The sequence below is a fragment of the Garra rufa genome, chromosome 8, assembly GCF_049309525.1.
Source record: "Garra rufa chromosome 8, GarRuf1.0, whole genome shotgun sequence".
Taxonomy (NCBI): domain Eukaryota; kingdom Metazoa; phylum Chordata; class Actinopteri; order Cypriniformes; family Cyprinidae; genus Garra; species Garra rufa.
Genome location: NC_133368.1, coordinates 35191395 through 35263483, shown reverse-complemented (window position 1 = coordinate 35263483; position 72089 = coordinate 35191395). Strand labels below are relative to the sequence as shown.

Sequence of the window (72089 nt, the reverse complement as noted above, 5' to 3'; positions counted from 1 at the left end):
TTGATGACGTGGCGAAAAAGATCAATAGTTTCCTTGACAACCCAGGAACATACGTTCATTAGAAGCTTCCTCTGTGGGTTAGATGGCATAGATCTATGTTAGCTGTGCTCTGTTCTGACTGCATCATATTGATGATCATGGTAATAGGCTGTGGTTGGCTGAAGTAAGTATACATGTATTTCCTTCTTGTGTGTCTCAACCTGAATTTTTCACCGGAATTATGATGTCAGTTTTTTTACAGTAGGTTGTAAATTTGTTGAATGATTGACTTTAAAAAATTGAATAATTAAATAAAAAATGTTCTCACCAGAAATTTACCATTTTTATTTTATATGATGTTTCTTTTTAATTTATTTTAAAATGATTAATGCTTTTTTAGACAAGGATTTTCTGGTCAAAAAAGATTTGAGTACTTCACATGCTACATACACCAGGAACCGTTAATTCTATTCTATTCCAGCAGAGGGCACTGTGATTACAGCAACACGTGTTACAAGACCTCCAAATATAAATATTAAACATGACAAGGTAATAGCACAAGTCACTGAACTCGGTAATAAAGAACTATTATTTTCATTTCCAGCTAATTATATGTTTTGTTTCAAAAAAGGAACAAGCTAGATTCACTGAGTAAGTTGTCACAGTAAGGGAATCAGAGGAGACAGGGTGAAGGTCTAGATCACCCAAAGATGAATCTGGTCATTATAAACTTGTAAACATAATTTTTGACTAGTAATATGCATAGCTAAGAACTTCATTTGGACAACTTTATAGGTGATTTTCTCAGAATTTAGATTATTGTTTGCACCTTCTGATTCCAGATTTTCCAAATAGTTGTATCTCAGCCAAAGTCCTACCATACATCAATGGGAAGCTTATTTATTCAGCTTTTGATGTATAAATCTCAAAATATTTCAAAATATTGACCTTTACGACTGGGTTTGTGGTCCAGGGTCATGAGAAACACACATTTATCTAAAACAATAACCACCCGAATTATAACCACAATGGACCAAGTTCCGTAGTATGGCAAGCCGTTTTGATTTTTATTCCATCTCAGGATATGACTTCTTGATACCAACAATTCAGTTTTCACTAGTCAAAATGTTCATTCTTGATATCAGCAATTAGATTTCCACTAGTGACAATTGCTATTTTTGATATGAACAATTCAATATTTTCACTAGTTAAAATGGTAATTGTTGATATCAAAAATTCAGTTGTTGATATCTGTAAATGTATTTTCACTAGTGAAATGTCTCCATAGACTGCCATTCAAAATCAATTGTTGATGTTACAGTCGTGGCCAAAAGTTTTGAGAATGACACAAATATTAGTTTTCTCAAAGTTTGCTGATAAACTGTTTTTAGATCTTTGTTTCAGTTGTTTCTGTGATGTACTGAAATATAATTACAAGCACTTCATACGTTTCAAAGGCTTTTATCGACAATTACATGACATTTATGCAAAGAGTCAGTATTTGCAGTGTTGGCCCTTCTTTTTCAAGACCTCTGCAATTCGACTGGGCATGCTCTCAATCAACTTCTGGGCCAAATCCTGACTGATAGCAACCCATTCTTTCATAATCACTTCTTGGAGTTTGTCAGAATTAGTGGGTTTTTGTTTGTCCACCCGCCTCTTGAGGATTGACCACAAGTTCTCAATGGGATTAAGATCTGGGGAATTTCCAGGCCATGGATCCAAAATTTCAACATTTTGGTCCCCGAGCCACTTAGTTATCACTTTTGCCTTATGGCACGGTGCTCCATCGTGCTGGAAAATGCATTGTTCAAAAAATTGCAAAATTGTCCCTTGGATGAGAAGCAACCCCACACATGAATGGTCTCAGGATGCTTTACTGTTGGCATGACACAGGACTGATGGTAGCGCTCACCTTTTCTTCTCCGGACAAGCCTTTTTCCAGATGCCCCAAACAATCGGAAAGAGGCTTCATCGGAGAATATGACTTTGCCCCAGTCCTCAGCAGTCCATTCGCCATACTTTTTGCAGAAGATCAATCTGTCCCTGATGTTTTTTTTTTTTTTTTGGAGAGAAGTGGCTTCTTTGCTGCCCTTCTTGACACCAGGCCATCTTCCAAAAGTCTTGGCCTCACTGTGCGTGCAGATGCGCTCACACCTGCCTGCTGCCATTCCTGAGCAAGTTCTGCACTGGTGGCACTCTGATCCCGCAGCTGAATCCTCTTTAGGAGACGATCCTGGCGCTTGCTGGACTTTCTTGGATGCCCTGAAGCCTTCTTAACAAGAATTGAACCTCTTTCCTTGAAGTTCTTGATGATCCTATAAATTGTTGATTTAGGTGCAATCTTAGTAGCCACAATATCCTTGTCTGTGAAGCCATTTTTATGCAACGCAATGATGGCTGCACGCATTTCTTTGCAGGTCACCATGGTTAACAATGGAAGAACAATGATTTCAAGCATCACCCTCCTTTTAACATGTCAAGTCTACCATTCTATATCAACAATTACATTCTTGATATCAACAATCTAATTGTTGATATCAAAAAATACCCTCCTGGTTGTTGATATCAACAGTTGCATTCTTGATATCAAGAACATTCATTTTTACTAGTAACCACATGGTTGCTGATATCAAAAAAGGGTTTTACTAGAACTGAATTCTTGATATCAACAATTGATTTTGAATGGCAGTCTATGGAGACATTTCACTAGTGAAAATACAATTACAGATATCAACAACAGAATTTTTGATATCAACAATTAGATTCTTGATATCAAGAATAAACATTTTAACTAGTGAAAATATAATTGCTGATATCAAGAAGTCATATCCCTAAAAGGAATACAAGTCACAATGGCTTGCTATACTGTAGTCTATTAAAGTTTTTAAGTAGCCTAATCATAAATGTTGCGTGTTCTTGACAAACCTTCTTGAGTTTATACATCTGACATGTCTACACAAGTTTATATTTACAGTTTGAAGAGCCAAACCTGCTTTAGGAGCTCCTGCTGCAACCTGACGATAACTGGCTAACATATCCATCAATATATCCAACAGCCACCCAGAATATTTCATGAAGTATTGAGCAATATCCAACATCTAGCTTGAACAATCTAGCATTGTTTTCTGTGTCTCTTCAGTGCAGATCCATCATTGGAGTGGAAATGCAGGGTAAGTATGTGAAAAACTGATGCCGGGAGCATTTCTGAAAAAAAAGAAAGAAAAAGAAAAACTATAGTCTAGCTTTTCCCAGCACAAATAGAATATGTTTTATCTCCCTGAGGTGACTGTATGGTGAATTGTAGGGTGTCAGATTTGTGAGTTTTGCATCTTCAAAACATCAAGTTTTTCTTCATATCATATTCCTACATCAAACAGCTCCATCATCTGTCTGTTACTTCATATTTTTCATATGTCTCCTTCATCTTTAGCTGTGCTGTAAAATTTCATTGAGAAGGACATTTCTTCTATAGAGATGTGCAAACCGACGTCATCTTGTTATAGCTGTAAACTAAAAACAAAATAGCTAGCAGCAGGGGTTTACTTCAAATGCTAACCAGACAAACTTCAACCCCCTGGCTAAAATACATCATATAGTTCACTTAGATACTGTGTATATGCATAAAAATGAATCAGTACGAGCATTTTTAACATTGATAATAATAAGAAATGTTTATTTGAGCACCAAACCAGTATACAATGATACAAAATATTTATTAAAATTATACCTTATTAATATTCATATAAATATTTAAATATTAAGGGGAGACACTGCAAGCAAAAATGTTGTTTTTTCATGCACCTATAAAGTTTGAGATTTTGGGCTTTTTTTGTTTTTCATAAAATGCTTTTTCAGACTAGTTAAGTGTTATTTTATAGCACTTTATCTATTTGTGTTCAATTGCATTCAATGCATATTTTAAAAGGGCGTTTTCTCAAAATGAGTTTTTTCTCCTACACTCAGCCATAAATCTCCACTTCAGTAGCACTTACACACACCAAACTTTACATTTTTATTCCTGTCTATATCCTGAAGGTTTTTACAGAGGGATTTGTTCATATATAATTTGCCTGATTTTATACAACATTTTATTCCCCCAAAATTGTAAAAAATATAGTGTTTCCTGTCTGTTTTTTTTTTCTGAATTATGTAGTGACAAAATGAGATACCCAAAATTCCCTCTGTAAAAACTTTTGACTAAAATTAAACAAGAATTCATTTCATCCAGTGTTTATTTTTTGTACTATAAATATGCAAATTAGAATTAAATAATGATGCATTTGCATATTTAAAGGAACCACATGTAGGATTGTGGCCAAAACTGGTACTGCAATCACTTTCAAAATACTGTAGAACGGCGTATCCCCTCCCTCTCCCCCCTGACTCGAGGTTGCCAGCTAAGCTGCAGGATCCAGCAGGAACGTAGGCTGCTACAAGGAGCTTCCAATGGCAAGTGACGAGTCCTACACAGTATTTTTTTTTCTTCTGTTAATTATGTTTATGCTTCACAAGAGTTGTTTTGAGAAGTAATTATGTATCGCAAAAATTTACTAATGGCGATTAGCCAAATATTTCGGAAAGATGTACTGTAACACCGTGTCTACACCGGACGCGACAAAATGCAATAGAACCTATTACACTGTTAAATGTTTCTGTTAATTTACACCCAAATTTCAACATGATTAACCTGTTATTTTTAATAACTGCGCCTTACTGTCAATTTTAGTAAATATATGTTAAATAACACCTCATTTTTGTTATTTAACACCACATTGTTAAATAACACCACATTTTTGTTATTTAACCGCAAAATCGAAAACTCAAGATGTCGGATAGAGTTAGATGGTCTGGTATGTAACGTTATGGAGATAAATGCTGATATGCAATTTTATGCTTATTATAAAAAAGTTATAATTTATCAGTGGAGAAGTTATAGCAATTTCATTTCGTTTTTTTAGGTTGCTAAACAACGACTGATTCAATCAATAGTCGACGGTGCAAATCCACTACTGCACATAATAATCTTAATCATAATAAGAATGGTTGATTAATCATAATAATCATAATAAGAATAATCTTGCATAGCCTATTCCACAGACAGAAATAAGAAAGTTTGCGGTGTTTTCTGCGCTTACGCAAATGTGTTTTGTTATCGTGGGTGTAATACTGCGCTCCCAATGTGTGTGTGTCTCCCCTATTATTTCTGAACACGGTGTAAATATCCGTATGACACGCAGCACGCTGGTAGGCGCCACTTCATTTGGCGCCACTATCTGAAATAACATGTTCATACAGTATTTTTTTGCATCCTGGGAAGGAGCGTAGAAGTCGGCATTTGAACCTGCAAGCAACGAACACGGAGATCCATGTCGGAAGATCGCGGTGGTTACATCGACCAAAATCACAATAATCTGGTGAGATTAAAGAGTTTTTTTGAAAGTCATGCATAGTTTTATCTATCAGTGATGTTGATGTAACGTTTTACTAAACGCCACGGACTTACACCACATGAATAACTGCTAATGAGCCAAGGTGATTCAAGCTAGCAACATTTCGATAGTTTGTCCATTAATTTTAGAAACAATGCGCTTATTTTAATTTCCATTTATGTAACGTATACGATCTAAATATATAAACAATAGGCTAACGTTAGGCATATAACGTTTAAGTAGCCTTTGTCAAGTTTGTGTGGCTTTCTTTCTTGCCATGTGCACGTCTGGTTAAAGCAGATTCATCCTGAAAATCAAACGGTTAACATTACTGATAGCTGTTTATGATGCTAGATAGTTGGTCTACGACTGTATAAAAACTGTATCAAATTTGATGATTTCATGTCAGCTGCTCGTCTTTGATGGATTATAGCTGTTTGGGCTACTAGACATGCTGGTGTGACTATTTTATGTGCAGGTTTTAGCCTATCAATGAGGTAAATCCAGCAAAAACATCTACTACTGATCGAGCTAGTTAAGTATCTCGCTATGTGAACAGCTATTCTCTTTTAATTGCGTTGGCATAGTATACCCAAATTATTACTATTATTTTTTTTTTTTCTGTTTTGATTATCATTGAGTTGTAGATCAATTTTTACATTTGTTTTTTGTTTTTATTACAGATGCAGATGCAGGGTACCACCCCTGAACACACTGCTGTTCAAGATGATATCCAAGGATCTATATCTCAGAACCAGGTGGAAATTTGAATGGTTTCTTACTTGCTTTAATCTAGCAATTTACTGCTAATCTATCAATAAGCCTAATTGGTTTGCATAATGTTTTCTTGTCAAATTTGTGGACAACAGTCAGCCACCTCTGTGGCCTATGTGAGGCACATAAAAATTCACAGCAACATACCCAATTTAGTACTGCAGTGCTGTATGCCTAATTGCCAAAGGACATTTAAAAAATGTGCTGGTCTGAAGGGACATATTTACAGACATCATAAGGACAGTGTTGTTCACCCAAGATCGATTAGGCTAGTGGATCTTACGTGTCATGTTTCCTCCTGCCGTGCCAAATGTGATTCCTTGACTGAGTTTTATTCTCATCTTAAGGTGCACATCAAAGAAGGACGAACTATTGTTTGTCCCTTCAAGCAATGTGATAAAACATTTACTGTGGTTTCTACATTTACATCTCATTTGTCAAGAAAACATAAAAGAAGTGAAGAGGGCAATTTAATGGATTCTGTTATCAGTCTGGCTGGTGTAAGCGGATCTAGTGGTCCTCATGGAGACAGTGATTTGCAGTGTGATGTGGAGATTGATGCTGTTGACAATGCAGACCATTTGGAGTTTAGCCCAGAAAATATTGAAGATTCACTTTTTTTAAGGAATCTTGCTCTGTTTTATCTTAAGCTACAGGCAAAGTTACTGCTTCCGGCCTCCACCATTCAGACAATCATTGAAGATATGCAGGCAATACATGATCTCAGCCAGTCTCAGTTATTTTCTAAATTAGATGAGAAGTTACGTCAGATGGGGATTTCAGATGATTCAATTAGGGCTCTAATTGATGATCTGAGAGCAGAAGATCTTTTCCGAACTCACAATACACACACATTAAAAACAGATCTACGGAGAAAGACTGTTTTCAAGAGTCAATTTAATTATGTCGAACCTGTTCCAATATGCCTGGGACAAAATGAAGCTGGCAAGGACAGCTTTGCCCATTATGTCCCAATAGACCAAACACTCAATGCTCTTTTTCAGAGTCAGTCTGTATTTGAGCAGTACAAAAAAGTTCATGCTCATACAGAAACTGACAATGTTTTTCAGGATGTGTGGGATGGGGAGAATGTAACAAACAACACACTTAAAAAAGATGGGTCGTTAGGCTTGATCTTATATCAAGATGCTTTCGAGGTGGTAAACCCACTTGGGTCAGGGAAAAAAAAGCACAAAGTACTTGCTGTGTATCTTTCTCTGGCAGACCTTTTACCATACAATAGATCAAACACTGATCAAATGCAATTAGTTCTTCTTTGCAAAGAGAAAGACTTCAAACATTTTGGCCAGGATTTAGTCCTGGGTCGCTTGGTTAAAGATCTGAAAGAACTTGAGAAAAGTGGTATAGTGTTACCAGATGGACACGTCTGTAAAGGAATACTGCATGCTATTTGTGGAGACAACTTGGGGTCACATAACATTGGTGGATTCTTTGAGAATTTCAGCACAAGTGTCCATTTCTGCAGATATTGTGAAATGGAGAGAGAGAAATTCCATGCAGATCCACTCAGTAGGGCCGCTACTCGCACAGTACAGTCATACAGAGAACATGTGCAGAGAATTGAAGGGGGGTTAGCTCATAGTGGAGGTATCAAATTTGACTCCTTGTTCAATGAGTTATCCTATTTTCATGTATGTCAACCTGGATTGCCACCATGTATTGGACATGATTTGTTTGAAGGCATTGTGTCCGCTGACCTCTCATTGTATATTCAGCATCTGGTCAAGGTAGACAAACAGTTTACATACCTTGAATTAAATCGAAGAATTAATCAGTTTAAATATCTCAGCAATGATGCTAATGACAAACCATGTGAGGTTAACCCAGGAAGTGACAAACTCAGTGGCCATGCTGTACAAAACTGGTGCCTGCTCAGGTTATTACCACTACTGATTGGAGAGAAAATTCAGTCCCCGAGTGAAAACAAAGTTTGGCAACTTGTCTTACAACTGCAAGAAATGGTCTCTCTCATTTGTGCTCCAGCCATTTCAGCTGGACAGATAGCGTATCTGAGGGTCCTCATTGATGAGTATTTGTGTTTCAGGAGTCAGGCTTTCCCAAATCACAAACTGAAGCCTAAGCACCATTATGTTTCTCACTACCCTGAGCTCATAATGTGCTTTGGTCCACTAATTAGGTTATGGACACTGAGATTTGAAAGCAAGCACACTTACTTTAAGCAGTGCTCCAGAAAGCTCCACAACTTTAAAAACCTCTGCTTAACGCTTTCAGAGAGGCATCAGCTTTTCCAGGCTTATCTGCAGGCTGGTAGTCTCTTTGCACCCGTTGTTGTAGCAGAAAAGGCAACTGAGTTTTTTCTTGAGGACTTCAATGACTACATCAGGGAATCTGTTTCAAACTATGATTTTGGCCCTCACAATACACTGATTGCCAATGAGGCAACTGTCAAAGGCACAAAATACAAGAAAAACATGCTTGTGTCAATAGATGAGAACTCTGAGGGTCTTGTCATTGGAAAGATCGTCATTATACTGATACAGAATCATTCAACAGTATATTTTCTCACTGAAAAATGTAGGACTGTGTTTCTTCATGATGTCGGTATTTATGGCTTTACTCCAGTGCAGGGTTGTTACTGCTGTGTTAAGCAAGATGACCTTATTGATTATTATCCTTTACCAGCATACACATTCTCTGACATGGCAGTAATTGTACCACATCACTCCTTTCTTTCAGTGTACAGCCACGATGCTGGAGCAAAAAGTCCCACAGGCCTTGCCAGAAGAATCTGAAGCTGTTCAATAGATGTTATTGATGGAATGGCTATCTCTCTTATTGGTAGACAGGCTATTTTACTGTCATTTTGGGTTGCTGTTTTGAATATTTTGCCTCTCTCCCATTGCCAATGCATTACTCATAATCAACACCCCAAAATTATGTACTGTAGCATGTTTACCAACCTTTCCTTAAATGACGAACAACTTCTATTTTCTTTCAATAGCTCGTTCATTGCATGAATCCTAATGGACTGTAAGACATTTTTTCTCTGATGTTACAAGAGTACACATTGTCTGATATGACAGTAATTGTCATTTTTTTTTCTTCTCAGTATACATCAATGCCGACCTTTCTGGATAAAATGATGGAGATTGTGCCAAGGGCACTGCCGAATATTCCAGAATCTATCCACAACACTATAGTTGATAGAATTGTAAATGCTGGCGGATTTACATCAACACAAGAACTCAGATATGTAAAAGAGGATGACTTTGCAGACTTACTGCCTCTTGTTAGACGACGACAACTTTTGGAAGTATTACAAATAGGTAAGCTTGCTTTTTAAATTACAGTACTATTCCATAGGGCTGTGCAATATATCGAACGATATTGTGAGGCGCGTTTAGTCAATGAAGCCGGTGCTTTAATTAGTAGTAAATCTCCATCACGTGCGTTCCGCTCAGGTTCCGCTGGAGCGGCAATTGATACACAGAGACGTAAATCTCTGACAAGCTACGCCATATTGAGCTTAATATCGCATTTAGCATCGATATTTAGCGCGATATGGCGTTGCTTGTCAGAGATTTACATCTCTGTGTATCAATTGCCGCTCCAGCGGAACCTGAGCGGAACGCACGTGATGGAGATTTACTACTAATCAAAGCACCGGCTTCATTGACTAAACGCGCCTCACAATATCGTTCGATATATTGCACAGCCCTACTATTCCATTACATCATGGCTTGCAGAAGTTCATAACCAATGTATATTTCACAATTTGGATCTGGATTGATTTTCTGGGGGGAGGAGAGGATTCTGCAGTTGTTATATTTTGTTGATGCCTTCAATTAAGTTCACATGACCCATCTCATATTTTTGTCATTTTTAGAGAGTAAAGTGATCACAGTAAATCTTGAAATCATCCCATCTTCTACCACTGAAGTCAGCAGCAACTGTCTATCAATCATCAGTCTATCTGGAAGTGAGGACAGCCCGTCTGCCTCGCAGCCTGTAAGGAAATCATGGCCAGAGTCTTTTAAGGTGCCATGGGACGTTATGCCTGCGGAGATTCGCACTGCCATTTCATCTTGTAAGAGACCTTCACCAGGTGCACGACGGCAGATGGTCAGGATAATATCCGATGAGATGAGGAAGTATGAGCTGAATCCAACACGAGCGCAGTGCCTTGTAGTTTGCCGGAAAATTGTTCACCAGTACCCAGGAAGTTTTGCAGATCAGCGAGACAATGGACAGCTTCTAGATAGTGGATACACATCTTTGCTGATTCAAGTGAAAAATCGAATCGAAAATCTGAACCGTGCAAGCAGTTTTCATCAGCACCGTTCAGCTAGCCATGGACAAAAGAGAGGGCCTACTGACATATACGGATGTACACGATTCCAGCCCAGCCTTCCTGCAGAAGAGACTGAGGACACAATGGAGACCAAGCGTCAACAACTGGAAGGGATCTACAGTCGGGATGGCACAGCTGGTGCTGAGAGACCAGAGGTAAAGAAATTAATGGATTCTACTTTCTACCTGCAGCGGTCCCACATCAATGTTGTACCTACCCCAACCATTGCATCTTTAAAAACCAAGTGGCCGTACTTGTTCAGTCAGAAAGGACTGTACTCCCACTTTGAGCTTCTTACTGATATTCCTGTGCTGCGCAGCCTTGAACTTGCCATGGAAGAGTGTGGCAAAGCGATTGTGGAAATGTTCAAGACTAAACCGACAAACACAAGGATGAAGGAAGTTCTTCGTCAGCGTGATGATGATGTCGAGCTGTCCTATCAGGTCATCCATCTTCTTCTGTCTCACTTTTCCGAAGATGTCTCAGGACTCATTGTTCTTGCAGATGTAAGTTCCCCTACACACACACACATACACTTCTCTCTGTCTCTCTTTCGCGCACACACACACACACACACACACACACACACTCCTCTCTGACCATCTATCTCTCCCTCACTTTGCCTCTATCTCTATCTATTCCTCTATCTTTACCTATCTCTTTCACTATCTCTCTCTTTCTCTTTAACTACCTTGTATCTATCTCTCTGTTTTATCACTCTCTCCCTATCATTCTATCCCTATATCTTCCCCTCTCTCTCTCTCTCTCTCTCTCTCTCTCTCTCTCTCTCTCTCCCTCTGTCTCTCTGTCTTTCCCTCTATATCTGTATCTAACTCTCTCCCTCTATCTCTTATCTATCTCACTTTATATATATATCCATCACTATCTCTCTGTATCTTTATCTATCTATCTCCCCCTCTCTCTCTTTATCCATCTCTTCCTGTCTCTCCATCTCTCGTTCTATCTATATATCTTATCTATCTCACTCAGTGGTAGTCTTATGTCATTAATATTGTGTTTAATTTGTTCTATGTCCTAGGCATATGCCACTGCAGCTGACCTTGAGAGTTCACTCTCTATACCTGCAACTCCTCGTCTGATACTTCTTGGTAAGTTGGTTTTAGATAAGACAGTTGGCTTTAGTGTTGTATGTAGTGAATTCAATGGTATCAAACTAAACTGTATTCAAAATGAAAACTAAAATAGAAATTTGACAGTTAAATGTTTCTGTTTCAGGAGAAACGGGAAGCCGCTTCCAGCGCTGGATGCTCAGCCTTGAGGGCCAAATCGTTTGCGAAGGGATCCAGTCCACCTTTGTGACAGGGCTGGCGTCTTTTTTTTCCTGTTTTTACATCTTTAACCTACAGTACCAGGAGGAGGCAGCCTGCACGCTTGAATTCATCCAGAGGTAAGATATTGTCTGTTAACATCTGCATTTTTTCTGGCCTAGCTGTGGCTCAAGCATGGTTTCAACAGGTCTGGTGATGGGATTTAGCAATTAACTTTGATTTAGAAAGATGAAATCGTCCCGAAAAAGAAAGTTAGAAAGTTTTAGTGCAACTTACAATATTCACAGAAGCAAGAAGATAGTGCATGTTGAGGATAGTTCATGTACATTTGTTGTCTTTGTTGTGCTGTTAGTCTGTGTGAATTACTAGATTTTTAACCAGTGTATAATTCTTCAGACGCTTTGTGGGTATAAACCCAGAAAAAGGGACAAAGGCTGCAAAGGGGAAGAAAAGAAGAACCGTCAATTCCCACGTCGCCAGCCTCTTGCGCAAGCTCATGGACTTTCAGTGGGATTTCATTTGAAAATGGTGAGTAAGATGTATACATTACACACATGTTCAAACAGCAATGACTCAGGAGACTGGGGAAATTCATTCTAATGTTCATTCTCAACTGCCTTTCAAAGTTAGAATGCTGAACTCCTCTTTCATGCTCTTTTTATCCATTCTTTTTTTTTCTTTCAATGAATTTGAGAAATCACTTTCTGTTATTTTATGTTATTCTGTTTCTAAAATTAGCTTTTGTTAGGTCAAGTCATGTGATATAATTTTGGATAAAAATTTGAAATTATGGAACTCATCTCTCTCTCTCTCTCTCTCTCTCTCTCTCTCTCTCTCATATACAGACCCAAGACTTTGCAAAGGATCCTCATTGTGTGCTTTGAGAAAATGGTTAGTGTTCTAAGCAGTGACAGTGTTTTTATTGTTTATTGCTCTTTATTGATGAACAGTTCCATGAAGTGTTAAGTATTGGTTTGAATGTATTCATACATGTTGAATTTTAGTGGTTAAGGTAACACTAATTGTTGAGGTTCAGTATTTTGTTATAATGAACAATGTATTTGTGTTTAAAAATGTATTTGCTACTTTTTAAGCCATGAACATGAGAAAATGAGATTTGTATGTGAATAATCTGAGCCTATGTGTAACATTTTTATGTGACCAGGAGTCAAAGTGTATATCCTTGGTTTGAGTCTTTTTAGCTGAATTTTAGCAGCAGTTCAGGGATCATTAAATGTTGAGGTTTAGGGCCCTATCTTGCACCGACGCAGCGCAGAGCCAAACGCAAGTGTCTTTGCTAGTTTAGGACAGACACAGTTGTTATTTTCCGTCCAGCGACCACTGATGTCAGCAATGAACATGATATCTGTGATTGGTCTGATCCATGTGTGCCTACATTTGTATGTAATTACCTTTCACTGTTTGTATTACAATAAAAAAAGGTTAATTTCAACACGGAACTATTTGTTTTCTTTCACTTAAGTGTTATCTGATGGATTATGCCTATTCTTGTATTAACTCAAGCTAGAATATGTCTATAACAATCAGTGGTACATGTTACTATGCTAAACATAATTAATATTTAATGTGAACAAAATAAATGGTGATTTAACAGGAAAATAATGGTAACACTGCTGCCAGTTATTTCCTGTTTTATTCTGTGATTCACAGTAAATTCCTGTTGAAAAACATTACGGGGAGTGCACTGTAAAAAAACATTAACAGTAATTAACTGTTAAAATAACAGGAAAATAATGGTAACCCTGCTGCCAGTAATTTCCTGTTATTTAACAGGGAAATAATTAACAGTGTATGCTATCTATACTGGATGCGGCGCGACACGGCAAATCCCCGACAGTAATCTGCTGCCGCGTTCTATCTATGACGTGCTCAGACAAAGTTTAAATGATTTGCAACGGTCGCTTTGTCGTGTCCAGTGTTGACAGACTTTAGCTGTTGCGGCGCGACAACTGTCGCGTCCGGTGGAGACACGGTGTAATACCACATTTCAGTCGGAACATATATTGTTTTCATACCCTGCTAGTGGTGCGATATAAAGCTTTTTATGAACGCATTTTGCACGGCCGACCGTGGAAAATCCACTGTTATCCAAAGTTAGCCAAACATAGATGAATCTTACCTGTCCAGGAGAAAATTAGCAACGTTGGCGTCTGTCTTCAAATCTTCTCCGTTTTCAGCCGTCTCCATCTTTCAAAGGCATCTCCTATACAAATCCTTGTGTTATTTCGGACTTTGTCATGACGTATTTTGGATTCATAACGAGGTCTTTTAGGTTTCATAACGTTATACATGTTTTATCCGACACGTTCGTAGCTGCAGCTGTAACTAGAGCAGAGCTGGCAACCCGGATGACGAAACTCTACTGATTTCGTGATTAGTAGATAGCTGGAGGGTGGAGCCTCAGACCAAAACACAAAATGACAACAATAACATCAGTTGTGGGCTGCAACTTTCACTTTTAAATGACAATATCCTGGCCGGACCACTGTTGTCAGTGATATAAGTATTTGAAATGAACATGATTTCTTAATGTCTAGTGACATGTCAGGGCCATTTTATGATTAACTGAAATACATTTCTTACATACAGTTCCTTTAAACATAACATTTTAGAAAACTTGTAATACAATAAATGTTTGCAATTATCAAAGTAATCAATCAACTGGGTAAGTAAGGTGATAATTATTAGTTTATTTATTTTTTTACCCTATTCACCTGCAGTGTCTCACTTTAATATCTTATTACAATCACTAAATAATTAAAATAAGTAATTTCTATTTTAATATATTTTAACTTTTTTTGTCCATCACAGAAATAAATTACATTTTAAAATATATTAAAGGGATAGTTCACCCAAAAATGAAAATTCTGTCATTAACTACTCACCCTAATGTCTTATCAGATCCATTTGTTCATCCTCTGAACACGAATTAAGATTTTTTTTTTTTATTAAAATCTGACACACTCAAGGCCCAGAAATGTAGTAAAAAGATAATTAAATTTCAATTTCAGTCATTAATAACCTTAAAGGGATCATCGGATGCCCATTTTCCACAAGTTCATATGATTCTTTAGGGTCTTAATTAAAAGTCTATAATAAACTTTGGTTAAAAATTCTCAATAGTAGTGTAAAAAAACACCCTTTTACCTTGTCAAAATCAGCTCTGCAAAATATCAGCTCATTTTATTGCATGGGCCCTTTAAATGCAAATGAGCTCTGCTCGCCCCGCCCCTCTCTGATGTGGGATTATGAAGTGTAATGTTTACTTTAGCCGCATTTTGCCATGTTTATCGGTGAAACTTGCCAACAAGCACATTATTAAGAAAGGCTATTTGCAAAGATGCATAAAAAACCCTTATACTCACTTCTGCTGTGGGTGAAGCTGCATCACGAATGATTCACACGAACATAGATGCATATGTAGAATGGGATCGGCACTTTCCTTTTAAAAACCAAAGTAATGTTGTTCTCTGCCTCTTAAGCGGCTCAGATGTCGGGAGTAAACGATGACTGCTATTCTATCCAACAACAGAACATCTCAATCGCTCAGTTAAGAGTCTTCCCCTGCACCTGAGTCGACACAATGGCGATCGTATTATGACTGTTTCAGCTCAGTGAAGGCGTGTCTAAGGTAAGACGCCATGTCAATCAACTGTGTTTCGTCACAACGACAAGAAGCTGAGAATGACCTGATTTTAAAAAGGGGATATTTCTTTTAAAGATTAAAAAAATACCACTGGGTGCATTTTTATAATTGTAGGGTGGTTGTGTACACAAACTGCCAACACACATTAATGTTCAAACAACATGTAAAAGCTAGTTTTGCATCCGATGACCCCTTTAATGTTCTTTATAACCTTATGCAGCATATATTTAACATTCGTCTTCCTAACACTTCTGGAAAGACTACACTTCCTCAGTCTTCTCTTTCAACCATGTAGGAAAGTTGTGCCATGTGTTTTAATGCAGTCTTTTTCACTTGCAGTGAATTTCAAGAAACAAGTGGCTCTTTGTTTTGGGTGCCAGGCATTCGCTCATGCATCGCAATAGACTGTGAGACCGTCATCTTCCTTCTGTCCCTTTTTCACCATTTCTTTTGCTCTCTCATACTGTCTTGTTTACTCTCCTAGTCCAATAGTCTGATTACCATGATTAGACTGGTATCCAATAAAAATCAGTCACGTTTTGCATTGTGAACTATTAAACATGACTTACCCTTGACGTAGGTTGAGTTCAGCGAGGGCACTCAAAAAGAGGAGAGCCCTGTGATTGCCTCAGTGAATGACTGAGGGAACATTCTCTTGGATGGCGGTAAACATAGTGACCCTCTCTTTCACTCTTTGTTACACGCTTTCTTTCACGCTGGCTTTGAAAAGGGACAATTGTGCGTAACATCCTGCTGGGACAATGGCATAATGGTTTCAGTGTGAGACAGCTTTCCCTGGGTGCTCTGTCATCTGGGTGGCAGGAGTTATTATGTTAAGGCTTGAGGAATTGCCCCACTTCCCATAAACATGTCAAATGCAAACATACTTTCGGCTCCTTTTACTCTACCAGATGTAGTAAACATTACAGCTTAGTGCAAGATATCTACTATAGCTACCAAACAAAAGAATAGTTCATCCAAAAATGAAAATTTTGTCGTTATTTAATCATTCTCATGCCATTTCAAACCTGTATGCTGTCGATTTCGTATTCATTTGGCAATTTATAGTGACCGCTCTGAAAAGCACAAAAAGCACCACAGAAATAAAATTAGTCTATACATTTTTCTTAATGTATCTCAAAGTCTTATAATGTTTTTGTGTCAGAATTTAGGTATTATTCACAGAAATGTTAAAATTTGAAATGCATTGTAAACAGCATTGCTTACATAATGTTTTTAACATTTAAATGTTTTATTTAAAATTTCGAATGCCAAAATATATTACAAAATGTACTGCACAATGAAAAAAGGACATTTCTGACTTCAAAATAAAATAAATATGTTATTTATGTTGAAAGAATATATAAACCGGGCAAAAATATTTGCATAGAAGTAAACCGATTTTTTAGAAGCTCTACAATTAAACTGAAAAATATGTATGAATTTATAATAATATTTGGTAAATGTATTAAAACTGATAAATCCCTCTGACCTTAAAATTAATTTTGGTCAAATTTAATTTTGGTAAATTAAATATATCGCAAAACATTTTTGCCATTACGGTAAGCTTTTAGATATAATGCACTTTTCGCATGGACTGGTATTAATAAAAGTGAGACATAATACTATAAAAGCACCATAAATGTATCATATAAGTAGTCCATTAGTGATGCCTATGACACAGATATGTTTTTTTTTAAGCCTGACAGCTTGATCTTACAATAATCTGTCATTGTATGGGAAATATCTATGTGAATATTCTTAAACCTTAAAACTTATTTCATAGGAAAAAAAAAAAAAACAGCAAAGGGGCTTGGAAAAATGTAACACTTAGTACACTAACAGCCAAAAGATTTTTCATGTTTTTAAAGAAGTCTGAAGTATTTGAATTACAGCAAAACAGTACATTTTTTTTTTTTACTATTTAAAATAATTGTTTTCTATTTCAATATATTTAAAAAAAATGTATTCCTGTGATTTCAAAGCTGATTTTTTAGCATCATTACTAAATTAGTCTTCTTTTTTTCATTTCTATAATTTTCTTGAACAGCAAATCAGTATATTAGAATGATTTCTAAATGATCATGTGACACTGAAGACTGGAGTAATGACGCTGAAAATTTAGCTTTGATCACAGGAATAAGTTGCATTTTAAAATATATTCAAATTGAAAGCAGTTATTTAGTAAAAAAATAATTGTAAGAATATTTCACAACATTTCATTGCTTTGAAATTCTGCAATTCTGTATTTTGGATTAAATAAATACACTTTTGACTATAGTGTAAATCCGACAGAATTCTCAGTTTTAGTGGAACTTTAATGTGAAAATTGTCTGTTACATTCAATGTTTGAGATACTTCCGCATCTGTTGCATCTTTCAGAGCTGGAGACAGAGCTAACATCAGGCGCCTTCAATCGAAGATGTTCAGCATCAAGACAAGATTGAGTGGCACAGTCTGAGAGACAGACAGACAGCGGTGACAGGTGCGCTGATAGAGAGAAACGCATGGAGTTTGGTTGTGGGCAGAGGAAAGGGGAGAACAGGGCTGGCGTGACAACGGAACTGACGTGAAGATGAAGTGTCTGCCGCTGACACAGATATAGACTGACAGTTACAAATACACGAAGACAGACAGAAACTAACAGAGTAAGGGAGGAGTATGATAACTGGAGTATGACAGTAAAGTTAGTGCTTTGGGAAACCCAGCTCACATTAAAAGAGAGAAATATGGGAAGAGATTTTTGTTTAGGCCTTGTTTTATAGCAGAAGATTTATTTTCATGAATTTTAGATGCTAAGATGTCAATGTCTGTAATAAAAAGTCAGAGATTTCCATATAAACTCATATAAACCCATATAAACTTGAACATTTCTCATCAAATTCTTCTAAGATCAAATTATCAGAAAGATGTAATAATTGTGTAGCTATTACTGTACATTTTAGCTGAAATATCTGACATAAAGTTAATACTGAGGGGTCATCGGGTGCAAAACTAACTTTTCCATGTTGTTTGAACATTAATGTGTGTTGGTAGTTTGTGTACACAACCACCCTACAATGATAAAAATGCACCCAGGGGTATTTTTTAGATCTTTAAAAGTAATAACCCCTTTTTAAAATCAGCTCATTCTTAGCTTCTTGTTGTTGTGACGAAACACATTTGATTGACATTAGCGTTTTACCTTAGACCCGCCCTCACCGAGCTGAAACAGTCGGGTGCAGAGGAAGACTCTAATTGAGCGATTGAGGTGTTCTGTTGTTGGATGTAATAATGAACATAGCAGTAGTCATTTACTCCTGACATCTGAGCCGCTAAAGACGCAGAGGTTTAACGTTACTTTCGTTTTTAAATGGAAAGCGCCAATCCCAATCTACATAAGCATCTATCTTCCTGTGAATCATTTGTGATGCAGCTTCACCCACAGCAGAAGTGAGTATAAGGTTTTTTTTATGCATCTTTGCAAATGGCCTTTCTTAATAATGTGCTTGATGGCAAGTTTTGCCGATAAACTCGGCTAAATGCAGCTAAACGTGGCTAAATGCAGCTAAAGTAAACATAATCTCAGAGAGGGGCGGGGCGAGCAGAGCTCGGTGGCATTTAAAGGGTCCATGTCTTAAAATGAGCTGAAATTTCGCAGAGCTGATTTTGACAAGGTAAAAGTGTATTTTTTTTACACTATTATTGAGAATTTTTAACCAAAGTATATTAAAGACTTTTTATTAAGACCCTAAAGAATCATATGAACTTGTGGAAAATGGGCATCCGATGACCCCTTTAATAGTTAATAATAAGGCGTAGTTTAATATTCTGTCATCAGTACTTCGCCCTAATGTTTTTACCAACCTGACTGACTTGACTCTGAGTATGCACACCAAAAGCAAAGCGAATATTCACATCAATTCACTTGTGCGATTAAAAACATAATTTTATACATACATCAGGACCTGTCAAGCTATTCGCAGATTCGCTTACACTACAACGCGTCATGCGATTTTTCCGCTTTAGATGAAATTTTTGAACTTGCACAGAAGATGCGATTGCAAATAAAAACAACTTTCTGATACAACCGGATGTGCCAAATTGGATTTCCCAAGAAGCTATTCGCTGATTAGCTTGTGCGACTACGCGTCATGTGAATTTTCCGTTTGAGTCGATTAAGGCGAATGTTGCACATAATTGATTGGCTTAAGCGAGAATGCATCATGCAAATCCCCCCCCCCCCCCCAAAGTTAAAATTTTTTGCGTCACCCATTTCACCCGGCTGAATTTGTGTCTGTTCACATCTTTGCATTGTCTGTTCACATCTTTGCATTGACTTTGTATGTAATCTACTCGCTTTTGGTGTGCACACACCATTGTTTCCCCTTATACATACAGTGCCTTGTGAAATTATTCATACCCCTTCATTTTTTTTCCACATTTTGTTATGTTGCTGCCTTATGTTAAACTACTTTAAATTACTTTTTTTTCCACATCAATCTACACTCCCTACCCCATAATGGCAAAGCAAAAAATAGGTTTTTAACATTTGTGCAAATTTATAAAAAATAAAAAAAATGAAAAGATCCCGTTGCATAAGCATTCATACCCTTTTCTGGGACACTCGAAATTTAGCTCAGGAGCATTCATATTGCTTCTAGATGTTACTACACTTCGAGTGGAGTTAAACTGTAAAAATTCATTTGAATGAGTATGATTTAGAAAGGCACACACCTCTCAGAAAAGGTCTAACAGCTGAAAATGCATATCAGAGCAAAAACCAAGTCCTGAGGTCAAGATAACTGCCTGTAGAGCTCAGTGACAGACTTGCGTTAAGGCAATGATCTTGGGAAGAGTTCAGAAAAAAATCTGCTGCATTGAAGGTTCACAGAAGCATGTAGCCTCCATTATCCATAATGGAAGACGATTGGAAAAAATAGGACTCTAGAAAATGTCTGCCAGTCCCCATCCAAGCTGACAGAGCTTGAGAGGTGAAAACATGAGGCAAAGAATGGCAGATAATTGCCAAATGCAGATGTTCAAAGCTTGTCACATCATACCCAACTGAGTTAAGTGTATGAATACTTATGCAATGTACTTATTTCAGTGTTTTATTTTTAATACATTTGTAAAATTTGCAAATCTGGTTCCCTTCCGGGAACTCCAGCTGCGTCAAGCGCTATGGGGAACGCCATTGGCGAACCAGGCTCTGAATATCATGTGTATAACCAATCCGAAGGAGGGCGTGACGTCACAGGCGGGGTGACATCAGCTTTCTGTCATTTCAGCGAAGCACTCTGCGTGGTGTTTGTCTGATTATCACTCCTTTTTTGTGCAAGTTAGCATGCCTTTTATTTGAGTGATAATGTCTGTTAGGGGCAAAAAAGATAAAGTGAGTGAGGGCGAATCACACTTCAAGCGGTGTGTTCCTCCTTGCCAGCGCTACATTACTGGCGGGGATACACACAGCTTGTGTGTGGTTTGCCTGGGAGCGGAGCACGCTGAGTCAGCTCTCGAGGGAGCCTGTGCTTCGCTCTCGGAAGGCTCTTTTTGAGATAGGAGCCTTCTCCAGTGTTCCCCGTGGGGCGACAGATTCGCCAAACTCAAGATCGACTGGTCCGCTGAGAAACAACATGAGCCGCAGAAAAGCAGGTTAGATGAATGCTTTCTGCAGACAAAACAACCACCTCCAAGACGGAGCCTGCCCTTCTTCCCCGATCTCCACACTGAGGTGTCAAGATCGTGGGGAAAGCCGTTCTCGTCCCGTTTGTTCGTCCCCGCCTCCGATTACTATGGCAATGTGGCGGGGCTTGACGAGAACGGCTATAAGATGGTGCCACGAGCTGAGCAAACGCTAGCCAGCTATTTGTCACCTGGATTGGCTTCATCTTTAAAGGTTCCGTCCTTGCCCTCCAAGCCGCTGCGCACATCTTCAGCGCAGGTGGGCAAGGCGTAGACTGCCGCAGATCAGGCTGTTGCTTGTCTGCACACCATGGCGGTGCTGCAGGCATACCAGGCAGACCTGCTAAAAGAGCTTAACGACGGTGAGGAAGTTGACGTTTTAGAACTACGTTGTACCACTGATCTGGCTCTTTGCGCTACTAAGGAGACCGCCCGTGCAGTTGGGCGGTCGATGGCAGCCCTTGTAGCCGTGGAGAGACACCTATGGTTGACCCTGTCGGACATGAAAGAGAAAGACAGGGTCTTCCTCCTGGACGCCCCGCTGCAGCCTTCTGGTCTGTTTGGTGACGCATTCGACTCTGTCATCAGCAGATACCAGGAGGCTCGCAAACAAGCGGCGGCGTTTCAGCGGTACCTCCCTCGCCGTGTTATTGCTTCTGAGGCTGCTGGACGGGAGCAGCCTCTGCCGTGTACGAGCTCCTCGTATCGCGAAATGCAGAAGCAGACGCTCTGGGTCGGGGGCCTCCAAGACTAGGCCCGACCTGAGGGTCGTCCTTCAGTCAAAGAGGTCCTCGGCCAAAAGACCCTGACGGTTATGCGTCAGGGTCATTGAGGGCAGCCCCTCCTGGGGAGGAGCGGGTTTCACCGCAATACACGGTGCCCGTCTCTCCTTGGGGCCCTCAGGAGATCTGTCAGCCACCCCTGCCAGTGCTACAGGGCGCGGCCGTCTCCAGCGAACCCATACCTCACGTTTCTCCGCCCGGCAACGTAGCGGGACTGAGGTCGCTCACCGCCCCTACGAGGCCTCAATTACAACCGGAGGCCTAGCCCTTTCACCCCGCACATTTACAAAGTGTGTGGATGCTGCTCTGGCTCCTCTGAGACTCCAGGGCATCCGCATTCTGAACTATATCGACGACTGGCTGATTTTGGTCCAAACAGAACAGTTAGCGGTCCAACATCGAGATGTTGTTCTCTCTCACATGAAAGATTTGGGGTTGAGACTGAATGCCAAGAAAAGTGTGCTATCTCCATTACAGAGAACCACTTATCTAGGTGTAGTGTGGGATTCGACCACGATGCAGGCACGTATGTCACCCGCTCGGATCGAATCGATTCTCACAGCAGTCAGAGGAATCAAGCTACTCACTGTAAAACAGTTTCAAGTACTTTTGGGTCTGATGGCAGCAGCTTCCAACGTGATACCTTTTGGACTACTGCACATGAGGCCCCTACAGTGGTGGCTCAAAACCAGGGTTTTTTCCCAGAGGGGAAAATCCATTTCGCACAATCAAGGTCATGCGGCGCTGCCTACGTGCCTTAGAGATGTGGAAGAAACCTTGGTTCCTTTCCCAGGGTCCAGTGTTGGGAGCTCCTTGCCGCCGCATAATACTAGCGACAGATGCATCCCTTACTGGCTGGGGGGCGGTCATGAGTGGCCGCTCAGCCCGCGGTCTGTGGACAGGTCGCCATCTACTTTGGCACATCAACTGCCTAGAGATGCTGGCCATATTTCAAGCTTTAAAACACTTCCTTCCAGACCTACGGAACCGTCATGTGCTAGTGCACACCGACAGCACAGCGGTTGTTTATTACATCAACCACCAAGGGAGTCTGCGCTCACGTCCTCTGTACAAATTGGCGTACCAGATCCTCTTGTGGTGCCAGGGGAAAATATGCTCACTAAGAGCAGTTCACATTCCTGGCCATCTCAGTGTGGGAGCAGACATCCTGTCGAGACAGGGGCTGAAGTCCGGAGAATGGATGCTTCGCCCCGAGGTGGTGAAGCAGATTTGGAGTATTTTATGGTCGAGCCCTGGTGGACCTCTTTGCGACTCAGACGACATCGCAATGTCCCCTCTGGTACTCTCTAACTCATCCAGCTCCCCTGGGGCTGGATGCTATGGTACAGACGTGGCCGAGGCTTCGTCTGTACGCTTTTCCCCCAATCGCCCTGCTCCCGGGAGTTCTGGAAAGAGTGCGCCAGGACACGGTCAGCCTACTCCTAGTAGCTCCGTTCTGTCCAGGTCGAACATGGTTTTCAGACCTGATCGCCCTCCTAGACGGGACTCCCTGGGAGATCCCGATCAGGAGGGACCTTTTCTCTCAAGCGGGGGGCTCCATCCTGCACCCCCGTCCAGAAATGTGCAAACTGTGGGTGTGTCCCCTGAGGGGGCACAACTCATAGCTTCAGGTCTCTCAACTGAGGTTGTTGAGACCATTCTTCAGTCTAGAGCTCCCTCCACGAGGAAACTTTACGCCCTGAAGTGGAAACTTTTTACTTCATGGTGCAGAGGCCGCCAGCTAGACCCAGTGAACTGCCCGGTTGGTACAGTTCTGGAGTTCCTGCAGGCCCTCTTCTCTGCATGACTAACCCACTCCACCTTGAAGGTTGATGTGGCGGCAATTTCGGCCTACCACACCTCTCTTGGTGGACTTTCTGTGGGAAAAGACCCATTAGTAATACGTTTCCTCCACGGTGTGCAGAGGTTGAGACCTCGAGTACGTCCTCGGGTACCTACCTGGGACCTCGCTGTTGTGCTTGAAACCCTCTGTAGACCTCCATTCGAACCTATAGAGGAAATCTCCGATCGCATGCTCACAATCAAGACTGTGTTGCTGCTTGCTCTCTCTTCTCTAAAGAGAGTTGGTGACCTTCAGGCCCTCTCAGTGGCCCCCTCTTATTTAGACTTTGCGCCCGAAATGGCCAAAGCGTTTCTGTACCCCCCGTGCGGGGTATGTTCCTAAGGTCCCTTCCACTACACCACAGCCTGTCGTACTCCAGGCCTTCTATCCTCCTCCATTTCTGGAGCCTGACCAGCAGAAGTATAACTGTATGTGTCCAGTGCGAGCACTGGACACATACGTCCACAGAGCTGTATTGCTGTATTCCTAGAAAGCTGACGCCGGCTCCGTCGCATGTGCTTTTATACTTCCTGGTCGCTTACATCACCCCACCTGTGACGTCACACCCTCCTTCGGATTGGTTATACACACGATATTCAGAGCGTGGTTCGCCAATGGCGTTCCCCATAGCGCTTGACGCAGCTTTCGTTCCCTCAGGGAACCTGGTTTACATACGTAACCTGGGTCGTTTTTGCTTTCTCATTATTATGGTGTATGGAGTGTAAATTGAGGTGGGGAAAAAAATTTAAGCAGTTTAACATAATGCTGCAACAAAACAAAATGTGAAGAAAATGAAGGGGTATGAATACTTTTGCAAGGCACTGTATTAAACCTTAGGTTACCAAATCTGTTTGGTTTGACCAACTTTTTACCAACTTTTACATAACTTCAGATTCATCCGGACATGTCAAGAAACTACTTGATGATTGGCTTGCGCGACCACTTGGCATGCAAATTTTTCAACTTGCAAGAAAGATACGAATATTGCATGTTTGCGACAACTAAGCCACACAATTTGTATCATTCGCTCGCAAAATCGCCTGTTCACATCATTGCATTGATTTTGTATGCAATCTACTTGTGCAAATAATTGAATTCACTTTAGGTGTGCACACAGTTAGTTAACCCACCATAAGTGTTCCACCCTCATAAATAGAAGTCATTGGTAACCAAATCTGTTTTTATCAGCATTCTTTAAAATATTTTCTTTTGTGTTCTGCAGAAGTAAGAAAGTCATCCAGGTTTGGAACCAGGTTTTTGGATGATCTATCCCTTTAAAGGAGACATAATTGAGAATTCCATTGAGTATCTTCTTCACACTGTAAAAAATGTTTGTCATTTTTACAGAGGGAAAAAAGAAAGAATAATGCTACAGTAAAACATTGTTAATTGCTTGACCTCACAAATTTATTTGAATTCAAATTAAATTACATTTAGTCAAAGCTGGTGTTTGATATGCCATGTTAATATGAAGTGTCATTCTGTTTGCCGTCACATCCCCAGTAATTCATTTTCTTATTGCCTGACAGGTTTTGTCATGTCATTACAAACTGGCATCAGAAACAGAGTGAGGTCATTCGATCTCAGAATACCCAGCAGCACTGCTGCTCTTCTAGGAAAGAAAAAAATGGCTTGTCCATCAACCTACAGAACCGTTACAGTGGCCATTGTATCTCGGTACAGGTATGGATGGTGTTATCTGAAGCCTTGTCTATAGCGTGACACGTTTGTGTTTGTTTACAATAAAATCCATTATAAGAAAGACTACCTGAGCTGGTTAAAAAGGTACGTGTGGTCTATATTTGGACCTCTATGGACATGAAATGGGAAGAGGTTGAATACGAGCTGGACGCAGATCAAGAGAAAACAGAGTGGGTCTTTGATATGGCCCAACGAGAGAAATACCTTTAATGGATTTGTATCAGATCAAAGGAATTGAAAGGGGAGAATTACAATGCATTTGTCTAAGGTAGCATCTGTGTCCTTCTGGCATAAACAGATAAAACACCAAACAGAGGCTTGAGTGATATAACCATTTGTAATCACAGGTTTACACGCAAAATAAAAGCGATGCATCTTGAAATTGGAAAACCCATTGAAACGGCCTGGCTTCACACCATCCGCAGTTCTTTCTCTCATATGTGACTGATATTTCTCAGGCGTTTAAGAATGTTTGGTGTCAGAAAAGCACGGCTTAGCTATATACACAGATTACCTCCAAAGCTCTTGCATAATAGCTGCTAAGACCCCATGTTAAGCATTTAGATTTACAGAGCAACGGCTTTAAAATGCTATAGTATTTAGACATAAGCTAACAATTCTGATGTTGCATAATACTTATAATGTTATAGGACAAGTCCAAGACTGCACAGCAACCCCTCTTTGGCTCCACAGTAGAGCTCAACACCAGGATTGTATTATCTTTTAGCCACTTGAGGTTTCCTGGCGCTCTTCTTGGTTTCCCACATTGTCATGGTTTCCTCACAAGCAGTGTTAAACATGCAAGGTCGGAAAAAAACAAAAGATGATGAAAAATCTAATATTTGTTTGCTTTTTTTCTCCCTTTTCCATAATATTTTCATTAATTTTAAAATCATAAAATACTAATAATTTTATTTCTAATAAGATTATGATATTGTATTGCGCAAAAGTTTGGAATAATTAAGTTTTTCTGTAATTGACCATATCTACATAACATAAAATCAACATTAGAATGATTTCTGAAGGACCATGTGACACTGCAGACTGGGTTAATAGCTGCTGAAAAAAAAATCAGCTTTGCTGATTACACTGTATGGGTCAAATTATTGATTTTATGGCAAATAATCATTATGATATTAAGTAAACATGTTCCATTAAGATATTTTGTACATTTTCTACTATAAATACAGTGCCTTGCAAAAGTATTCATACCCCTTCATTTTTTTCACATTTTGTTTTGTTGCAGCATTATATTAAACTGCTTTAAATTACTTTTGGACGTGGATGGGCACCAAACCTTTAAAAGTAAACAAAAACATGCACAGACAAATCCAAATTACACCCTGCGACTTGTGACGATACATTGATGTCCTAAGACACGAAACGATCGTTTTTTGCGAGAAACTGAACAGTATTTATATCATTTTTTACCTTTGATATACAGCCACGTCCATCTGTCATGAGCACGGACGCAGTATTAGTGATTAGTAGATTGCTGGAGGGTGGAGCCTCAGACCAAAACACAAAATGACAACAATACCATCAGTTGTGGGCTGCAACTTTCACTTTTAAATGACAATATCCTGGCCGGACCACTGTTGTCAGTGATATAAGTATTTGAAATGAACATGATTTCTTAATGTCTAGTGACATGTCAGGGCCATTTTATGATTAACTGAAATAAATTTTTTACATACGGTTCCTTTAACCCTTATGCGGTCTTCGGGGGATTTCTGGACCCCGAATGGCGTTCGCTAAAATTTAAAAAAATGTTCCATTTGTCCAAATGGTATGAGACTTTGTAAATCAGTCAGCACTATCTTGATCTACAAATAAAAAATTAAATTGGAATGATAGCTTGATTTTATGTTAGTGTGAAAAAAATACTCACGTTCGTGGTCTTGCAATTTTTGTTATAAAATAATAGTTAAAAAAACAAAACAAATGTTATTTTCCTGTTTATTAATGTTACCCCTTCAGTCGAATCACTTCGACGTTACATTGGGATCTCGCTTGAGGGACCGATCACCTCTGAGCCTTATTAAAAAGGCCAATTGAAAATTGGCGAGTGGACGTGCGCGCCGGCCACGCCCCCGTACATACGGGTATATAAGATGGCTGCGCGCACCACTCAGTCAGACTTTTGCTTTCAGAGCCGATGTGTCGAGCCTCTAAACAGCCGAGAAGAGTTCTTCAGAGTTCATGCTCCCTCCTGCTGGTGCGCTGCCATAACTAAAAGAGTGTTTCACAGAAAGAGCATTGTTTGGCAGCCGCCAGCGCGGTCCCGCGGGCGGCCGTTTTCACGGCCATATAAAGCCTTTTTGCATTCCAGCGAGCAGCCCCGGCGAGTGCATTGCCCCGCGGCGCCTCCCTGGGCAAACCGGGATCACAAAAGAGCAATTTCTAGCGGCCGTTTTAGACGTTCTTTTCAGGATGTCTTTTCGGCCGTGCGTTTCTGGATGTGGTAGTTTCCTCTCCTCAGCGAACGGACATGAGCGCTGCCTCACGTGTTTAGGCTTTGAGCACGCTGGGGTGGTGCTCATGAATGGTTCATGCGGTGAAAGCATGACCATGACCACGCTGAAGTCCCGCCGCTCGTTCGCGAGCTGGCTCCCCCCGCCTCCCTCCCGTGGTCAGCCGTTGAGCCGCCTATGCTCTTCGGCCACCGCGGTGGGGCGCGGGGGGGGACATTCAAATTACGATAGACAGCGTTCCGCCGGCTCAAAAAGCCCTGCGGACCTCTCTATCTCAGCGCGGTCCCGTTGAGTTTCCGCAGCAGACGCTTCCCCGCCTGGCGGGCTGAGCGTCTCCTTCGGTGCTCCTGCAGAGGATGAGATGTCTGTCACAGCATCAGAGGGAGAGTCAGACGGTGACACATCTCTTCCCGCGGCGCGGCGCCCACCCGTGGTCGCTGCCCCCCCGGAGGTTGATGGCTAACTGTCGGCTATGCTTCTCCGGGCAGCCGGGGGGGATCGGTTGGGGGGTTCCTCAGGGGCCTCCGGCCGATCCTTCTAGGCTGGACGATTGGTTCCTGGGGGGGGCACCGGCGGCAGCGCCGCGCTCCCCCCCGGTCCCGTTCTGACCGGATGTGCATGAGGAGCTGACAAAATCGATGGCGCCCTATTCATTTGAAGCGCACTCCAGCTCCTCTCCCCTCGCCACTCTCCATGGCGGGGCAGCCTAGGGGTACGTGGCGGTCCCCCAGGTCGGGCGCGCCATCGCGGTGCACCTTTGCCCGCGGGCGCGGCCGCCTGGTGGGGCCCTCCGCGTCTCCCTTTTAGGGCATGTGTAATTTCTTCCGCCCTCATCGGCTGGGCCTTTTCTGCGCCCCCCGACACGCTGCCCCGCCCTGCAGGCCATGGCAACACTGCAAAAGTGCCAGGTGGGGGGCGCTGTTGAGCTGGCGATGGAGTGAGATGTGTTTGTTTGAGCTCCCGTTGAACTTCTTTTTTATTTTAAATTAATAAGTGCACAGTGTATTAAAACATCGACTAATCTGCTCTGAAAACATTTCCCAAGTTGAGAGAAAGTCTACATTTGAGTGAATGGCGACGAATCTGCGCAAATTTCAATATACTGGAACAGCGAACACAAGGCCTAACACCGCCGGGAGCCACACTGCCACTAACGCCGTGGCAAGAGCATCTCCACCACAGCTACGGTCAGCTAACGCTAAGCCAGAGATGGACGCCAAGTCTTTGAAGTCGGAGATTCTTCTCTCGCTGAAAACTGAAATTTCGGCGGTGATAAAATCAGAAATGAAAAACGCACTTGCCGACGACTTTGACTTCCTTAAAAATGAGCTACAGGCATTAAAAGCAGAAGTTAAAAATAGTACGGCGGCGATTCATTCTGAGATTGACCAAGTAAAAACCACAGTCCGAGACATGGAGACCGGATTGTCAACATGGTCAGACGAGGTGGTGACCTTGCAGACCACAGTAAACTCCCTGAAGACGGAGGTGGCGGAGCTCCGAGACAAATGCGAGGACATGGAGGGAAGAGCGCGGCGGTGTAACATCAGAATACTGGGGGTGCCTGAGACGCCTGGATCAAACTCCACGACTTCGGTCTCAAAGCTGCTGCGAGAGATGCTGCAGCTGGACAAAGATGTGCTCATTGATCGCTCACACAGAAGTATGGCTTCAAGGAAACCCGGCGGGAAACCAAGATCGATAATAGCCAAACTTCACTACTACCAAGACTGTGTTGAGATACTGAACCGGGCGCGCACCCGTGCTCCACTTCGGTACAATGGAGAGTCAATTGCTATATTCCCGGATTATACCACAAAAGTCGCCAAAGCCAGAGCCGCGTTCACCGAGGTCAGGAAGCTGCTCCATAATCGCCAGAATGTCCGGTTTGGCATACTATTCCCAGCCCGTCTTCGTGTCACACACAACGGGGAAGAAAAGGAATTTACTGATGCAGAAAAAGCGATGACCTACGTGAGAAACCACATCATTCCCGCAGAGGAGCGTGAGTGAGACTGTTTTCGTGTTCTCAACTATTCGGACACTACTTTATCCGTTTCCATCCGTGTAAAGGCAGCTAAACTAGTTGCATCCAGTGGACCAATGTCATTGTTGTTAGACTGTTACAGTTTCACCAGCCGATGCTGTTAATGTTCTTCTCTCTGTTCTTTCTTTATCAGTGCTGATTACCCTTATTCATAAGTTTACCGGAGCCTAATAGTTCTTTGTTTTTGTTTTTCTTACAATCTAAAGGTTGCCTTATAGTGAAAGAGTTTCTCTGGATGAATATATTTCTGTTGATTTCTCCCTTTTTTTTTTTCTCTCTCCTTTCTCTGACTTGAATTACATAGCAGATGTTATAATACTACAATGACAATGCGCTTAGTTTTCGCGAACCGTTCGACGGGAGCCTGAACAGGTGGCTCTATAGAGTTCTCCAACACAAACACATATGTGTGGATTTGTTCTTGAAGGGTACCAGGTTTGCCTCGTTTCTCTAGGCACCAGGTGGGGTGAGGGAGGGTGGGATTATACCAGACTTGTTTATCTCTTGGATTTATTTTATGTACATCTTTCTTTCTTTCTATTTGCTCAGCCAGATATAAATTTCAAGTGTACTAAACCTCTTACTTAGTAAGATATGACTGATCCTAATTCTACTAGAACGCTGGATGGATTCTCATCAGTAAACTTTGTGAGCTGGAATGTGAAGTCACTTAACCATCCAATTAAGAGAAAAAAGGTATTTACACACTTAAAACAACTTAAGACCGATATTGCGTTTCTTCAGGAGACACATTTACGCACAACGGATCTGTTCCGAATAAAAAGAGGATGGTCAGGACAAGTTTATCATTCTAATTTCAACACAAAGACTAGGGGGACAGCCATCCTCATTGATAAAAATATTCCATTTACAATGACTAATGTTGATTCTGATTCTGCAGGGCAATATATTATTGTAACAGGGCAACTTTTTTCATTTTCGGTCATTCTGGCCAATATTTATGCACCGAATTGGGACAATCCAGAATTCTTTTCAAAAATTTTTTCCCGTTTACCAAACATGGCATCACACCATCTTATCCTTGGTGGCGATATAAATTGTGTACTTTCCCCTACCTTAGATCGCAGTTCCTCCAAAAAGACGCCTTTGTCTAAATCGGCACACAAAATCCAGCTTTTTCTTAAAACATATGGTGTAGTAGACGTATGGCGGTTTCGTAATCCTACTGCTAGAGCATACTCCTTTTTCTCCCCAGTACATAAGAGCTATTCTCGTATAGATACCTTTTTCCTGGATAAAAGACTTTTATCTTCTGTAACTAAGTGTGACTATGATGCCATAGTAATTTCAGATCATGGTCCGCTAACCATGAAAATCAATATTCCTAATACACAAAATAGTTACCGCCCTTGGAGGCTTAATCCTCTTCTCTTATCAGAAGAGTCTTTTACCAACTTCATTTCATCTGAAATACAATTTTTTCTTGACACTAATCAAACTCCAGGAATGTCATATTCAATTATATGGGAATCTTTAAAGGCTTATCTACGAGGCCAAATCATTTCTTACTGCGCAAATAAGAAGAAAGCAAGTACAGTGCGGCTTAAAGAACTAACAGATCAAATACTGAAACTAGATATGTTATATAGCCATCAACCATCTCCTGACATAATGAAAAAACGTCTAATCTTGCAGACCGAATTTGATATCCTAACAACGCAACAGGCGGAATATCTCCTCTCCAAATCTAGACACGGATGCTATGAACATGGGGAGAAAATTGGACGCGTTCTCGCACATCAGTTACGACAAAGAACTGCCAATCAGACTATACCTGCAATCAATGATGAACAAGGTTCAAAATGTACAGATAGCCTCAAAATTAACTCCTGTTTTCAAAATTTCTATCAACTATTATACACATCAGAATGTCCAACTACACCCTCTGTGTTGGAAAATTTTTTAAGATCCCTACATGTTCCATCCGTAGACCCAAACATAGCTGATTCATTGGAGAAAGACTTCTCGACCCTGGAAATAATATCCGCAATTGGATCTATGCAAAGCGGCAAGTCCCCAGGGCCGGACGGATATCCGACAGAATTCTTCAAAAAATTTTCAGACCAATTTGCCCCTTTACTAATGTCAGTTTTTGAAGAATCACTGTCACTTAAAACCTTACCTCTGACCATGCGCCAAGCAGTAATCTCTGTAATTCTCAAAAAAGGAAAAAGCCCTCTGGAGTGCAATTCATTTCGCCCAATTTCTCTCCTAAACACGGATGCAAAAATCCTTGCCAAAGTTCTGGCACGCCGACTAGAGGGTGTTCTTCCTTCCATTATATCACCTGACCAAACAGGCTTTATTAAGAATCGTTACTCTTTTTTCAATGTCAGACGCCTTTTTAATATCCTTTATAGCCCCTCTCCACCTGGTGTACCGGAAGTCGTCCTCTCACTTGACGCTGAGAAGGCGTTCGACCGGGTGGAGTGGGGCTATCTTTTCAGCACACTGGAAAGGTTTGGATTTGGCAATAAATTCATATCATGGATCAGACTTTTATATACTTCTCCAATGGCTGCTGTTCGTACCAATAATAATTTGTCCCCTTTCTTCGAGCTTAAACGTGGTACAAGACAGGGATGCCCCATGTCACCGCTTCTTTTTGCGGTTGCAATGGAACCACTAGCCTTAGCTCTGAGGCAAAATAATGATATCAGAGGAATTCACCGAGCAGGGGAGGAGCACAAAGTCTCGCTTTATGCGGACGACATGCTACTATATATATCACAACCCCTTTTGAGTCTTCCTAAACTAATGGTCCTACTAAAAGAATTTGGCAAACTATCCGGCTACAAGGTCAATGTTCAAAAAAGTGAGCTGATGCCTGTTGGCACTAGTAGTGATGAGAATTCCTTAAATTCACTCCCCTTTAAAATTAGCTCCAAAAAATTCAAATACCTCGGCATATGGGTTACAGATAAACATAAAGAACTTTATGCTGCTAATTATCAGCCCCTGTTATCAAATTTAAATCAGGATATTGATCGATGGGATCCCCTGCCTCTCTCACTAGGTGGAAGAATTAATACAGTAAAAATGAATATATTGCCCAAGTTTTTATATATATTTCAATGCCTTCCCATCTTTTTAACTAAGTCTTTTTTTACGAAATTAAATAATCAGGTATCAAGTTTCATTTGGAACAAAAAACCGCCCCGGATAAAAAGAAGTGTACTTCAGAGACCTCGCTCAATGGGAGGAATGGCACTCCCTAATTTCTTGTATTACTATTGGGCGGTTAACATTCGGATACTGTTATACTGGATGGATAATAACAATGATAACACTGACACTAAATGGCTTAATCTGGAGGGGGCATCTGTAAATTCCACTTCCTTAAAAGCCTTATTGGGTTCTAAGTTGCCATTTACTCGGCCCATTTCTAATTTTACCTCTAACCCTGTGGTTTTGCATTCAATCAAGATCTGGAACCAATTCAGAAGATCCTTTGCACTTACAGATCTTTCTCAGGCTGCCCCAATTGCATTGAATCATATGTTTGTCCCATCATTAATAGATGGGGTCTTTGATATGTGGTCCAGAAGAGGTATGATATCGCTGTCTGATTTATATATCGACGGCAGCTTTGCCTCCTTTGAGCAGTTGGTACAAAAATATCACATTCCCAAATCACATTTTTATCGATACCTGCAACTTCGGAATTTTGTATTCTCAAACTTTATATGTTCTCCCTTACGTCCTCCAACTGGTCTGTTAGATTCGATTTTTGATTGTAAACTAGTCAGAAAGCGAACTATTAGTACAATATATGAAATACTATATTCTCATAACTTGATGCCTTTGGATCTCCTCAAAAATAAATGGGAGACGGATTTAAATGAGCAAATCACAGACGACATTTGGCACAAAATAATACAGGGAATATTTTCATCTTCCATCTGTCTTAGACATGCTGTCATTCAGTTTAAAATTGTACATCGTCTGCATTGGTCTAAAGTTAAACTTTCTAAGATCAATGCTGATATAGACCCCACTTGTGATAGATGCGGGCAAGATCCAGCCACTCTCCTACACATGTTCTGGACATGTCCAAAGCTTTACGCTTTTTGGCAGCCCATCTTTGACACCTTTTCTAAGATCTTTGCAAAAAGGCTTGCACCGTGTCCATTCATTGCACTTTTTGGCGTAACCCAGATAGATTCCCATCTAGAGATGTGGGAAAGAATAATGGTAGCTTTCTGCTCTCTTCTAGCTAGGAGACTGATATTATTGAAATGGAAAGATCCAGCACCTCCAACATATAGTCATTGGGTAAGGGAAATCATGTATCATATCAAGTTGGAAAAGATCAGATACACAGTCAGGGGGTCTACTAGGAAATTTTATAACATATGGCAGCCTTTTTTTATGTTTGTTGAAGATATGGAGGCAGAGAATATAGCAATGTGAACCCCTGTTGTTATCCTCAGTCATCTTGATTATTGTATTTTACTTATTTATTTTTGGTTATCTGGCTATCTGAGCTTTGTATATTGAACTATGTATTTCATACTGTGAACATTGTCTGGTATTTGTAGGGGGTGGATGGGTTTCAGTTTTGTTGAACTTATGTTATACTGTTAATTACAGTTTGTAAAACTAAATAAAAATACCTTGATCAAAAGTGCCAGGTGCAGGCACCTTAAGGCCTGCACGAGAGTGGTCCTGACCAGGGGGTACTTGAAGAACTCCGCGCCGCCACTGACTTCGCCCTTCGGGCCACTAGGTCGCGGCGTGTCCCCTTGGTCAGGTGATGTCCACCTGCGTGGTCCAGGAACGCCACCTATGGCTGGCTCTGGCCCGGATGGCAGAGGCCGACAAAGTTCGCTTTCTCGACTCTCCCATTCCCCAGAGCGGCCTATTCGGCGACACCGTGAAGGGTTTTTGCTCAGCGGCGTCGAACGTATCGCCGGCCCCCAAAAAGCCTGCGATCCTCCGCCCATCAGCATACCCCATCGAGATGCCAGAGCAGTACGCCTCCCCGTCGTTCGGGCTGGGCGTCTCCTCTGGCGCTCCAACGGTCCAGAGGCAGACGGAGGCCGTCCAACATATCCTGCCCCGCCGCGAAGTTACCGTTCCGCCGCCTGGGCCCCCGCCTCCGCCTGCCCGTCGCCGAGGGCGTCCCCCCGCAGCTCCGTCCCCTGCTGAGCCACACGATCCAGGTTCGCAGCCGACGTCGAGCCGCCCGTGGGAGAGGGACGCCGCTCGCCTCTCAGGGTCCTGCGACGGAAGACCCTCGCAGGCGAGCTTCGAAGCGTCCCTGATGCGAGCACCCCAGGAGGAGGAGAGAGCTACTCTGTCGGCACTCCCGCTGGAAGCGGGACTTAGCCGGTCATTTGAAATCACAGAAAGACCCAGCCTTCTCACCTCTGGGGCCCCGGCCCCGAGTTTCCTTCCTGAGCAGCACTTCCACTCCTTGGAACCAGACTCGGGACCGGATGTCGCCAGCGCGGGAACCAGGGAAGTAGGTAAGCACTGCTTAGTGCAGTTAGACACTTCTCCGGGACATTTATCCTTCTGGGTTTTGTCTCCTTCCCTGTCTTTCCCCAGGCTGCCCCACCACGGTCACGCCGGTCAACGTTCCCTTGATACCACTACACTGGTTGATACGGACGGTACGGCCCGGCTCCAGGCGTCCGCCCAGACTCACAGGTACCCCTTACATTCTTTATTCGGAAACAGGCGTGCCTCTGTTCTGCCTGCGGAGGTCGCGTTCCTACTGGCGAAGGACGCGATCCAGCCTGTCTCTCCAGCCGGGACGAGGTCGGGGTTTGATAAGAGTCCTGACTTCACGTGTCCAGTTAGAGTGGTGGGTTAACATCCGCCCTGGATGGAGCTCTGTTCCGATCCCTTCTTAGGCTGTCGGCACACATGCTCACGACGACGCACATACAAGTATGTTTCCGTCTCCAGGGCTGGGTTGCAGCCATCTGCCTGAAGGGCACCCGCTGTCGCGTCTCGATCTTCCCCGGCACACACCCCTTCGGCGGTCTGCCCCGGGGATCGAGCGCTCAGCGCGAGGTGCTTCCATTTGGCTAGTCCCTCTCCTTCCTGCCTTCTTAGGCCATGGGAGCTCCCCTGTCCCCTCTTCGGCAGACAGGTATTCGCGTCTTCAACCGTCTCTTCGACTGGTGCTTTTACCAGCCCACTCGTGAGTTCCGTTGTGCGAACATAGGGACCTGGTGCCTTGGCACCCCCGCCATCTGGTCCTTCAGGCCAACCGAGGAAATTCATTTCCTCGGTCGGGAGCCCGACTCGGTCCTCAAGACAGCCCGCCTTACTACCAAGAGCGCGCAGTCAGTGCTGTAGTTCCTGAGTCAATCAGGCACAACACAGCGGTTCTCTCAAACTGAGGCTCCTGGGGCACATGACAGCTCTAGCCGCTAAGAGCCGCTAAGCTTGTTCATGTGAGACCGCTTCAGCACGATCGAGTCCCATGATGGGCATGGCATCTCGGCCCACTCTGGACTGGCGTTTTCCCGCAGTTTGGCCGACAAGCCAGCCCGTGGCTTTGGGTTGCCATGTACTTACAGCCTCTCCATCTGCTCCCAGGGAGTACGTGGCAGATTTTGCTACTTGCCATTCACTTGAAGCAGGTAAACTCAACCGTGCAGCCTATCGGCTCTCACGGCAGTCCACCACCTGCAGGATGGCGACTCCACCCCGTGACGCAGCTAGTTTGGAGCATATCGGTAGGCCAGCCACATCCGCTCGCCCCCGATTGCTCTCATTACCAGCTGCCTCTTTCAGAGTAGCGCTGGCACTCAGCTGACCTCCGGGGCCCAAGTACGCCCTTCCCCAGCGAGCCTCCTTGCACAGACTCTGTGCAAGTCCAGGGAGGACGAGGAGTAAGTCTGTTGGTTGCGCTACAAGAATGGCCCACCCAGACTCAGGTCTAGTAACCGTTCCCTCGCGGCAGTCCCTCCCTGTAGGGCACGGGATGACACCCAGACCTCTCCGGCCTTCGCAGGCCGTGATACAATTATCACTCAGTACCGAGCTCCCTTGACTAGGCAGGCTCGCACTGAGATGAGGTCTATTTGCTGGCTTTCCACAGAGTTACACGGTTGCAGTATGCTTCCCTTCCTGCAGGAGAGTTGAGCACAGACTGTCCCTCAATCTCTAAGTATATGCCGCTGCTTCGCCGCGTATCACATGCAGTAGATGGAGCTAAGTAGGTAAGCATTCACTGGCCGTGAGGTTTCCCAGAGGTGCCCAGAATGCACCCCACACCCTCTTGGGGCCTTTCCGTCGCCTTCAGAGCCGCGGGACGCTCCAATTGAGCCATTGGCCTCAGTCGAGCTAGCATTCCTGTCATCAAGACAGCGCTCCTGACCGCCCTGGCTCCCGTTAAGAGGGCAGGAGACCTACAAGTTTTCTCTGTCAAGTAACGCCTCATACCCTCTGGGACCCCCCCGTCGCCCTTCGGGGCCGCGGGGTGCTCCTCAGGAGCCTCGGGCCTCAGTCGAGCTAGAATTTCTGTCATTAAGACAGCACTCCTGACTGCCCCGGCTTCCTTTAAGAGGGTAAGTTACCGACAAGCTCAGGTTCCTCAGAGGTGCTTAGCACGCACCTCATACCTCGTGGGCCTCCCCGTCGCCTTTCAGGGCTGCGGGTCGCTCCGTTGGAGCCACGGGCCTCAGTCGAGCTAAAGTTCCTGTCATTAAGACAGCGCTCCTGACTGCCCTGGCTCCCATCAAGAGGGCCTACAAGCTTCTCTGCCAGCAAAGTGTGTCGAGAATTCGGGCCCGGCGTTCTCCACGTTACCGTCGAGACCCCGGCTCGGTGCCCAAGGTCCCCACCACGCCTTTCCGCGACCAGGTGGTAGACCTGCAAGCTCTGCTCTGGAGGAGGCAGACCCAGTCGTGCGATGTTGTGTCGTTAAATATGTGAGACTGAATCACTCGGCACTTCAGGTGCACCAGCAGCTTCATCTGCCTCGGGATTCGCAGAAAGGGAATGCTCCCCGAACTGAGGTTGGCTAAATGGTGGTAGATGCCTCTCCCTGTTATACCCAGGGACAGCCGTGATCCTTGGTTCATGGCACCTCACCAGCAGATGTAAAAATCGGAAGCTGCGGGCTGGGCGACACCCTACCTTCGCTTGGTTCTCCAACCTTGCGTAGAGGCCGTTCTCCCGTGTCCTAACTTAGGGACTCTCAGGTGAGCGGGAAGACCGGCTGGTGTCGGCTTGCTGCGCCATTCCCACGTGGATCCGTGCGCTATTTCCCAGAATGTTCCCTCCGGCGAACCCTGGGCCCTCCTGCCCCGCAGTCAGGGCTAGGCGCGGAGTAGTCCTGCACTGTGATCCTGCCTGGGTTTCCTTCGCCCCGCAGGTTGTGGCTTAGTTTTTTATTATTCCAGCGGAGGAGACCGCTGTTTCCCTCGTATATCCCTAAAAACTTTTTATGGATATATTGAATTATTCTCATTTCCACATGTAAAATTTCATGTGCTCCCCCCCCCCAACCCATGCTTCAGTACAACTGGCATCCCTGGAGGGGCCCCCTTATTGGGCCCCAGGGCGTTGGGAAGGTTACGTTTCACTTCGCCTACCGGCACGTATACTTGTCAGCACGTGAAGCTGTTGCGTAACGCGGCGTCAGGGTCGTGGCCTTTTCCATGGGTTTGTTCCCAATGTAACGTCGAAGTGATTCGACTGAAGGGGTAACGTCTAGGTTACGAAGGTAACCCTCGTTCCCCGAAGGAGGGAACGGAGACGTTACATTCCCCTGCCACGCCCCTGGCGTCGCGCTGCAAAAGCCTGACTGAGTGGTGCGCGCAGCCATCTTATATACCCGTATGTACGGGGGCGTGGCCGGCGCGCACGTCCACTCGCCAATTTTCAATTGGCCTTTTTAATAAGGCTCAGAGGTGATCGGTCTCTCAAGCGAGATCCCAATGTAACGTCTCCGTTCCCTCCTTCGGGGAACGAGGGTTACCTTCGTAACCTAGACGTTTTTACTCCTCAAGTGTACAGTTTTTGGAGGATTTAGGATATTTTTGTAATATATATAAATTAATAAATTAATATTTTTTTATAGGTTTTTATACAAAAACAGCTTTTTTTGTAAAATTCCCTTTCATAAAAAACCCACATGTCTAAATTTCATTCATGGGAATAAAATGGATAATTTCACATGGTTTAGTGTAAGATTTTTGCCCATCTTTTGGAAAATCCAGTTTTAAAAGTAAAAAAAATACTTTTACCAGTAGGTGGCTGCAGAGCTCCACTATATGCTTTTTGCTATTTGACCACCTGAAAGATATCTTTTCACAAGTTTTTTTTCAGTTGAGTTCATATCTACATATCATGAAACACACAGGACTACATTTGGAGACCATAAAAACTGCTCTCTTATAATTTGTCAAAAAAAGAAAAAAAAGATGTTGTTGTTGCATTCTTATGTTCATGTTGTGTACTGCTACTCAATATGTAATAGAACTGGTTTTGTTTCAGTACAAAAAATGATTAACTTTGACAAAAAGCATTTTTTATTGTTATAATTGTGATTTCATAATATGTAGATATGTACTCAACTGAAAAAAACTTGTGAAAAAATATCTTATTGTTGGTCAAATAGCAATTAGTCAATAGTAGTGCTCTGCAGCCATCTAGTGGTAAAAGTTATATTTTTTTACTTTTAAAACTGCATTTTCCAAAAAATGGGCAAAAATCTTACACTAAACCATATCAAATTATCCATGCTATCCCCATGAATGAAAGTTTAAAATGTGGGTATTTTGTAAAGTGAATTTTACATAAAAAGCTGTTTTTGCATATAAAACTATTAAAAATAAATATTTATTTAATAATTTATATATATTTAAAAAAATAGCATAAATCCTACGAAAACTGCACAATTGTGGAGCAAAAACATTAATAAACAGGAAAAAAATTATTATATATTTTTTTTAACTATTATTTTGTTACAAAATTTAAGTTTTGTTGCCTGGGGTCTCTAGAGACCCCAAAGACCATGAGTGTGATTCCAAAACGAAGACCGCATAAGGGTTAAGGGCAATAATCTAGGGAAGAGTTCAGAAAAAAAATCTGCTGCACTGAAGGTTTACAGAAGCATGCAGCCTCCATTATCCATAATGGAAGACGACTGGAACAACTAGGACTCTAGAAAATGTCTGCCAGTCCCCATCCAAGCTGACAGAGCTTGAGAGGTGAAAAGGTGAGGCAAAGAATGGCAGATAATTGCCAAATGCAGATGTGCAAAGCTTGTCACATCATACCCAAAAAGACTTGAGGCTGTAAAGGTGCTTAAACTATGTACTGAGTTAAGGGTATGAATACTTATGCAATGTACTTATTTCAGTGTTTTATTTTTAATAAATTTGTAAAATTTGCAAATCATTTTTTTGCTTTGTCATTATTATGGTGTATGGAGTGTAAACTGATGTGGGGAAAAACTAATTTAAAGCAGTTTAACATAATGCTGCAAAAAAACAAAATGTGAAAAAAATGTAGAGGTATGAATACTTTTGCAAGGCACTGTATATCAAAACGTATTTTTTGAGTAATATGTATTGCTAAGAACTTTATTTGGATAGCTGTAAAAGTGATTTTCTCAATATTTTGATATTTTTTTGCACCCACAGATTCCAGATTGTTTAAATAGTTGTATCTCAACCAAATATTGCCCTATCCTAAAAAAAATGAAGATATATAAATCTCAAATCACAAAATTAAACAAAATGGACCCTTATAACTGGTTTTGTGGTCCAGGGTCACATATAGTTATTTAAAATAAATATTTGATATATAATATATATATATATATATATATATATATATATATATATATATATATATATATATATATATATATATATTTAAAACTTTTAATCGGTGCATATAGGCTACAGTAACAAAAAAATGAAATACAATACTTTTGGTAATTTTTTTTTTTTGGGGTTAAACATTTAAGTCAAAGTTGATTTTCTCCTGTTTTGTTTATCTTATTCTAGACAAGCTAAGAATTGTGCCGTATTGTTAATTTTGTAAAAGTAATAAACGCAAGAGGAAGAACGTTGTCTCTCTTCAGTGGATGCAAACCTTAGATTTTCACTTTCCTTCTCTTGTGCGCGCGCACTCACACAAACACACACACGCACACAGAGAGACACAAGCTACACAAAGAATTTACTCGCTTCCTATTGGTTGTTGAGATTCTACACAAACGTGTGATTGAGACTCGCATATGAGTTGAGCTGCAGAAGCCGTTGATCTGATGCTCTGCTCCACACGATTGAAAAACGCTTTGAAAGTGAACGTGAAGTAGCACAGCCGCCGTTCACAAGCGAAAATGGGAGTTGGGGTAGGTAAAATATGTTTTATGTTTTAATAACTATACTTGTTTAATCTGAAGCACGTACTAGAAATGCGCTTATGATTGATATTTTCATAAAGATAAGGATTATATTAGGTATGTGAAGATCGATGGTAAAAATAGGCTACCAATTTTTAACTTAATACCTATACACACAACGTTTGCATTTTGTAGCGAAAATATTTGTGTATTCGTGAAGTTATTACCGTTTGCATAACCATAGTTTTACCTTACTAAACTATGGATAGTGTAGCAAGATCATGGCTAATTTGTGGTTACCATGGTTTAACTATAGTTTGCAAACGCCATGTTTTTTGGCTTTATTTGTCGTAAAACAATGGTTAATTTTCATAAAGTATGTATATTTTTTATTTTTTTTTTTATTTTTGAGACCAAAAAGTTTGTGCGTTTCAGATTTTATTTTGTGTAACCGTGTGGTTGGCCAAAATGGAGTTTTTAACTGTTTGTTATTGTATGATTGCATTTTATATTCAGTTTAACTGAGAAGTAGGAGTGTAGTAGGCTGTAGTATGACCTGTGCTCAGTACATGCAGCACTCATTACTATTCATCACTATTTACGGCCTCATTTGCATATTCAGTGTGAAATCATGATTCAAAGCTGTGCTTACACTGTTGTCCAAATAACTTTGTTCTTGCGCAGTGTAGCAGTTGCATATTTTCCTTACCTTTTCCGCACTTTCCTAAAGCTAGTTCTAGAGCCACAGGTTGTTTGTTGATTTAGAGTGGAGTTTTCTCTCTCTCCCCCCACAAGAACATGGTGTGCTTTATCTAGGTCAGTTCATCTGAATTACCACAAAACTTTCCTAATCCTTTGTAATAAGAATAGAGGAAAGATGTCAGCATGAGCATGCAGTTACTTTTTGCCTCCTGATGTGCTGCAGCTATTTTCACAATGTAGATTCAAAGCTTCTTTCACTGTACCACAAACAGCTGTGGTAATAGGGATTGTTTACAACTGCTGTGAAGGTTTTAGGTCATACAATAAAATCAGATCTAATTCGGAAAAACATCCTCAAATCCATTTTTCATTCTCACAAACACTTGCTTCTGTCACACTGCTGTGTGTTGACACAAAGGTGGCATAACTTGTTTGCCTGAGGCAACAATTGCACTGAACTCTAGTTGACTGGACATCTGAATAAAACATGAGCACAAGTCTTTGTGTGGGTGTTTATTTGTTGTCAGTTTGCAGATTTGTGACCCTCACAGAAAATTCTGAGATAAACTAATCATACTCCCAACTTTGCCTACTCACATTCTCTCTGGGAAAAGAAATGTACTGTGGGAAAGGGCCTTGTTGCTTCTGCATATTTATTTTCACTGGATAGAGGCCAAGATGACATGCTTGTTTCCATAGCCCTTGTTATGATTGGCCATATGCCACAGAACATTATTAGACTTGTTTGTTCCATGTAGCAGATTGTGTCAAGAGAAAGCTGATCCCTTCGAAATACATCAAAGACACTTTACATCACAGGAGGTTGGTAGTAATTAGGGGCCAAGCCCTGAAAGGGCTGTAGCCCCTATTGTATCTGTATGTTTTCCTATTCTTCTTCTTCTTCTTCTTCTTCTCGTCCAATGGAAGTCTATGGCAGCCCTATGAAGGCAATATAGGAAAATTATGAAAATTGGCACAATTATAGACATGACCATAAATAGTAATCTGACCAAATTTGGAGTCCCTAGGACCAACTCTATAGCGCCACCACTAGTCCAAAATTAAAATGCTAATAACTCCTGAACCCCTAAATCTAGAAACATGAAACTTAGTAGACATGATTCCTCTCATCACGCTGATCACATTGAATACCTTACATTAAGACTCCACCCATTACAGTAGCGGCCATTTTGAAAAGTACAGTAATCAGTCTATTTGCTACTCCTCCTTCAAACTTGATCCAATTCTTCTCAAATTTGGCTCAGATGATCTCTAGACTGAGCTGAACAGACAAAACTAAACCAATATTTTTTAGTTATCTGTGTTCAAAAGTTATGATGTCGCAAAGTTAACGAGGTTGACCCAAAATCGGTTCAGAGGCTATATCTCTGCCAAACTTTGATCAATTGAAATGAAAATTGGCACGCTTCATTAGCACCATGGTCTGAGATAGTGATGCTCCGATTGATCGGCAACCGATCATGATCGGCCGATATTGGCTAAAAATAGCTTGATCGGCGAACCCCAAAAGCGCCGATCAAAAAAGCCGATCACTTGACGTAAATTACTCGCGCAACTTTTTCACACGTGCATGCACGGCGCCTAGGTAAACAACAGCAGAGCGGAGCTTACCAGTGGCAACATGCAACATGAGTACTAAATTCTTTATTAGTTTTGTAAGGGTAGTCTTGTTATTGGGCATGTGACTAGTTGTGCGTGTACAGAGCGCTGACTGTAGTTTTGCCGGAGAAGTTAAAGTATAGGCCTACTTTCGGTTTCATTCTGAGTGGCGAATGTGCGTGCTTGAATGTAAATGAATGTATCTTTCTATACCCGTCATATTGCAAAAATGTTACCGCTGTATGTCTGATTGTTGTCATCAGATCATGTTGTAGTTCAGTTCATATAGAATGAGGAGAAACGGTGCGCGTGTAATTCACGTGCGTATGTTTAGCGCCATTTTATCGCATCGTAATTCTAATGAACGCATATAGATGTTACTGAGGTGAATGTTTATGTTTCCTATATACAGACAGATTCTGATATATCATATTTAATTCAGCCTAAACCACATTTTACTACCTTTATCCTAATGACTGCAATGCTGGATAATATAATCCTTACATCATCTTAAAAAGCAGCTACAAATAACAAGCAAAGAACATTTACAATATCAAAGAACATAGACTAGTCTAGTGCGAGGTGCACTTTAATATAAATATATCTCTTCCCCATGCGGCGCGTTAAGGCGTCATGGCCACTCCATGCGTGTGTTTATATCACGACAAATTTCTGAAGCATCCTAGAACCGACTCTCTGCACTGCATCGCTAAAGTTAGGCGCCTTTTTGACGGATAATAACAATAACCGTCTTGCTATCGTCAAACCCTGGTGAAAAAAACAGCATATGCTGCTTAGGTATGTTTTGGTGCTGGGATGCTGGTTTATGCTGGTCCTTGACCAGCAACATGACCAGCATAAACCAGCAAAGGACCAGCGTTAACCAGCAAAGGACCAGCATAAACCAGCATCCCAGCACCAAAACATACCTAAGCAGCATATGCTGTTTTTTTCAGCAGGGAAGGCATCAGCAACTGGCGATATCTCTAACTATTGTCGATACACGATACTATCGTCTCCAACCCTAACTTGGTGGTTCTTCAAGATCTTGACTGTAGCCTATTTCTAGAGTTTTTTTTCCCAATATAGTTAATTTAGAGTTAGTTTCATTTCTACAAATGGTGCAAACTCTGCTAGATTATAGATCAAAGATTCCCATTCCCCTGCCATTCTGTGATCGGCAGTGATCGGCAATCGGCAGATCATGATCTTGGTGATCGGCCCCAAAAATGCTGATCGGAGCATCTCTAGTCTGAGGGTCCATGCCAAAGTTGGAAATAGCGCCACCTATGGGTCATGAGATAGCAAAAAAGCATATAATAGCTTATAACTTTTGTACAGTTAGTCAGAAAATTAATATACAGTGTCTGTGGATTCCTTGGGTCATGCTGAATCTGAGGATATCAATTTTGCCAGGATCGACTGAACCGTGTGTCCGCCATTTTGAAATATGTCATAAATTGCAATATCTTTTAAACCATTTGACATATCTGCACAAAAATCACTAAGCATCATAAACACAATGTCCTGAAGGTACCTCGGAAGTTTGAAGACAGCGCCACCTACTGTTTCAGAGATACAACAATTCTTACAAAAACACTCATCACTTCTGAAAACATTGTCCAAACTACGACATTACCAAACTCCTCAGTGTCGCAACATGTTGGGTGACTAACACTTGACCATGTGGTGCAAGTTCATTAAATTTTGCAAGCTGTGTAAAGCAAAAGGCTAAAGCCTAAAGGCTAAAAAAAATCTAATTTGGTGTGTCACAAGTGTTTGATCATGTGAATTTTTAAAAGTTGTTTAGAAGTTTCAAATTAAATCCAAATAAGCCAATCATTATTAGGCAAAAGAGCGGTTGAGAGGGGAAGAGCAGTACAGTGTGGAAATGCAGTAGAGCGGTTGGGTGGAAAGCATGCTAAGTTTGGTGAGTTTAACCCCTTAACCGTCACCCGTCCACTCTTGATCTCTAAAAATCTAAAATTAAAACTGAAGCTAAACTATATAAAAACTAAATATAAATGTATTTACAAAATAAAAACGAAGCTAAAACAAACAAAATCGTTAATGAAACTAATGAAAACAAAATTTGAAAACTCTATTAAAATAAAAGCAATTTAATAAAAAGCAAAACTATAATAAACTTGGTTTGAAAGCTGCATTTTCACTTCAGTGTTCAAAAATGATGGTGACAGCTAAATGGTTAAAAGCATCTAAATAAAATCCAACCTTGACACAAGCCAAAGCAGCCACAAAGGCTTGGCCCCGTAATTGCTGCTAGCAGCTATATTTTGAATATGTTTTAGTAATTAATAGTTGGGCTTGCCCTCATCTTCACCATGTGAGATACAAGGTAAAATGTGGCTGGAAACATGGAAAAACATGCATTTAATGTATAGGTTGTTTATAGTTCTCCTGAAAATTAAAATATTATCATTCATTACCCTTATGCTGTTGCAATCCCATAAGACCTTTGTTCATTTTCGGAACACAAATTAAGATAATTTCGATGAAATCCGAGAGCTTTCTGACTCTCCATAGACAGCAAAACAACAGACATGTTCAAGGCTCAGAAAGGTAAGGACATCATTAAAATAGTCTGTGTGACATCAGTGGTTCAATCGTAATGTAATGAGCTACGAGACTTTTTGTGCATAAGGAAAACAAAAATAATGACTTTAACAATTTACAAACAAAAAAGTATTCTTGTCGCTTAATGAAATGAAAACTGAACCACTGATGTCACAATGGGCTACTTTAATGATATCCTTACTCCCTTTCTTGGCCTTGAACATGGTTGTTGCATTGCTATCTATGCAGGGTCAGAAAGCTTCTGAAAATCAAGGTCAGATTTTATTAAAAAAAAATCATAATTGGTGTTCCAAAGATGAAGAAAGGTATTATGGGTTTGTAACGACATGTAACAAAACTATCCCTTTAAGGTATCATAAAAGTGATAACTTGAGAAGTGTAGTGCACAAACAGTAAAGTTCACATATATGGTGCTTTTCATCCTATTTAGAAGCTTGAAAACTTCAGAAAGCTTAGTAATTGCATGTAAAAGAGTAAGCAGCACAGCCTATAGAATTTCTTCTTTTGTGTTCAGTTGACGAAAGAAACTGAAATGGGTTTGAAACAAAATGAAAGTAAATAATGACTTTTCATTTTTTTGAGGAGAGTGAATTATTTTCTTTACCTTTTTTTCCACAAAATGACTTGGTTAACAATTGTCACAGCCTTATTATTTGACCAAGTTGTTATTTGATGTTTCAAACATCTGTTTCAGGATGGACGGGACCAGTACGAGCTGGCGGCAACGTCAGAGCAAGGAGGAAAGAAAAAGAACAAAAACAAGAAGAAGGAAAAAGATATGGATGAGCTGAAAAAGGAAGTGAATTTGGTGAGACTTTACTTAGCTTTGTTCAATAGGGTATACTCTGATAATTTTCACAAGGCTGAAACTTTCTATATAATTTCTGTTTCAGGATGATCACAAACTGACTTTGGAAGAGCTCAACCGTAAATATGGCACAGACTTGAGCAGAGTAAGTTCATGAAATAGAGTTTCTCCAAGAGTAAAAATTACCCTCAGTAGAGTGTTTTCACGGCACGTCATCACTCGGCCATATTGGGGGCACTGTATTTAAACAGTGCCACTGAACCGAACGGAACTCGCAAATTTGCTGATTATTGCTGCTGAAAATAGTCAATTATTGTCATGTTTTGGACTCTACTAATCGGTCAGACCGGGAAAAAAAAAAAATTGGATTAGACTGCAAAAAGTTATAACAAATTAAGGAGAAGAGTGGAAAAAAAAAAACGGTTTGAGGAACAAAAGGTGTTTGTGGTTGGACAAACTGAACCAGGATTTCTAGGGTAAGAATCTTGACAACATTCATAGGTTCTTATCATTTCAGGTCAAGTAGGTGAAATATTAGGCCAGTGGTTCCCAACCACATTCCTGGAGGCCCCCCAACACTGCATGTTTTCCAAATCTCCTTAATCAAACACACCCGATTCATATAAATAGCTCATTAGTACACACTCCAAGACCTGAAATGGGTGTGTCAGACAAAGGAGAGATGCAAAATGTGCAATGTTGGGGGCCCTCCAGGAATGCGGTTGTGAACCACTGTATTAGGCTAAAATCTTAATTAATACTGCATGTACATATCTTTACCTCCTATTGTGTAATTAGCAGAACAATGAATTCAGTAGTACATTAATTGTGCAATCAATGCTGTTGTTTAAATCCAAGTATCTCCAAAACGTGCATCCGGGTAACTGACCAAACCATGACTTAAAGGGATAGTTCACCCAAAAATGAAAATTTGATGTTTATCTGCTTACCCCCAGGGCATCCAAGATGTAGGTGACTTTGTTTCTTCAGCAGAACACAAACAAAGATTTTTAACGAAAACCGGTGCAGTCTGTCAGCCAAATAATGGCAGTGGATGGGCACCAGACCTTTAAAAGAAAAAGAAAAACATGCACAGACAAATCCAAATGACACCCTGTGGCTCGTGACGATACATTGATGTCCTAAGACACGAAACGTTCGGTTTTTGCGAGAAACTGAACAGTATTTATATAATTTTTTTACCTTTGATACACAGCCACGTCCATCTCTCCTGAGCACGAGCTCATCATCTGGCTTGTTACATGTGTACGCGCTCTGGCGTAGTATACGCAAACGCCGTAAGGGGAAATCAGTGAAAAGTCCCGGACGCAAACGTAATCTTTTAGCTTTAAACCGGTTTGAACAATCAGGATAAGCGCAAGTAATTACCATTTTGAATAGCCGCTATACCCACAATCTCTTGGCACTGTGTAAACAATGAGTGTCGTATTCATGCGACAGATCGCTTCCGGCGTTTGTACACAATTAGAGCGAGAGTACACATGTAACGAGCCGGATGATGAGCTCGTGCTCAGGAGAGATGGACGTGGCTGTGTATCAAAGGTAAAAAATTATGTAAATGCTGTTCAGTTTCTTGCAAGAACTGATCGTTTCGTGTCTTAGGACATCAATGTATCATCACGAGCCGCAGGGTGTAATTTGGATTTGTCTGTGCCCATCTACTGCCATTATTTGGCTGGCAGACTGCATCGGTTTTCGTTAAAAATCTTTGTTTGTGTTCTGCTGAAGAAACAAAGTCACCTACATCTTGGATGCCCTGGGGGTAAGCAGATAAACATCAAATTTTCATTTTTGGGTGAACTGTCCCTTTAAGTGCAAACATTCTATAAATCTCTAGTGATCAATAACTAACATAGCCATCTCTTTGACTTCACCAGGGTCTCACAAGCGCTCGTGTAGTAGAGATTCTGGCCCGTGATGGACCTAATGCCCTCACGCCACCTCCAACCACCCCAGAGTGGGTGAAATTCTGTAAGCAGATGTTTGGAGGTTTCTCCATGCTGTTGTGGACTGGTGCCATTCTCTGCTTTCTTGCCTATGGCATTCAGGCAGCAATGGAGGATGAGCCAGCCAATGACAATGTGAGACAGAATGCTGATAAATATTTAAACGTGTGTTCTGATTATTGGATGTTTTATACCTAGTTGTGTTTATCTCTTTGTGCAATGCAGCTATATTTGGGAGTTGTGCTATCAGCTGTGGTGATCGTCACTGGATGTTTCTCATACTATCAAGAAGCTAAGAGCTCAAAAATTATGGATTCTTTTAAGAATTTGGTTCCCCAGGTAAATAGATTTTTTTAGTAATTTAATACATAAATAAATATGCTTAAATACATTGTAGGTTTGTCTTCTTATGTACGTTTTTATTCAGATGATTATATAGAACTTTTTTTCCTTTCTAGCAAGCTTTGGTTGTCCGTGATGGTGAGAAGAAGTGTATCAATGCTGAAGAAGTAGTGGTTGGTGATCTGGTGGAGGTAAAAGGTGGTGACAGGATCCCTGCTGACCTGAGAATCATAGCCTCACATGGCTGCAAGGTTATTATGAGGCGCTATTTCTTATCTGACGTGATCAATGTAGCGTTAATGTTACATTTCCTGACCGTGGCAGTGGCATTATGTAAAATAGCTTTTAAATTGGGTGTTTTAAGGTGGATAACTCCTCTCTGACTGGAGAATCTGAGCCGCAGACACGGTCCCCGGATTTCTCAAATGATAATCCTCTAGAGACCAGGAATATCGCTTTTTTCTCCACCAACTGTGTCGAAGGTATTTTATATTCTTATTCACTACAGATGTTCAGTAATGTGTTTTACTTATATAGTTATATAGCTTATTAAAATTAAATTCATATAATTACATTTTTATATTTACACTGTTACTTTTAAAAGAGAAAGTTCACTCCAGGCAATGTACTCATAAAGAAATTATGCTTTTTGAGGAAAACATTTCAGGATTTTTTGCCGTATAGTGGACTTATATGGTTGAACTTCCAAATTGCACTTTAAATGCAGCTTCAAATGATCCTAAATGCAGTTGTAAACGATCCCAGCCGAGGAAGAAGGGTCTAATCAAGCGAAACGATTGGTTATTTTTAAATTATAATTTATATACTTTTAACCTCAAATGCTTGTCTTGTCTAGCTCTGCCTGAACTCAGTTTTTTCCAGTTCAAGACAGTTAGGGTATGCCGAAAAACTCCTATTTTCTCCCTCAACTTCAAAATCATCCCACATCGCTGTTTTATCATTTTTGTAATGTTTGATCTTTGCATGTTCACTTTGCAAACACTGGGTCTGTACTTCTGCAGCGATGTAGAATGATTTTGAAATGATTTTTAAAGTTGAGGGAGGAAATAAGATGGGAGTTTTTCGAGTTTTTGTCTTTAACCTGTCTTTGCTCAGGCAGAGCAAGACAAGATGAATGTTTGAGGTTAAAAAGTATATAAATTGTAGAATTGTTGAAAAATAACTGATGGTTTCACTAGATAAGACCCTTCTTCCTCAGCTAGGATCATTAAAAACTGCATTTGGGATCGTTTGAAGCTGCATTTAAACTGCATTTTGGAAGTTCAAACTTGGAGCACCATAGAAGTCCACTATATGGAGATAAATCGTGAAATGTTTTCCTGAAAAAATATAATTTCTTTACGATTGAAGTAAGAAGGACATGTACATCTTGGATGACAAAGGGGGTGAGTACATTGTCTGTAAAATTTTGTTCTGGAAATGAACTTCTCCTTTAATACTACTCATTATTCCGTTGGTGAATCATTAAATCACTGCCATTAAAAAACACTGATTTGTTCAGAAATGAAACAAATGACTTGACACCATGAGTGGGTCATTGAATCATTTTCTTTACCGATTCATTTAGCATCTGTGTTACTAATTCTGCTTTATTTGCAACTACTTTTGTTGGCAAATTAAAAATGTCACATATTCAAGTTAAATATCAATGTTTCTCATGCAATATTTGCACATAGGTACTGCACGTGGCATCGTCATCAGCACCGGAGACCGTACTGTAATGGGCCGAATCGCAACACTTGCATCAGGTCTAGAGGTCGGGCGCACTCCCATCTCCATTGAGATTGAGCACTTCATCCACATCATTACAGGCGTGGCTGTTTTCCTAGGCGTCTCTTTTTTTGTTCTGTCTCTCGCTCTTGGGTACTCCTGGCTGGAAGCTGTTATCTTTCTTATTGGCATCATTGTGGCCAATGTGCCTGAAGGTCTTCTTGCTACAGTCACGGTTAGTTAGTTTAAACTTACTTTGTTTGAAGATCATGCCCTAATATTTGCTTGGCACTCAATCTCTGTTTCTTGTTGTTTAGGTTTGTCTCACTCTCACAGCTAAACGCATGGCTAAGAAAAACTGTTTGGTTAAGAACCTTGAGGCTGTTGAAACACTGGGCTCAACCTCAACCATCTGTTCCGATAAAACTGGCACATTAACGCAGAATCGCATGACCGTAGCCCACATGTGGTTTGATAACCAGATCCATGAGGCTGACACCACAGAGAATCAGAGCGGGACCTCCTTTGACCGCAGCTCAGCCACCTGGACATCATTGGCTCGTATTGCTGGGCTCTGCAACAGGGCTGTGTTCCTGGCGGAACAGGCAGATGTGCCAATTCTAAAGGTTAGTTTTTGATTTGATGCACAGCAAGTTATACTTACAGGGTGTGACACTGTAGGCCAGTGCACCATTTACACAATGACTTATGATGGAGGTCTGCTTTTTTAAAAAGCAGAGCAGTTTGTGTCGTACACTATCACTCAGTAACACACAGTAAGAGTTGTAATGTTTTTTTAAAAAAGTCCCTTCTGCTCAGCAAGCCTGCATTTATTTGATCCAAAGTACAGTGAAAACAGAATGAAATATTTTTACTATTTAAAATAACTGTTTTCTATTTGAATATATTTTAAAGTGTAACATTTTTTGTTTTAAAGGAAACATTCTTTTTACTATTACTATTATCAAGTTAAGTACATCTTTTAAGATTCTTTGCAGAATAGAAAGAATCAAAGATCAGCATTTATCTGAAAATTCTGTAAAATTATACACTATACCATTCAAAATCTTGGAGTCAGTATAATATTTTTTGGGGGAAATTTTAGAAATTCATACTTTTATTCAGCAAGGATGCTTTAAATTAATCAAAAGTGATGATAAAGACATTTAGAATATTTCCAATTTCAGACAAATGCTGTTCTTTCTAGCTTTTAATTTATCAAAGAAACCTGAACAAATTATACTCAGCTGTTCTCAACATAATAAAAATAATAAATGTTTTTTGAGCTGCAAATCAAAATATTAGAATGATTTGACTGGACTGTACTAATGCTAAAAATCAGCTTCGAAATCACAGGAATAAATTTTAAAACAAATTTTAACAAATATATTCAGATAGAAAACAGTTAAATAGTAAACATATTTCAAATTTAACTTTTTCTTCTGTATTTTGGATCAAATAAATGCAGGCTTGGTGAGCAGAAGAGACGTTAAAAATCTTACTGTTCAAAAACGTTTGACTGGTAGTGTATATAATGATCCTAATAAAAATTGAAAAGCAACAAACATGTATGGCACCTCTTTAATGTAGATACTGTTTATAGTGAAAGACTTACTAATAAATATCTCACTTGTGTTTTTAAATGTTAAGAGAGATGTTGCTGGGGATGCGTCTGAATCTGCTCTGCTGAAATGCATTGAGCTTTGCTGTGGATCAGTGAAAGAAATGAGAGACAAGTACGCCAAACTGGCAGAAATCCCTTTCAACTCCACAAACAAATATCAGGTACTCGATTTAGGATCTTACATCTCACGTGTGTTCATTTTCATGTCAATCAATAAAGGCTTCCAATTCAAAATTGTAAAATTAGCCTTTAATATGTTTAATTGACAGCCCTAATATTACTAATAAAAATACATCTCACCATTATCTGAGTTTATCTAATGCTTGCATTGGTAGCTGTCAGTGCACAAGAACCCAAATGGTGGCACAGAGTCGAAACACCTGCTGATGATGAAAGGAGCCCCAGAGAGAATCCTGGACCGCTGTGCTACTATATTGATCCAAGGGAAGGAGCAACCTTTGGATGATGAATTGAAAGAAGCCTTTCAGAATGCTTATCTAGAGCTCGGGGGCCTTGGAGAAAGAGTTTTAGGTAAAAGAGAAAAAGCTGCTTCTTCAAATACAAGTTGTATTTGAAGAAGGTCACCTGAGCACACTGTGGACTGATCATTTACATTCTTCTCCAACAGGTTTCTGTCAATTCTACCTCCCTGATGAACAGTTTCCAGAAGGCTTCCAGTTTGATGCTGAGGATGTGAATTTCCCAACTGAGAATCTGTGCTTTGTGGGTCTCATATCAATGATCGACCCTCCACGTGCTGCTGTACCTGATGCTGTGGGCAAATGCAGAAGTGCAGGAATCAAAGTAAAGCATAGATGCAAATCCATTACAATGTGCTGACATGATTATATAATTATAGTTTACACATATATTTCTCAACTATTATTAGGTTATCATGGTAACCGGTGACCATCCAATCACTGCCAAAGCCATAGCAAAGGGTGTTGGGATTATTTCTGAGGGTAATGAGACTGTGGAAGACATTGCTGCTCGCTTGAATATCCCTGTCAATGAAGTCAATCCCAGGTATTGTGATAGTTTTACTAAAAACATCCCTCTACATTTTCTTGACATGAATCTAATAAGTCAATAAATATCTCTTTTCAGAGATGCAAAGGCCTGCGTGGTTCATGGTGGAGACCTGAAGGACCTCTCATGTGAACAGCTAGATGACATTCTGAAGTACCACACAGAAATTGTGTTTGCTAGAACGTCACCACAGCAGAAACTTATTATTGTTGAGGGGTGTCAGCGACAGGTAATGATTGAACTTCAGAATAAACCTGAATACTTCAGTACAACAGTTTAGAACAGCAGTTTTCAACTCGCAAACTTTTTGATGCCAAAGATCGCTAAACATGATTCCCCTTGTGAGGAATCACCTTTCTAATATAAAAAGACAACTAAGTGTTTTTATGTACATTACAGGAGTTTTTTGAAAGAAATTGATACTTTGTTTCAACTGTTTACAACATTGAAAAAAATCACCAAATCATATTAAAATGATATTTAAAGGATCATGTGACATTAAAGACTGTAATTTTTGGAAGCCTGTTTCCGCCACTGAATAATAAAAAAAACAGAATATTGCTTTTTATCTCAAAATTCAGATTTTTTTCTCTCTCTGAATTTTGTGATACACACTCGCAAATCAGACTTTTTTCTCAGAATTGTGAGATGCAAACTCGCAGTTCAGACTTTTTTTTCTTGTGTGATATAAACTAAATTGCAAGAAATAAAGTCAGGATTGCAAGACAAAAACGTGCAATTCTGACTTTTTTCTCACAAATGCAAGTTTTTTATTTCGCAATTCTGACTTTTCTTGCAATTGTGAGTTTGTATCTCTCAATTCTGACCTTTTTCCTTGTAATTCTGACTTCTTTCTCAGAATTGTGAGATACAAAATTGCAATTGTGAGTTTATATCACGCAATTCTGAGTCAGACTTGCGACTTGGTATCACAAAATTCAGAGAAAAAGTCAGCAAGAATGTATGTAAACTCACAAAAATTGTGAGACAAAAATTCGCAATTACCTTTTTACATTTTTTATTCAGTGGTGGAAATGGGCTCTTATAATAATTAATACAATGGTGCAATAAGGAAATATTTTAAAATAGAAAAAAAGTTATTTTAAATTATAATTGTTGAAATTGTTTACATTTAAAATTGTTTAATAAATGTTTATATTGTTCATGTACTGAGGCCAAAGCAAATTGAAATATTAAATATATATGTATATACACAGTATGTCACAAAAGTGAGGACACCCCTCACATTTCAGCAACCATTTTAGTATATCTTGTCAAGGGACAATTCTATAGAAATAAAAAGTTCGATATATTTTAGAGTAGTCAATGTGCAGCTTGAATGTGTTTATTGTCCCCTGAAAATTATTCATCATACAGCCGTTATTCTCAAAATACCTGGAAACAAAAGTGAGTACACCCAAAGTGAATTTGTCCAAAGTGTCAATATATTGTGCTAGCACCATTGTTATCTGGCACTGCCTTAAAGGGATAGTTCACCCAAAAATTAAAATTTTTCGCATATATACAACAATTATTGTTTACACAGAGCACAGAGATTGTGGGTATAGTGGCTATTCAAAATGTTAATTACTTGCACTTGATTGTTCCTGGTTGTTCAAACTGATTTAAAGCTTCAAGATTACGTTTACTTGTGCGAACTCATCCGGGTCTGTTGACTTTTCACCGATTTCCCCTTCCGGCGTTTGCGTATACTACGCCAGAGCGTGTACACAGGTTACGCGCTGGATGCTGAGCTGAGTTAGACATTGCTGCATATCAAAGCTAAAAAATGATATAAATACTGTGCAGTTTATTGCAAAAACCGATCGTTTTGTGTCTTAGGACATCAATGTATCGTCACGAGCCGCAGGGTGTAATTTGCATTTGTCTGTGCATGTTTTGTTTTTTTTTACTTTCAAAGGTTTAGTGTCCATCCACTGCCTTTAAATCAGTAACAGACTGCAGCGGTTTGAGTTAAAAATGTTCGTTTGTGTTCTACTGAGGAAACAAAGTCACCTACATCTTGGATGCCCTGGGGGTAAGCAGATAAACATCAAATTTTCATTTTTGGGTGAACTATCCCTTTAATCATCCTGGGCATGGAATTGGTGCTTTAAGTACAATTCTTTCATACTGACCACTGGATGTTCAACATGGCATCTCATGGCAAAGAACTCTCTGAGGTCAATTCCAACAGCTCTGGTCAATTCCATGCCCAGGATGATTAAGGTAGTGCCAGATAACAATGGTGCTAACACAATATATTGATACTTTGGACGTTCACTTAGGGTGTACTTTCTTTTGTTGCCAGCTATTTTGATAATAATGGCTGTATGTTGAGTCATTTTCAGGGGACAATAAATCTATACTGCTATGCAAGCTGCACATTGACTACTAAAATACTAAAATATATCCAAGTTTCATTTATAAAGATACACATATACATACATATATATATACATACATATATACACAGTTCATTTCATGATTTTCCACCATTTCATGATTTGTGATTATTCTAACTGAATCAAAACTGAAACCATAATATTTCTGTAAAATTAAATTTGGCATGAAGCATATTTAATTAATACCTTGATATTTAAAAATACATTTTCTCATTTATATTAATATATAAATAAAAATGATCCACAGACCCTCTTGGAGCCCCTGCAGGTCCTAAGTTTAAAAACATCTGATTTTAAAAAGCAATTAAAAATTGTAATTTTGAGTTAATTAGTTAGTTATGATTTAAAAAAAAATAATTTCTGTTCCAAAGGGAGCCATAGTGGCTGTAACAGGGGATGGTGTAAATGATTCTCCAGCACTGAAGAAGGCTGATATTGGTGTTGCTATGGGCATTGCTGGCTCAGACGTGTCCAAACAGGCCGCTGACATGATCCTCCTGGATGACAACTTTGCCTCAATTGTCACAGGCGTAGAGGAAGGTACGGGAGACCTTTATTTTCATATCCTCTCAATGTTGTGGGCTCCTTTGTTAGCATTTTCTCTTCACTCTAGGCCGTCTGATCTTTGACAACTTGAAGAAGTCCATTGCTTACACCCTGACCAGTAACATCCCTGAGATCACACCCTTCCTGTTCTTCATTATCGCCAACATCCCCTTGCCTCTAGGAACTGTTACCATTCTGTGTATTGACCTGGGAACAGACATGGTCAGTGCACAACACACTGGGTTATTTTTGTTTTCACACTTGCGTTTGGTACTTCATCTCTACAGGAGCTGACAGCTAATCATTTTGTTTTATTTTCAAGGTCCCTGCTATTTCTCTGGCATATGAGGCTGCTGAAAGTGATATTATGAAGAGACAGCCCAGAAACCCTAAAACAGACAAGCTGGTGAATGAAAGACTTATTAGCATTGCATATGGACAGATAGGTAGGTGGCTATTTTGTGGCTTTGTTCTAGTAGTTACAGTTGAGGTCAAAAGTTTACACCACCCTTTCAGAATCTGCAAACTGTTATTTTTTTACACATTATTAAGAATCAACTATTATTTTATCTTGTGGACTATATGTAAACATCTGTTATGTGAAATATCTTATTCAGGTCAGTACTAAATAAACAATAACAAGCATTTTGTATGATCCCTCTTATTTTGGTCAAATAATTAACATTTTACAGATTCTGAAAGGGGGATGTAAATGTTTGACCTCAACTGTAAAATGGTAGAGCATGGCAATAAAAATGGTAGAATTGTCAGTAAATTTCCTAGAAAACACATCCAAGAAGAGTCATTTTTAATGGTATTCGATCAGGTGCTAAATTAGTATGTTGTAAATGTCAGTTTTTCCTGACTAACATGTTATAATATCATATAAAAGCTTCTCATGTCAAAATGTGAAAAGGGCTTCACAATAAAAAAAAAAGTTTTGAGATGAAGGATTTTATCTCATTTTGCAGGTATGATTCAGGCTCTGGCTGGATTTTTCACATACTTTGTCATTCTTGCTGAAAATGGCTTTTTACCATCAAGACTGCTAGGAATTCGTGTACATTGGGATGACAAGCATACTAATGACCTGGAGGACAGTTATGGGCAACAATGGGTAGGTATTATGAATTATGTTACAGCTGTGAACCATAAATATTATATTCTTATTTTAGAGAGCATTATTTTGGATAAAATTATGTTTAGAGCAAGTGCTACATGAGTGAAGTCCTTCTCAGATGCATACAAAACTGTTCAAAAGTGTGGAGTGGGTAAAATTATTTCAGTTTTTTCTCTTCTCATGTTCACCAAGGCTGTATTTATTTGATTTAAACTACAGTAAAAACTGTAATTTTGTAATTTTCTGTTTTACTATATTAAAAAATTATATTTATTGTAGTCAAGATAAAGCAGAATTTTCAGCAGCCATTACTCCAGTCTTCAGTGTCTCATGATACTTCAGAAATCATTCTAATATGTTGATCTGATGCTAAATGTTTTTTTTTTTGTTATTATGAGTGTTGTGCTGTTTAATATTTTTTGAGAAAACTGACTTTTTTGAGAATTCTTTCGAGAACAGCATTTATTTCAAATAGAAATCTTTTAAAACATAAATGTTTTGCTGTCACTTTTGACTAATTTAATGAATTCTTGCTGAGTAGAAGTATTAATGTCTTTAAAAAAAAAACAAATTGTATATCGGCAAAATTGAATGTAGTCACCTCAAAGCTAACATGCATCAACTAAAAGCTTCAAAACCCTAATTTTAATAGCTCTTCATAAGTGATACTATAACATTATTATTGTACCAAAACAATGTTATGTTTTCTCAGACATATGAACAGAGAAAGATCGTGGAGTTCACATGCCACACAGCGTTCTTCGCCAGCATTGTGATCGTGCAGTGGGCCGATCTGATTATCTGCAAGACCAGGCGTAATTCTGTCTTCCAACAGGGAATGAAGTGAGTCTGGGAGAACAAATGAGCTCTGATTGAGCGTAAGCCATGTTTATGAGGAGATTTTCTTTTATTTATTGTCTGTTTACTGCGTTTTTGTCTTACAAGGAACAAAATCCTGATCTTTGGATTGTTTGAGGAAACAGCACTGGCGGCTTTCTTGTCTTATTGCCCAGGCATGGGTGTGGCTCTCAGAATGTACCCACTCAAGTAGGCTAAAATTTTATTGCATGAAATAAATATGCATTCTTGTCTTGGCTGCTTTTTTGGTTTATGCTTTGTGCTCTATCTACAGGATCAATTGGTGGTTCTGTGCCTTGCCGTACTCTCTTCTAATCTTTATTTATGATGAAATCAGAAAGCTCATTCTTAGACGGAACCCCGGAGGTAATCAGGAAACTGCAACCTCATTCTATCGAATTGTATTGTATTGTAGAATTTTAATTAATATTATACAAATTTGACCCTGGACCACAAAACCATGGGACAATATTTGGCCGAGATACAACTATTTGAAAATCTATAATCTGACGGTTAAACAAAATCTAAATATTGAAAAAATCGCCTTTAAAGTTGGCCAAATGAAGTTTTTAGCAATGTGTATTACTAATCAAAAATTAAGTTCTGATATATTTATGGTAGGAAATTTACAAAATGTCTTCATGGAACATCTTTACTTGATATCCTAATGATTTTTGACATAAAAGAAAAATCGATCATTTTAACCCATACCATGTATTTTTGGCTTTTGCTACAAATCTACCCCTGGGTCCAGGGTCACAAATGTATGTCTTAAGTACTGTATGAGTGCATTTTACATTTTCAACTGCAAAAATTAAAAACAAGTTATATTTTTTCATTACAGGTTGGATGGAAAGAGAGACGTACTACTAGACCATCATGTTAGCACTACTTCTGTGTGTTATCTTTGTGGCGTAACAGTAGTTTTGCTGTTCTGAATTTAACCAGTACATTTTAAAATATTTTATATAGAATGATTGTAGCACTAATATCTTGCTGACTACTGAAGATAGACTTGGAAAACTTTGGAAAAGTGTAATTAATTGAATAAATTGTGGTGACTTCACTAAGATGTGGTCTCATTCAATAACTTACTATCTTGTTAACTTAAGTTAACTTAAACTTGCATATAAATGTATTCTTAGTATTTCTAAATTTATTTATTTTTTCTTAGAAACACAGAATATACTTAGCAGTTGTTAAAAATAAAAGACAGAACAAGGATAGGTAAGGCTGCTTGTTATATAGTTTGTACTAGATTTTTTTTTGCTCACTGGATGGTTCTTTCAAAATGGCTAAGAGCCTAGTAACCCTGAAGAATAGAATCATGTTGGCATGGATACACAGCAAGAGCCCTAAACTATTTCATTCAAAATTTAAGGGAACAGAATGTGCCTGTTTTTTCCTCTCAGTCCTTCATTCATTCAGAGCCCACTGGAATGTTAAGCCTCTCTTTGGTTTTTGTTTTATTCTGCAGTGGCATAACACATACACCAAAACTGAAACGAACCACTCATTTTCCCACGTAAGATGCATAGTAATGTGACTGTATTGTGTACTGTATGATTCGTTTTGAGCATGAGCAACATGAAAGGGCAGTGACACATGTCCCCTTTCCACCTCTCAATACTTTTCAGCCCACAGTAGATTGTGATTCATCAGTCTATTAGTGCATAGTGAAAAGTGAATGCCTTTTTTTGCAGCCAAATCAAAATGCAAGAAATCCTGGTCAAACTTTGCTGTGAGTGTGAGTAACATGTCATTTTGGCATATTGAGTGTATAACTGAAACAGTAGTTGAATATATACTGTAAAGCTTACATATTGTTCAGGAATATCTTGGAAATCAAGCTCATGTCATGTCACTGTAAGCAAAGAAAAGATAAATATATGTGAATAGATTAATATTTATGTGTAAACAAAAACACAAGACAGATGAGAGGCCGTTTAAAAATAAAAATGTTATAACTCTCACATTACTTTGATTTTAATTGATTCATTTTCAATTAATTATGTGTGTGTGGGTGTGTGTACCTGGTATTTATCACGTTATGGGGACCAAATATCCCCACAAGGATAGTAATACCAGTAAATTTTGACCTTGTGGGGACATTTCTTAGGTCCCCATGAGGAAATAGGCTTATAAATCATGCACAATGAGTTTTTTTGAGGAAGTAAAAGTGCACAATCTCCTGTGAGGGCTAGGTTTAGGTGTAGGGTGATAGAAAATACGGTTTGTACAGTATGAAACACAGTGTGTGTTTGTCTGTGTGTGTGTGTGTGTGTGTGTGTGTGTGTGTGTGTGTGTGTGTGTGTGTGTGTGTGTGTGTGTGTGTGTGTGTGTGTGTGTGTGTGTGTGTGTGTGTGTGTGTGTGTGTGTGAGACAATATGGCACAATTTCTCTTGATTTAATTAAAACTCCTCGTGCGTTTATGCCAAACCCAACACCTGACCCTAATCCGTCTGATCCTGATCCAGATCCTGACAGAGCCAGATGGGTCCACAGTCAATATTAATCCCATTTATGTCAATTCTGTCCTGTTTAATTGTCTTTTTAATGTGCATTTATCCCCCTGTCAACCTTCTTGTTCTACACCTGCCTAGTTAACCTACTGAGTGTTTTTTATGAGCTGGAAACTGCATTGTGTGAGCCATTTGTTATAGTCATTTCCTTATATTTTTACATTTTTTCCCCATGATTTCTTATTAAAATAAATATTTTGGAATTGATCTTGCATCCTCAAAGCATTAGAAGAGGCCTGCAGAGATACTGAGGCATGTGAGTGGTAGGTATGGATGCAACATTCATAGCATTCTTTCCATACAAAGATTGAGAAACATATGTGATGTAAATTAAAATATCTGGTCAACAGAAAACATGTATCATACAGACAGACAAACATACATTTCAAAATCAGATAATGATATAATGATCTTTAATTTATGATAAATAGTAGTTGTGTCTCCATGTAAATAAAGAACTATTTGGTGTCAGTTTTTTTAAATATTTTAATAAATGTGATGCATGAAAAGAAAATGTTTATGTATTATTAGATCTATTTAATATGTATTTGTTTATTTATTTTCTTTATTTAAACAAAAAATGCCCTAGTAGCACATAAAAAGCTAAAAACTCCATCAGCCTATCATCAGCTATGGGCGTGACTTCCGGTTCATTAGCTGCTAAAGGTAAATAACAACCTGTAGTAACAGTAAAAGTCTTAGCACTACAGTGCAACTAATGTGTTCATAATAAACGTAATACATTAACATATGAAGATAAGACAACAACATCAAGCAGCGAAACAAGCCATTTCGTACTGGATGATGAGACCGGAAGCCAGGACGATAAAATTTACAAATGGCCGCGCCCGCTCTTACGGAAAAATAAGGTGGATACACTTGGATGCGCTTAGCGCGTTCACAGCGTTTACATATGTAAACAAACACGCGCTTTTGTTCGCGCTAGATTTAACTGGAAGAACGGCAATATTTTGAGTGAACAACTACTTAAATGTCAGTTTGTTTTTGATTCAAAGATTTTTAATACCTTCAGATGACAGGAAATATAGCGTGGGAATCCTATGGACTACTTTTACATGCTTTTGGGACAACCACCTTCCTCTCATCCCTCAACCTCGTGTTTCACGAATAAAAGGACGTTTTTGGAACAACATAATGGTGAGTACATGATGAGCTATTTAGGAGAACTATTCCTTCCCATTTTTTTAACTAAAGTGGTTTAGCTGTGTGCATTTTTGCCGCATAAAGTAGGCCTACTAGTAGAGATGTCATCTGAGAGAAACTGACTGGTATTGAGGTTATGCATAATAGATTATACTGCTTTTCTTGCACAAAATATGCAAGTAATATTAGCTGAATATTATTAATCACTAGACAGGCCTATCCCACTGGAAAAAAAAACTAAACAATTGAAACTATCACATAAATTCTAATGGATTCCACTACAAATACCATTACAGACATTACAAACCATCATCCTTTGACAAATAAAACCATTAAAAAAAATGTAGTGTGTTTTGAGACAAATTCCATTAGGAGTTTGTGGTTTTAACAAGCCACCAGTAGAAACCCACAGGGTCCATTACAGTTTACATTAAAACCAATTCAAGTCCCATTATAACATTATTTTGTGATGTGTCTATTGTTTTTTTTTTTTTTTTATAGCAGATAGCACTGAATTCATATGTACTGTGGTACTTTTCAGTTTGAATATGTTTTATATATTTTCCATTGCATAAGAAGGCTTAAATAATTAAACTATAGAGTGCTAATTACTGTGAAACTGTCTGAAAGGGTTAATTGAGATATTATGTGCGCCGGGCAGAGAAATGTTGCAGACTGCTGAGAATAGCACTTCCTGTTTTGAAAGTCTAACAGGATGGATGTATGAGCTGTGTGTGTGTGGACGGTGGAAAGAAACTTCTGCTTTAAGACGCCAACAGTCAAAGATGCACGGAAGGAGTCAGATATAACAACAACTGTGGTATATAAGGAGGTGTCTCTGAAAGAGAATTCAGAGGAACTCGGAAGCACACCGAGTTCTTCTCCAGCGCTGTTTGTTACTCTTGATTTCTCCTATTGCTGAACTTAATAAAACTTTAAACTTTCATTGATTGACTCCTGAACCATTTTTGAACACGCATAGGACTATTTGAAAGTCCAACAGTACTCATGGTTTTTATGTGCTGTGGCCACTCTGAACTGTTGTTGTATGGAAAAGTCTTTCGTGAAGATTCTTTTCTTTTGTGTTCCTTTAAATTTGAGAAGGACAGTGTGGTTAAGGCCTAAAAGGCCTCAAGAGCTTTTTTCTATTGTGTGGGTCAATACCTTTATTAACCCAAAGCACTGAGTCTAAGCCCAGGCTTTTGTCTTAATCAGAATGTCGTATATTGTTTTCCACTAAATGTGACTTGGCGGTAACAGCATCACTCCGCTAGCCTAGAGAGAATAGAGCTTTTGTTGGATTGAAAATGGGACTTGATTCAGGGGCCCATCGCTCCGTGACAAGAATGAAGTGCAGCTCTGAACAAAAAACTCAGTGGTGAAATTGTAATTTATTTTCTCCGCTCTGAGACAACCACATAATCATGGGGCAGGAAAGCAGAGTTTTCTCATGACGTTCATGTAATCAATAGCTGACATATTGATAATGCTATTACAATAATGCTGTTTATGCTTTGAAGGATTGCCACTGGAGAGATAAATTCGAATGTTGTGCTTCTAAGCAATAAGGTTCTTGGCAGTTATTTGGTTATTTCATTATTTATATGGGTTGTTGTGTTATAAATGTGAAAATATGGTCTGCTGAATGGTTTGCAGTATAGGATGAGGCAATGGAAACATCTAAACTATATGTACAGACTGCAACAGGTTTTGTGGTCAGGTTCAGGTCAGGATATATATAGAACTTGAGCAGTTCTGGTATTATGCTTATTGATCATATTTTCTGTCTCCTGCTGGGTTGTGCAAGTGCCAACTATGCTGGATACTGAGAGAAGAGTTTCTAATTAAACCTGAGGGAAAATGCTAGTCTGACAGGGATTTGAAGAGCCCTGTCCTGTCATGACCAGATTTCACATGTACCTTGGTAATTCTCAGGATTGGGTTGTCCTTTGTCCTCTGAGTCCACTTGGATTTTGTTTAACAGCTACATCTCTGACTGACAGTTTACATGCTATGTGCTTTTAGCTAATCATTTCCTGCTAACCTATAATGACTGCATGTGTATATGTGGAATAGTTGGGTCAAGATGTAACCAGGAGCTTTCGTTTGGAGTCGCGAGTGCGATAATGCCTTTAATGCTGCCAAAGACCTCTTGTGTAGTGCCCCAGTTCTCTCCGCCCCTGATTTTTCCAGGCCATTTAAGCTTGAAGTGGATGCTAGTGCGTTAGGGGCAGGTGCGGTCTTGCTACAAGAAACCGAAGACGGAATCGACCACCCTGTGTGTTACTTTTCGAAAAAGTTTTCTAAAACACAGCAGCGTTACAGCACCATCGAAAAAGAGGCCTTAGCGTTACTCCTTGCCCTTCAGCAATTTGAGATCTATGTCGGTGGTAGTTCCCTACCAGTAATAGTTTATACAGACCACAACCCCTTAGTCTTCCTCCTACGCATGGCCAACTCAAATCAAAGGCTTCCAAAGTTTTAACCTCGACATACGCCACAAGAAGGGTACTGAAAACGTTTTTGCTGATGCTCTTTCTAGGTCATGAAAAAAAAAAATGTGTGTGTTTGTTTGTTGCTGTCAAAATGGGATTTTGACTTTTATGGGTGGGGGGGTAACGTTGAGACGTATGTGCTCTATGCATAGCTCTGGTTCTTGCATGCATGCTTTCTCTCTTTCCCTCTCTCTTTCTCTCTCTCTCTCTCTCTCTCTCTCTCTCTCTCTGTCTCTGTCTTTTTCCCAGGTGGCCCCACCCTAATTGAACGTGCCGGTACGTGCCCGTGGTTGGGTGAACCAGGAACTGCGCACCTTTTAAAAATTGTGAATATCGTTGTATAGCTTTTGTCACTTTACCCACCTAGTGTTTCCGTTGTACAGTTTTCCTCCGATTGTTTTTCTTTCTTTTAACGTGGCTGTGTGTTTTTGCCCGTTATTGTAAATATTGTAAATACACCTTTTCGCACGGAAGCTGTAGGGGTTGGGTGCCTTTTTCTTTTGTAAAATTCGTTTTCTCCTGTTTTTCAACTAGTCAGGGAGTTAGTTCAGTCCCTGTATTTTTCTTTGACTTTTTCTTTTAGGGTATTAAGTTTCTTTGGGAAAAGTTAGTTTCATTCTTTTGTTTGTTATTTTGGCCTTGGCCCAACCCTGAAGTTTACTAGCTTCCTATATTTTGGTAAAAATAAAAAAAGAATGAAAGATCAAAAAGGTCGGTGTGAAGGCTATTATTTATGTTACTCCTAGACCCTAGACCTGGGACGTAACATATACTGTAGGTTTTTTAGCTTTCAGCCCCTGCTGGTAGATATTGGTACTATGCTACAGATGCAGGTGACAGCATCCAGGTTGTTTAAAATTTTGGGGTCATAAGAATTGTTTGTATTCTTGAAAGAAGTCTTATTTTTTAACCCTGGCTGCATGCATTTGAAATAATATTAAAATAACAGTTTTCTATTTTAATATAGTCTTTTAAAATTTAATTTAGTCTTGTGATGGTGCAAAGCTGAATTCTTAGCAGCCATTACTTTGGTCTCCAGTGTCACATGATCCTTCAGAAATCATTCTAATATGCTGGTTTGACGGTCAAAAACATTACTTATTATTATCAATATTGAATCCAGTAGTGCTGCTTTAATTTGTGTCAGGATTTTTTGATGAATAAGAAGTTCAACAGCATGCATTTGAAATATACAGTTGCAATCGAAATTATTCACCCCCCCCCCCCCCCCCAGAGAGTACTTTACAAATACAAGCTTTTCTGAAGATCGAAGACTTTATAAAAATTGCATCTACAAGAGTTTACTGGCATATTAAAAGTGATGATGTCAATATATTATGTAATGTTTTTGAGTTATAGGATTTTTTAATAACAGCTATGTCGTAATTATTCAACCCCTATTCAACATTGCTGTTTTTAAGGCACTTATTTTTATGGTAAGGAACAAAATTATCTTAAAACACAATTAAAATCTTAAAACCAATTAACATACATACATTTAGCCCATGTATGTGCTGAAGTTGAGTAGCAAATATGGCAAAGTCAACAGAGAAGAAATTGTTTTAATGTATTAGAAAGTGTAAGGCTAAATGAATATTTCCAAGACATTTATAGTTCCTAGAGACACAGCTGGCAGCCTTATTTCTTAGTTTAAAGTGTGTTGTGCCAGAAAACATTTGAGGTTGTTAAACAAAGAAAGCACAATATCATAAAATGTTTGATCAGAGCAACTGAGAAAAGCCTGCAATGTATAGACAAAGACTTGCAAGATGAGCCAACGAAAGGAGGAGAAACATTTCTTGAACATTCTAATTAATTCGGATAGACCTGTGGAGTTCTGGAAGAATGTTTTATGGAGTGATGTGACTAACTGACATTTTTGGACCCATGGATCAGTGGTATGTCTGGTGCAAAATAGGCAAAGCTTATAAGCCAAATTCAAACTTGGAGGTGGATCAGTTGTGCTATGTTTTTTTTTTTGTAACAATACAGTCTTTTGATGAATTCATTCATGAATTTGATGAATTGCTTAATAAAAGTATTTATTAGTTTCAGAAAAACTATGCTGACATATATTTAGCCATTATGAAGGATATAACTCTTTTAGGTCACTTCATTTAATGTAATGGGTACAAAATGGAAATTTAACTTTAATTTCTTATTGAAACAGGGCTCATGGAGAGTTTATTTACTGGAGGGGTGTAGCAAGAATACATAATGTATTCTTCTTTAATTATGTGTTCATTGTGCCAATGGAGTTCCTGCATTTGTACTTTTTTTTGGCAGAGGTCAAGCTGTACTATTACACACTGTCCTCTTATTTTAATAGAATTTGAGGGGGCACATTAAGCTTTTTACATTTAAACTAAGTTACGTAAGGGATGAGAGATGAAAACAATATGTGGTCTTCCTTTGCTTCTGACCAGTTGCTTTCAAAATGAAACCCTGCTGTTGAAGTGATAGTTTACACAAAGATTAAAATTAATCATTCATTCACTCTCATGTCATTCCAAACCCATCCGACTTTTATTTGTGGAACAGAAAAAAATATCTTTTGGACAGAACTTCACTTCAGTGCTTTCCTGTTGTAGAGTTGTGCTACTCTTAAAAATAAAGGCTCTTTTGGCATCGATGGTTCCTTGAAGAACCTTGAACATCCATGGAACCTTTCAAATGTAGAAAAGGTTCTTTATAGTCAAAAAAAGGTTCTTTAGATTTTTAATATGTTCTTCAAAATGGTTCTTTTAAGAACTGGTCACTGAAAGGTTCTTTGGGGAACCAAAAATTGTTCTTATATGGCTGTACTGGAAAAATACCTTTTGGAACATTTATTTTTAAGGGTGTAGTGAAAATGTTAAATTAAATTCTTTATAAAAATATTTAACATTTATGGTTATTGCCCACTAAGAGGGTAATGATATTCAATCAAAATCCCTGCCCTGTTCAGTTTCTTTACACTCTATTGCCCTCTGCTGGCAATGGTATATGATTTATTCTCTGTTCATAAAATAAAAATTAGATCTAGTCTGGATGAATACATGCACTCTGTTTTTATTCTCACATTCGTCGTCCAGTCTAACATACACTTGCTTTTTCATAGCTTTCAATTTCACAGGTATTTTAATGATTTGCAGTTCACAAATAGACATTATATTGTGTCCGTAGATGCTATGAGTCATTGACACCCTCCTTGAATGAACTCTCAGGGACAGAAGGAGGTATCCGAATCCTTCAGATCCCAATTACTTTGGATTTCATGCCCCCGGCTGAGCTGAAGAGCTTGACACATCTGCAATGCAGTTATCTTCTGAAATGATACTTCCAGAGAAGTCATTTTCTGTTTGTTAGAGAACAGACGCTAAGGAATTGCTGGTGGATGTCACACTGTAAACAAACACTTATCACCTAAACACACAGTCATTAACCTGTCAGGCATTAACATGTGCTTGTTAGCAGAGCGAATTATCATAAACTCAGAGAACAGCTGAGCCACAGAGATATTACAGTATACATTACAGCTTCAAATCCTGACTAATAGAGCTGCTTATAGTAAATACAACCGAAATGCTAACCACCACTAAAAATGCTAGAGTTCCGAAAGCTCGCTGCTTTGTTTAAATGAAGGTGATAAACTTTTAAGAACAGGGAATTTTTCAAACTTGTAATAACATGCTACCCTCAAAACAAATGATGAGCAAATGCAGGGATTTTTATATATAAACCACAATACTAGTCTTAAAGGGGTGGTTCACTTTCAGAACAAAAATTTACATATAATGTACTTACTCCCTTGTCATCCAAGATGTTAATGTCTTTCTTTCTTCAGTCGTAAGGAAATTATATTTTTTGAGTAAAACATTTCAGGATTTCTCTCCATATAATGGACTTCTATGGTGCCCCCGAGTTTAAACTTCCAAAATGCAGCTTCAAAGGGCTCTAAACCATCGCAGCCTGGGAAAGAAGGGTCTTATCTAGCAAAACAATGGGTTATTTTCTAAAAAAAATTACAATGAATTTATTTTTTAACCTCAAATGCTCATCCTGTCTAACTCAGCAAATTGAGCATTTGCGATTAAAAAGTATATAAGTTTTGAGAAAATAACCGATTGTTTCGCTAGATAAGACCCTTCTTCCTCGCCTGGGATCATTTAGAGCCCTTTGAAGCTGCATTTTGGAAGTTCAAACTCGGGGGCACCACAGAAGTCCATTATATGTAGAGAAATCCAGAAATGTTTTCCTCAAAAAACACCATTTCTTTACAACTGAAGAAAGAAAGACATGAACATCTTGGATGACAAAGGGGTGAGTACATTATCTGTAAGTTTTTGTTCTGAAAGTGAACTACTCCTTTAAGTAGCACAGGTATATTTGTAGCGATAGACCAAAATACATTGTATGGGTCAAAATTATACATTTTTCTTTTATGCCAAAATAATATTTAGGATATTACGTAAAGATCATGTTCCATGAAGATATTTTGTAAATTTCCTACTGTAAATATATCAAAACTTTATTCTTGGTTAGTAATGTGCATTGCTAAGAACTTCAATTGGACAATTTAAAGGCAATTTTAAAGGCACTCTCAGATTCCAGTTTTTCAAATAGTTGTACCTTGGCCAAATATTGTTCTATCCCAACAGCCATACATCAATGGAAAGCTTATTTATTCAGCTTTCAGATGATGTATGAATCTCAATTTTAAAAAAATTGACCCTAAAGACTGGTTTTGTGGTCAAGGGTCGCATTTTATATTTACAAATATGACCTAATGCAATGCACACAGTTGCTTCGCTGTAATGCACATGATTGAGTTTAATATTATATATCATGTCTTTTACAATTGAGTACAGAGTTCCTAACAGTCTGAACAGAATGAATATTGCTTGCACATTTCTGTTCATTTATTCAATTTTATTTATCTGTGAAAGTAGCTCGAGGGAAATTCACAATTTAACAAAAAGACTGAGAAATGCTGTTATAGTCAGTTTACAGTATATTAGTTGGATAAAAGGATTTTAAATTGTGATACTTGGCTGTCCTACATTTATACAAAGATAAGCTGTACAGGGATATACTTAGTCTATATTTGATAAACAATATTTGATTAAAAAGTCTCCCCTGATAAAAGTTTTCTTTCTACCACAAAAAGTCTTTAAGCTTTTCTGAAAGAAAGTGACAAGGTTTTTTTATTGAATTTATTATTATAAGCTGTAAAGCTCAGAGATTTTACAACACTTTTATTATGAATTTACATTTAACAATATAACTGCAATATAAATTCCACCAAGAATAGATTTATTGTTATTGTACTGTATATTATCCATATCCCTTGGACTGGTGAAGTGGACAAATGCAGCGTGACGCCATTAGTGTTGTATGTGATTGCCTAGCAGGAGCCGGATAAAATTATCCATAGTTTAATCAAGTTACGTCTCTTCATTCCTGTAGTGTCCATTATGCATATGGAAAACTCAGCAGATGTGAAGAAGGTTATTACGACCACCTGAGGCTACTAGCCATTACTGCTTTATTGTAATTTTCATTTTATGATATTGCCTAGGCTTTCCTGACATTAAAAAATGAAACGGAAATTGAATGAAATAAAATGTATACAGCCCTATTGTAGTTTACAGTTTCTAATTTGTTGCACCCTCTACTGGTAAAAGTTAGTGACAGCACTGACAACTTGATTGCTTTATCAAACCCATACATCATGTGAACAAATGGGTGAGGTGGGCTACAATTTTCATCCTCCTGGAACATAATTTAAAATAATTGAAAAGTTCACACCAACATATTCGAGAACGTGGGATATGGAAATACAAGAGTGATGCTGCTGAAAATATTTACTGCAATCCATCAATATCAGACGTTAGTTAGTAGATGAAATTATTTCTGAGATGAAGGAGAGCTAGTTTGTTAGGGTTGAGCGTAATGAGAGAAGAGGCAGAGAGTTCGGCAGTAAAAATGTAGAGGACACATTATGTGTAATAGGATGCATTTGGATGAGCAAAATGAGCCAAAGGCAGTTCAGCAGCCTCACAACAAGCTTTGATTGATCTCCTTTACACTGCCAGGAGACAGAGTGACTGAACCATAGAGAATGCATGCAATAAAACATGGCAACTGTGAACCCACCAAAAATGGAGAGCCAGTAAGCCAGTCTCAAAAAGTGTGCTTTAGCATTTAAGGTCTAGTCCATTAGCACTTATTCAAAAAGCACAAAGGTCTGGAAGAACACAAAAAGAAAGCTGTCAGGTGAGCAAGAATGTTCTGTTTAGCGCTGACTCCTTCAATGGCGACGGAGAATAGAATTGTGCCAAAATCAGAACCCCCTTGATTACATGGAGCAGGCTTTCAGAAAAAGTGTCATGCAAAATAAAGAGGGTAGAGCGTGATTATGGCCTTGCTGTGAATTAGAGGTCTTTCATGGATTTGCGTAATGCCTTTGATTATGTTTAAGTGGTGGAATGGGAATAGGGCTCATCTGGAAAGCTGGAGGCCGTGTGGGATGAATGTGATTGAAAGGGAGAACCGAACAGCACGCTGGAGGAAAAGCACACATAAAAGCGGACGAACATGTGCCATTGTGGATTTCCGTAATTGCTGTGAGACAATGAGGAGGCCTATTCTTTGGAAACACGCTGCTTTTCAAAGCATGAAATCTGAGAAATGCATGACATGTATTGGTGATTAGCGAGGCAGACCTGCAAGTGACTTTCATATTCGGACACTGATTGCTTGAACAGAGGTCAGCTCTCTAATGGCAGGCCATTTACTCAGATGATCTATTAAAGATATTGTAATGCATGCTTGATTCTGATACGTTTGACAGTGTGCATATGTATGCTAGTATGAAATTATGTCAAAGTAACAGGTATATAATAGGATTTTCAGAGACATACAGTAAGCTTAAAGGAACTGTAGGAGCCATATTTGGGTTTTGGTGACTTATCTGTGGAGTAAGTGCAATTAATTTAGTTTTATATTATTACATTGTAGAAATGCAGTTTTAAGTTAACAGAAATTATACAGTTTAATTTAAGAAATGTCATACTTACCTTAATTAACCGTAGCAGCATCTTGCCTGTAGCCACCTGATTACCTGTCACATGTTAGTAGACACACCCCTTTGACGTGCCTGTGGCCTGAAGTGGTGGCTTTAATTAGGCCATTCACAAGTGTGCGGTGGGTTAGATGGCAAGATGGTACAGTTTTCAGACCGCAAACAA

The 72089-nt window shown here is 39.6% G+C and overlaps 2 protein-coding genes across 3 annotated transcripts in view; both read left to right on the top strand.

Moving 5' to 3' along the window:
- mab21l3 (mab-21-like 3) overlaps positions 1-298 on the top strand; it is a 4095-nt gene extending 3797 nt beyond the window's left edge. The window contains exon 7 of the mRNA XM_073845184.1: positions 1-298. This exon is cut by the window's left edge and continues 172 nt beyond it. Coding sequence (XP_073701285.1) covers positions 1-62 — 62 coding nt within the window. The 3' untranslated portion in view covers positions 63-298.
- A 24715-nt stretch (positions 299-25013) lies between these two features.
- On the top strand, positions 25014-59742 carry atp1a1b (ATPase Na+/K+ transporting subunit alpha 1b). 2 transcript variants are annotated; one of them, XM_073845284.1, is made up of 23 exons: positions 25014-25137; positions 25293-25446; positions 46941-47054; positions 47140-47199; positions 48953-49156; positions 49247-49360; positions 49480-49614; positions 49728-49845; positions 51061-51329; positions 51412-51720; positions 52745-52879; positions 53054-53249; positions 53347-53522; positions 53608-53744; positions 53826-53976; positions 56524-56692; positions 56766-56920; positions 57021-57144; positions 57670-57815; positions 58531-58661; positions 58764-58865; positions 58951-59042; positions 59521-59742. In XM_073845284.1, the coding sequence occupies exons 1-23, from the start codon at positions 25025-25027 to the stop codon at positions 59547-59549; spliced, it is 3333 nt and encodes a 1110-aa protein (XP_073701385.1). In that variant the 5' UTR covers positions 25014-25024; the 3' UTR covers positions 59550-59742. The 2 variants fall into 2 exon arrangements, with proteins under 2 accessions (XP_073701385.1, XP_073701386.1); XM_073845285.1 differs by lacking the exons at positions 25014-25137; positions 25293-25446 and adding an exon at positions 41181-41338.
- The last annotated feature ends 12347 nt before the right edge of the window (positions 59743-72089 follow it).

Bases quoted from the DNA above. Each gene is read 5' to 3' on its own strand.
- atp1a1b (XM_073845284.1), top strand. From the start codon at position 25,025: ATGATCTATCCCTTTAAAGGAGACATAATTGAGAATTCCATTGAGTAT. The intron at 57,145-57,669 runs GTAGGTGGCTAT...CTCATTTTGCAG, and splicing joins CATTGCATATGGACAGATAG to GTATGATTCAGGCTCTGGCT. The intron at 59,043-59,520 runs GTAATCAGGAAA...TTTTCATTACAG, and splicing joins TCTTAGACGGAACCCCGGAG to GTTGGATGGAAAGAGAGACG.